Raw genomic sequence first — 66,975 nt, forward strand, 5'->3', positions numbered from 1 at the left:
AATTGTGGTGTTGGAGAAGACTCTTGAGAGTCCCTTGGACTGCAAGGAGATCCAACCAGTCCATCCTAAAGGAGATCAGTGCTGGGTGTTCACTGGAGGGACTGATGCTGAAGCTGAAACTCCAATACTTTGGCCACCTGATGAGGAGAGCTGACTCATTTGAAAAGACCCTGATGCTGGGAAAGATTGAGGGCAGGAGGAGAAGGGGACGAAAGAGGACAAGATGGTTGGATGGCGTCACTGACACAATGGACATGGGTTTGGGTGGACTCTGGGAATTGGTGATGGACAGGGAGGCCTGGCATGCTGTGGTTCATGGGGTCGCAAAGAGTCAGACACAACTGAGTGACTGAACTGAACTGATTATACTTTTCAGTTTACTTCTGTGTTCAAAATTCTCCATAATAATAAAGTTTTACATAATTATCAGTAAGCTTGACCATCTTTATTATTTGTCCATTTTAATTGCTTCTGTATCTTTTTCTTTGCCTATTACTTATACATTTGTGGAGCTCATTATTAGAAAAAAATAGCCCTTTTCTACAGTATCAGAATTTTGTTTACAGCTGTTATATGGCATGGCTTCTCATTTTAAAGTAGTCAAATTTATCAATATATTCGTTTATAAATTCATGTCATATTTGAAAAGGCACCCTTTTCTACTCGAAGTTCATAATATTCATCCAGGATCTGTTTAGTACTTTATGGTTTCACTTCTCCCCTTTCACATTCAAATTCCGACCCACTTGGAATTTATTTGGGTATAAGAGTGAGACTGGGACCAAACTGTTTTTTTTTTTCTTCCCAGTAGCTACCAGTTGTCCCTGATAGCTCAGATGGTAAAGAATCTGCCTGCAATGCAAGAGATGCAGGTTTGATCCCTGGGTCAGGAAGATCCCTTGGAGAAAGGAATGTCTACCCACGCCGGTATATTCTTTCCTGGAGAATTCCATGGAAAGAGGAGCCTGGTGGGCTACAAGTCCATGGGGCTGCAAACAGTCAGATACGACTGAAGTGGCTAAGCACACACCAGTTGTCCCAACAGGATTTACTGAATACTCCATCTTTCTATTGACCTGAAATATTACCCTTTATCATACCACTACAAATCCCCACATATATCTTGAATATATTTCTGGACTGTTCTATTGGTTTGTCTATCTCAAATCAGAAATATTCTGTTTTAATTATCTTACTTTATATTTTCATGTCATTTGTCAAAATAAAAAAATTCTTTCTCTTAGTGAGTTTTGTATATCCTTACTCATACACTTTCAATGACTTTCAAGTTTCTTTTAAAAATCCTTATGGGATTTTAATTGACTGCATCATCATTAACTGATATGTAGGCAAAACTGTTACCCTTATATTGAGCCTTTCTATCCAAGAACAAAAATCATTTTCCTAGCAATTCAAACCTTTCATCTCTTGGTATGTCTCAATTTTGAGTGTCTTACAGAGCAAACATTGGTGAATGTTTACTGAATGAATAACTCCATTATACCAGTATTCTGGGATTAAGTGTCACAAGTCGAGAAGTTTGAAAACTTTAACATCAGTGGAGTTGATACAGAGAATATATTCTGAGGTTACAGAAGAAGCCAGTGCTTTTTACTAATTAGAATTTTCAACCAGTATCTATTTTGTATACCTCATATTTAGAATAACCTTAAAGCTCTGTAAAATTCCAAGCTAACTTTAGAATTACAATAAATAAACACATATAACTTAATATTAATTTACTGTAAAATGTACTTTCTTGCCTCCAATTCCTTTGAAAACTGATGGCTGTTTACATGGGTACACAAAAGAAGGAAAACAAAGGGTTGGGAAACTAGCTAGTAGATTATTAAATTAGAAGAGAGGTAATGACATAAACTAAGCTGATCATAACAGAAATACAGTTAATAAAACAAAGTGCAAAAAAAGAAAGGGTCCAAAGGATCTCTGAGTTTGAGCTATGGTGGCAGAGAATAATGGTACCAACAACAGAAATAAGAAAATAATGAAGCTAGCTAATTTTAAGGAAGAAAATAATTTTAATTTAAAACAGGTCGAATTGGAGGTAAAGCACAAAGTCCAGTACACAATCATGATAAAGGTTTAGAGGTGGGACTACAATAATGATTTGATAGTCCTATATACAGAAGTGAGCATGAAACTCTGGAAATCAGTGATATATAGAAAAAATATATTTATTCGAACCCATCTTATCACTTAATAACAGGTAAGTGAGGTGCCACTGCTCACTGTTATTCTTAGACATCACTTCTTTAGCAAAGAAACCAAAATATAAAAATATTTTGATCAAATAAAAATATAAAATATGCAAGAAATGCTGTAAGTCTCTTGTGTAAAAATTCAGTGATATAAAGCTGAAGGAGACCACTCAGTCCTGGTAACCAAGCTTTATAACCAGTGATGCCAAGAAATGAAGCAGGGAAACTTCAAAGATGCTTACTGTAGGTTTAACCAGAGAACCTGGGGAAAGGGAACATTTTCACATAAATCATACACAAACAACCCTTCTAAAATCACCAAATTAACTGCTAAAAAAGAAAAGCAAGGGGAAGCTTGTGTCAGTTTTATACTGATATGTGTATCTGTAGAACTGTAATACACATTTTCAAAGTCTCTCAGTAGTGTCTCACTCTTTGCGACCCCATGGGCTATATAGTCCATGGAATTCTCCAGGCCAGAACACTGGAGTGGGTAGCCTTTCCCCTTCTCAGGGATTGAACCCAGGTCTCCTGCATTACAGGTGGATTCTTTACCAGCTGAGCCACAAGGAAAGCCCAAGAATACTGGAGTGTAGTCTATCCCTTCTCCAGTAGATCTTCCTGACCCAGGAATTGAACCAAGATCTCCTGCATTGCAGGCGGATTCTTTACCAACTGAGCTATCAGGGAAGCCCTTTAGCCTTTCCCTTCCCCAGGGGATCATCCCAACCCAGGGATCAAACCAGGTCTCCCGCATTGCAGGTGGATTCTTTACACATTTTTCATGGAATGAATAAAAAAATCAGTTTTTAAATTTAGAAATTCATTGTAAGGCATCAGCCAGCTTCATAATCCATCTTTTACTCAGTTTTTGAGATAAAAAGAGATGATATTAATGTTATCTCATATACTCTCCAAGTCCACGTGTAAGTTAAGTGAAGATTAATTAAAATCCTAATCATTAAGCTACATTAACCTAAGCCAAGTAACTGAACTGTGCAATAGGACGTTTCAAAATGGATGACTTTCACTGTACCTGACACGTTAATGAATTCTGGTGACACAGAATGTAACACTGACTTAATTTGTAATCTTTCATTAATTTGCTCCATTTTATTTCACAGCATCCATTACAGCAAGTTTTCAATATGTCATACTTCAAAACACACCCAGAAAAGATAATTTATAACTTATATTTTTCATTAATTTAGAGTTGGCCTATTCCAAATTAAGTATTTTACCATACTACATATTCTTCACAGTGTAACAATTACTGTTTCAAGTCCCATCTTTCCAATACTCTTTTAGAAATATCTTGGCACCATGTCCTAAAAGATTAGAAATTTTGCTGTGAATAAAAAGGTTTAAATGTATTCATCTACTGTCTTTAGTCTAGTTTTGACTCCACTGAGTACTTAAAGATGGGGGAATACACATACACAGATAACATAAGGGATCACATTTAAAATATAGTGTATTTTAAAAATAATTTGTGTTGATTTATATATCCTGTGTCATAGATATTTCAGTTTAAAGATTCCATCTAAAATAGACATTTTCTGGGAGTTGCTCCACGGGAATTCCAGAGGAACACTGTAATGTTTATACTCGCTGGAGTATGTATCCACAAGTAATTGAGCTCAGCATGGAAACTAAAATAAGCCTTTCAAGTATTTAAAATAAATTTTCCAACATCATCCCAAGGTGAAAAGTGATTTCTGGTCATGTTTTCATTCCTTCCCAAGTATATACTGCAAAGAATTTCTCATTAGTAAGGCTTTACATAAAATCATATGTCATGACCTGATGATATTTCCTGGTGATAGCTTTAAACCACTTAGTCTTAACTTTCTTGTGAAATACTCTTGCTAGGTGTATGAGAGTCAGCTTCTGGACCTGTGTGAAAAATTTAACAACCAAATTTTATCTAACTTAACGATGGGACCTAAAGTACTCAAATTTGCTAAGAAAAAAGGAGTGGCACTTGATAACTACACTTATTAATAGATTAGTCACCTAAAAAAGCAACTGATTAACATTTATTTCTCTCATACACAAAAATCTTCAATGCTTTACCACTGAAAATATACTCAACCTCCTAACTTGCCACAGGCCATCCTTCACAATCTCTCTAAACCTTGACTCTGAGCATCACAGCAAAAACTCCACCCCACCTGTCTGGACTGCCCCTTCTCCAAACATACTTCATCTCCCTGACACCTATTCACACTGTCTTCTGCTCCCAGAACGATAATCCTGATGCCCCTCCTCTGGTCGATGGAGATTATGGTCCCTTCAAAGCCTACCCTGTCCTACTTGATGAAACCTTCTCTGATCATCTCTGGTAGTAAAGATTTCTTCCCTGCTACAGTATTTTGAATATTCCACTCCTACAGTGTTTCCTGAAGGGGCTGAACTGAGAGCAAAGACAGCTACTCACCACTGAACACCAACCTCTGGAGGGTAGACCAGAGAGCTGCTACCTGGACCAGCCGCGACTGCTTGGTGGCTTGTCTGCTGGTTTTGCAGCGGGTGCTCACTGTGCAGGTGTTAACTCACACATGTAAATGTTGCATTTTCCTACTGTCGGCAGCAGCAGGCTGTAGGGAAGTGAATAGAGCTGTATTTCTAAGGCCAAGGAATTTCTAGGAAACAGAGGTGACTAAGAGTCTAATTCTGTTCTCAACCTAGAGCAAAACAAAGAGGGAAGCAGTAAACGAGAGCAGGAAGAAAGTCCTACTTCAAATGTCTTATTCTCTCTTCTCTATGACAACTGGAAGTTGTGAGGGAGACAGATCATATGTTGTTTTCCTAGAATGCTTGGTCAATTCTCTAATTTCCTAAAAATGGGTAATAACTCAGAATCAGACTAGTGGGCTATAAAATCAGGAATGATGTACACTGAAAGCAATGTGATCCAGGTAAGCTCATATCAAATTATTTTCACATAGAGAATAAAACCCATTGTTCATGAGAGCCAGTGACTAAAAGCCTCATAACAGCTAGAAAAGAAAAACTTAAAAAATTTTTCTTTACCTTTATTGCTGCAATCAGTTTAAGAAATGACAATGACAAATAACTACTGATTATCCCTAAGATTAATAAAAACTATTTTTTAAAAATTTGGAAAGTGATACAATGAATTTATTAGCATCACTGGTAGCTCAAATAACAAAGAATATGCCTGCAATGCAGGAGACCTGGGTTTGATCCCTGGGTTGGGAAGATTTCCTGGAGAACAGAATGGCAACCCACTCTAGTATTCTTGCCTGGAGAATCCCATGGACGAGGAACCTGACAGGCTACAATCCATGGGGTCACAAAGGGTTGGACACAACTAAACGACTCACACACACACACACAATGAACTTAGGAGAAAACATTATAAATTTGTTTGTAGTCCTTATGCAGTGTACTAGAATGAAAACTTCATGTAAAAGACTGATGTAAATTAAAACTCATCCCGTAAATAAACCTCATTCTGCAAAGTAAAAAAGACCTAGGGTGTCAAAGTTATTCTATAAATTATAAAAACAAAAAGAAATGCGAACACATATACACATTAATGCTTTATGTGCTTTAAATAACCATTTTAGACTTAACACCAACCTAAAAAAGAAATATGTCCGATTAAATATTTATGAGTGGAAAAAATAATTTCATTTAAAAACTCCTGAATATGCTTTTTAAACCTCTTTTTAACTCTCAGTACACATTTCTAGTCCAACAGAATTAACCTAATTAAAAAAACAAACACGGAATTCCCTGGCAGTCCAGTGGTTAGGACATAGTGCTTTCAATGCTGGGGCCCAGGTTCCATCCCTGGTTGGGGAACTAAGATCCCAGAAGCTGTGCTGCATGCAGCCCCCCTCCCCACCCCAAAAAAAGGAATGAAAAACGGTTTTTAGTTTAAGGACGCCACTTGTATAGAACACCGATGCCTGCTTGTTGGTTTCAGATGTGAAAGTGAACTGCCTAGCCACATGGGCACAGAACTTACCTGCTTCACGACAGTTCTATTAGTGAGCTTCCCATAAGACCTCAAGCAGGGCTCATACTTTCTGACCTAAAATTTAGATGGGAAACTATTTTGAAAACCAGTACAATCTCCCAATCTGAGTTCTGAGTAGCATGAATAATGACTATCTACCACCAACATTGCAAATAGGGCACTACACGCCAGGCCTGCCTGTGGCCCTGCCCTTCCCTGTGGGCCGATCTAACCCCCACAGCCTCCGCAAAGGAGGCGCTGCCATCACCCCCGTTTTACAGACGAGACCCGAGGAGACAGTGATTCACCACGAAGGCAGCTTGGCTCAAGTCTGCGTTCTCAGACACTATACTACTTGCTTCATAAACTGACAGTCACTCTACAGGGACTACAAAGGAAATTATACTTCAATACTATCTACTTCCCACAGGGAGAAAGAATTCTGAAACGAGACTGAAGGAATATTGGAATATCACATACTAGTAGAAAAAGGATTTTATTTTTGAAGAGAGAAAAACTAATTAATATTTTTAAATACACAGTACCAATATTTTTATATATTTAGCTTAGAATATCTAGAATGTACTAACTGAAGTACCTATATTCATCTCTTTTAAAAATATTAACGTTTTTGGAAATCAGTACTAATATGTTTGTATTTATATGTGAAAGAATACTTGGAAGAATAAAAAACTAAGGAGTTTTATCAAATTTCTCAACTTTATTGTATTCATTGCCTATGTATATACATACCTAGAAGTCCCTTTAAATGATTTATACCCAGAGACTGATGCGGATATCAACAATGGTTTGATTCTAGGACTGATTTTTCCCACCTGCTTCGTATATTTTATCTGAAGTACATTCTAATCTTCTTTCACCTGTTCCTATGGCTAGCGTTTTCATATGGTGCCACTGCTTTGAGACTGAACATATTGCAGAGTCTCAGACCAGTTTAAAGGGCCCGACAGGAAGATCATGAGAAGAGAGACACTGGATGGAAGTATGACCTGCCAGGGCTTCACACAGTTCTTCCAGGCAGTCAGCGACCAGCTTACAGGATAAAACCAGTTCTGAAAGCAAATGAGCAGCCATCATGCCTGAGTGCTAATTGCTCTTCTCCCATTAGTGGCTGTGGAATTTTCTGCACCGCTACTTTTTATGGAATCCAACAAGTTTTTAATTCTTTCACTTGCAGGCTTCTTTTTCTTCTTGGAAAGAGACATATTATTTGCTACAGAAGGTAGCAGCAGGGCTGCCAACCCCCAAGGCTGATTACTTGATGGCGAAGGGCGGTCTTTACCTTCCTGATGTAAAATCCAGGCACTTTCTCTGGCCAGATCCACAAATTTTTGCAGTTGGCTTTGACTTACATTTTTGCTAATGTTGAGAGAAGTTTCAAAAGGATTCTGAATGTGCAGCGGAGAAGATTCTGGTTTGTTCTGTTCCCTTCCCTGTAGATCATTACCGGGAAGAAAAAGATGTATGAATATATTAAGGGCTCAGATACAGAAACTGTTTGGTTTAATAAAATGTCAAAAACACATAAAACACCAGCACTAACTTTACAGAGTAAAGAATCTCTTCCCCAAGGGAGCTCGGTATGTATGCATGTTATGTGTCAGTGTATATATGTGTGTGTACTTCTGACTGGCTTTTTCCACTGGTTTTATGAGTGCTCTTTAGAGAAAAATAAATTAGGTTTATGAGCTATGGATGATGATGTCACTGCTCCAATGAGAGGTATCTGGACTAAGTCAACCAATAAAAGTATTTTTAAAATAAAATAACGTTTATCTAACAGAACTGGGAAGGAAAAAAAAATATGGAAAAGAAAAATGGCATAAGATAGTTATTTTGGGGACTTCCTAAAAACATATCTATTACACACAAAATAGAAACACACAAAATTAGAAGCCTTAAATATAATAATTAATGTTTCACAAGTATGAAATGAGAAAGGTAGAGAAGGAACAAAGGATTATCCATTACGTATTTTAAAACATTAAAAGCTTCCTATATACATTCCTAAAGATTCAACTTAAATAAGGCTCTGCCAGGTGAGATATCTCATAGAATTAAAAGGAAAAGCTAGAGGTGACTCATGAACATCAGTGATCCACTAATCTATATAGTCTTTTCCCCTTTCAAATGATATCACTTACATAAATACTATAAAACCAAGTTAGGCGTCTCCATTGCGGGCAGACCCTGTTAATTCCCTAATGCCTCTCAAGCCACTGTCCAGCGGGGGTGCTGTCCTACCATTCTCTCTGAGCCCTGAGTAGTGAGGGCATATAGAGGGGAAAGCATTTCCTGTGTTCTATGACCTTTTTCTTCTAGACTACATTCCAGAGCTCTGTGTCTCTTACCCTCTCTATCCCACACTTTTTCTCTCTTTTTTTCCTTTTTTAAACAAAGTCTCCATGAACAGGATAAGAGTCAGGGAAGGATGAAAAAAGGAGAGTTGAAAAAACAGCAAAAAAGAATATCTGAGTATGTGTTTTATGAAGCCAATCTTACACGGGCTGTAACCAAATATCCCCACACTAAACAGAATAAACCCGGAGGCCATCTCACGTATCCCCCACTTGTAAACAGATTCTGCTTGGAGTTTGCTCTGATGGCTCTTCTTTTACGGAAAATGTCTGTCATTCCGCCTACTCAGATGAACCAAAATCATAAATTCACTTGCCCAGGTAAATTAAACCCTAAGGGCTCAAATTGAAGGAATTACTAAAATCTATCTTTGAGACTAGGTATTCCATTTCTTCCACAGAAACTCAAGCTGGTTTATAGAAGTGTATATAAAATTATGCTTTCTAAAAAACTTTTTAGAATATATTTCATACAGTCTTAGTAGTAGGTGATGACAAAGATATCATGGCAAACTGACAAAGAGAGATGCTGAAAAGAACTGGTCTACTAGATGAATCTGGGCCCAAGTCATGGAGCTCCAATACGTGTCAATTTTTTATCACTCTCTATCATCAAGAGTTGACATACAATGACATTTGTTAGAATGCTTTGAAAACTACACTCATTAAATATTAGCACAGTAGAAGACGATATACCTAATAATCAAATATGAAATAGTACTTACCTGTCGAATATTTATGGAATTTTTATTGAATGCAAAATTTCCAAAATACTCAAAAAATTCTTTCAGTAGTAATTCTGTAAGAAAATAAAACAAGAAAGATAATAAGAAAGTCTATTTCAGTCCAAAAACGAACAAAGAAAAGGAAAACACCTACCTAGTGTTTCTGTGTTTCTTGAAGGTTTAATTCTATTCAAGTCACCAACAAATGTACAGTTGTGGCCTTCTATTATACACTTATCTTCTGCATCTTAAATACACAGAAATGGAAAATATTTCACATTCTATTTCAAAGATATTCCCTACTTCAGAAATTTATAATCACACAAAGCAAAGCTATAATTAACATGCCCTATTATTGGTCAGGGTTTTTTATATATAGTATAAATAGTAGGATTAAAACTCCATTAAAAAGGATTTGAGAACAATTATACTACAGTACAATTAACCTTACATGAACTTTGGTGAACAGACTGCCCATCAACGCTCAATGATTCGTAATCTATCCTCTGAGATCATCAGTTTTCTAGTAATAAATGAAAATGTAGACCGTTCCCATCTTTCACTAACTTAAATCCTGGTACTATCTTTGATCAATTATATTTAACTTAGATCTCCATTTTCAGTCTTATTACCCTTTTGTGCATTTACTTTCAACAACTCACCCAAGACACATACAAACTGAATGTTCTAAGAGTTCTGAAAAACTTCTGGTAATTTCTAAGAGGCAGGCCTCTGCAGTGACAGGGATTCAGTAAGACTCATTTAACAGCACAGTGGACTCACACAATTCACCTTTCCTAACAGTATTTACATCTTTAGAGGTAATCGTTTCCCTAGTTATGGATAAATATACAGCCACCATGAAATCCTTCATCCATTCTAATTCACCTTCCACTGTACAAATGCAGGCAAACAAACTCCCACTCTTAGAAGACTAATCAACTGCCACTAAAAGGGCTTTCTCTTTTCCTAGCTGTAAGGGGGCGCCCAGCCTTTTGTCCTGTGCTCCATCAGCAAGCACCTGACCACACCATGGCTGCATTTATGCAATCTCCTCCCTGACCCCAGTCTGGGACTAGAGAGAACACTGTCCAGTCCAAGGCAGTGATGACCTTCCCTCTTCCCACTGGCCAGTCCACAGCAACAGTGTCCAGCATACAGCAGGCACATAACCAAGAATCTGAATGTTAGCTGATATTTGACTTTGAATGATTATCTGTAATAGCCAGAGAGAAATTCATAAAACAAGGTTTCTTCAAACTACCGCCTCCCTTTTTTTGGTGTGGTTTTGGTTTTTTTTTTGGTTAAAACCCTGGTTACTGACTTAAGTACTCAAAAATCATTCCAGATTCTAACACTGATTCTAAATTCTAAAACTGTTACTCATTTTTTAACAGGAATTTTATGTGCACTGTTATACAACTGAAGAATTTATATACAGGTCCATTTAGATTTATTTTTCCTGGGACCTGGGCACATGCCTTATTATTTCAAATTATCAGCAGGCCAGTCATATATACTGATGCTCTTTTAGCTGCTGTGTCTTATTTTTCTTTTTTCCAGGTATATATTTACAATAGAAAAGTAAATCCACATTAAAGTATATCTATATTAAAGTACTGAATATTTCTAGGAATGTACAGTGATGAAAAACAGACTGTGTCTATAACTGTTCGTCTTCACCAGAAAAAGTTTTTAACAGAAAGCAGTAAAACTTGAAGGAAAAAAACGACCCCCTGATTTAAGACAGGGCCAGTTTTGTTTTCTCAAAACCCCTAAAGCATTCAAACCCAGGAAACAACTCAGCTGTTAAGTCTTCTCCCTTTTTACTCTCGCTCCTGTTTTTCTGCTATTGAACTAATATACAAATGATAGCCATTAAAATTAAAAATTCAGTTCCTTAGTCACACTAACCATATTTCAAGTGCCTGACAGCCACAGGTAACAAGTGGACAATGTGATGACAGGAAGCTCTACTGAACCATGTTGCCGTAGAGAAATCATTCTCAGCCTATTCAAACATGACAGTCTGTTGTATGTGTGCATGTCCAGTCGCTCAGTCATGTCCAACCCTTTGCGATCCCATGGACTGTAGCCCACCACGCTCCTCTGTCCATGGGATTTCTCAGGCAAGAATACTGGAGAGGGTTGCCCTTTCCTACTCTAGGGGATCTCCCCAAATCAGGGATGTCTCCTGTACTGGCAGGTGGATTCCTTATTGCTGAGCCACCTGGGAAGCTCCTATGACACCCTATGTCTCTCTGTTCATTTCTATGGAAATTACTTACTTCTTAGAAGTATTGTATGAAACACTGGCAATCTACAGACAAGGTCAAGTCCTATTACCCCTCCTACCAGGCGATGCATGCCAGTGACACTCAGCCCCTCTGGGTGGCACCTACATGCTGTTTCAGAGCACATGCTCTGGGGTAAAGATGGTGATATAAACTCAGCATCTACCTTTACCCCAAAGCACTACTGAAATGAGAGTAAAATGACATAAAATCTTAAAGATGGAGAATAGGAAAGACAAGAGCAACCAAAAATTTTACGTTGAAGAACTGATGGACAAGCAGCAATGACTGAAAGAGATCTGAGAACACTGGGTCCTAAACCAGCAGTAAAGAAAGCCAAGAAGAAACCAGACATTCAGGCAGAGCCCCCAAAAGCTTAGCAGCTGAAGTGCCAGATCTGACCAGAAGGGCCCAGCCTGGATGCCTGATGCTTAGAGCAGTGAGACCCCCAGGTCTCTTCCTGACAGAAAATGTCGGGTTTACCCTGGAGACAGTACAAGAAAGAATCTCTATACTGGGAGATGCAAGACACGTTTGAGGGTGGGAAAACTGTTGTAAACACAACAAATGGTGTAATAAACGCCAAAGTTTCAGCATGTTAGAAGCCAGGCCTTCTCTTCCAGAAAAAAAGACTGAAAGAGCATGTTCTAACATAGGAAACTTAGATGATGCAAAAAAAATTTCACCCAAGTGCCTGGAACTCAAAGAATTGTCACTGGGTCACGGAGAATGAGCAACTAAAGCTCTCTTCTATGTTGGGGTCTCTGTATCAAACTTGCTGAAAGTGCCACCCAGTCATTTCTTCTTGAAACCTTTAATTCATCATAGGAAAGAAAAACAGGCGTCCTAAACAAAAGAACTCCAATCAAATGACTGATTGTAAGAGGAAGATGCTGGATTAAAAGCATTAAGCACAGAAGTAAATATTACAAAGGGACCAAAGCCAAAACAAGACAGAAAACGCAAGAAAATAAAAGAGACACATGGGGAAAGCAGTAGAGACTGTAAGAGAACATGAAGAAACAAAACTTCAAGAATAACCAAAATATGAAAGCTGCCATCGTGCTCAGTACAAACAGCCTTCAACTTTAAAATGTTCATCCAATCATCTGAATCTATTTACTGAACTCCTCTAAGCCAGGAGTGGAAAATGCAGAGACAGCCTGACCTAGAAACGCTTGGTCAAGGCAGCCAGATCAAAGAACAACAATCTAATAGTTGTCACAATACAGGTGTGTTCCAGGTGCTTGCAAGGCAACAGGGCACCACCTCCGAGAAGGAAGGGAGGAGAGAGGAAGCCAGGAGAGACCTAACAAGTCAGATTCTGGACTGGGTTTGTCTTTTCTCTTCCCTGGCTTGATCAGGATGAGCTTCTCCAGGTAAAAAGAGAAGGCAGGAGAAGAAGCCACTGCAGGTGAAGACACAAGATGTGCAGAAGTGCAGAGGCTCTAGGATCAGTGAGGAGCGTGGAGAACTGCAGCTCCTGAGCTGCAGAAAGGAGAGAAGGTACAAGAAGAGGAGGAAGACAAAGATCATGAGGGACCCTAAACGCAAAGCTAGAAGATCTGGACTTCAACTTCCAGATTTCAAACAGTGGTTGACAGAGTCGTAGAAGTGCTGACAGGTGTTCCACAAACTGACACTGCCTTCTACTAATAAACTAGCAGGCAATCAAGCAAGCTTACTCTTACTTTCTTCTTTTTGAAACAATACAAACTGATAGGCTCTATCTGAATATCAAACGAGAGGCACAGTTCAGAAGAAAATGACTGTAACAGGACTCAAGCCCCTCAGCTGATGAACCACGGGGTTCCCACGATGGTGATGATTTCACAGTTTAATATTGTTTTTATTCTTAGCCATATACTGTTGAAGATACATTGGTCTAGGACCCCTGGTTAAAATCAGAAAGTATAAAAAGCATGGATTCTAAAGAATACATAAATGAATAGGAAAAAAAAATTCAGATACATTCTTCTCAAAATTATCTTTACCACATCCTTCATACACACATTTACCTATGAAAAAGTATTTCATAGCAAGTTCAAGATTTCACTAGAAGTTTAAAAATCAATGATCAAAAAGTAGCAACAATTATATCAAGTTCATTTTTACATTTATTAGCAATTCATACCTATAATTTGCTATGTGGAAAAAAGCAACTGAAATGGCCTGATTTCTCTGACCATGTTTAAGAATGAGCATGAAAAATGTTAAACAACCAACTTAGTATTTTTAAGTAGAAAATAAAAGAATTCCCATCAAAGGAATGTTTTGATGCTGTAGAATGTGATTAAATTTGTATTTGGCTTAAAATAGATTTGGAATAAAAACTCAACATGTCATTTTAAATTTGTTCACAAATTATATTCTTTTTCTAAAACAATTAGTGGAAATTTAAAAAGATAATAGGAAAATCACTGAAAGGATTTCAAGAGAGTGAATACTACAATTAGATGTGAATTTCTGAAAATCACTGTTAGTTAAGACCAGAGCAGTGGGAAGGGAGAAGCGGTGCAAATGTCCCCAGGCAGGGATGCAGAGGGCCGGACAGCAGCAGGGGTGGGAGAGAACCATCAAGGTGTGATGATGTGCCGCTAACACAAATCTGCTTCAAAGCAGCCTCCTTTTTTCAGTTTCTATTCTTTCTTCGCTTCTGAACTCCAAAATCCATGATACCTCCCCAAACAGTTTCTAGGAAAGTAGTCTTAAGCATCAGTGCACACAGCAGGACTGAACAGGAAGTGCTCTTTCCAGGCAGCTAATAGGTGAGATCTACCCAGGTTTTCTGTTTGTGTGCCTCTTCTCTCTTTACTAGATTTAAGCGTTGCCTGAGAAGGTCGTCTATCGTCTCTATGTAGACCACTGCACCCAAACCCACACCTGACACAGGGTTTGTAGCCAACAGATCCAGAGTGAATGAATGACACTGAATGAGGAGATGAACACAGGCATGGACCTCAAAGGTGAGATACAGGCCCACCGCTCTACCTCCCTCTAAACTTCCTACTTTCCATAACCCACCACACGAAGATTTTTAAAGCTTATTTTCAAGCGGTACCAACAGAAAGAAGAGATTACTTCTAATTTGAATAATAAGAAAGGTGGCATGGAAGTGAACTTAAAAGAATTTATAGAGAAGAAAAGGCATGTTCCAGGATGAAAAACAAATATCATATAAAAAGGAGCTAACAGGAAATGTTATGAACATGTTATTGGCTGAAATGTGGGAACACATGAAGAGAAAGAGTGGGAAAAGAGGCTAGAAAAATGGCTACAGGTGAAGATCCTATATAATACAAAGCTAAGCCAACTGCCTGAGGTTTATTTTCTAGGGAATAAAATCGTTTTACAATCCCTTTAAAGAGGGCCACTTTAGGAATGTTCTTTAAAAGAATTATCTGGCAGGAATATATAGGAGGGGCAGACGATGGAGTGCATATACATTTTCTGAGTAAATCCCTGAATTATTTTCCTTTCATAATTTAAGACTGTAATACTTTAGTATCGCCCCCAGCAGACTATCAAAATTTCAATTTATTTAAAACACAAATTAAATAGTATACTAATTCTAAAACCATTTACCTAAGATTGCCTATAAACTTTCAACCAAAAAAAAAAAAATCTAGGACCTTGAAACACCATGAAATGGTTTTTGGCATTTCTAAGAGAAATCTGGAAATAGCTTCAAACTTGGAAAGCCATTTGTAAGCTGGGTTCCAATCAGAAGCTGCATCTGGGATATATTTTTCTCCAAGGTCATTCCAAACTTGGTCAAGCCAGGAGAGGCTCCAACTGGCTCAGGAGATGGTAAACAATGTTGCCAACTGACACAGTAAGACAGAGCTCTTGAAAAATTTTAAAGGCCTCCGCTTCACAAATCATCAGCTCTCATGACCCCTGGTGGACATTAAGAAAATTAAGTTTTTAGATTTTATTAATAAGAGTCACAACACTTTGAAAATACATGACCCTTAAACAAACTGAGTGCCCAAGAACTGATGCTTTCAAACCGTGATGCTTGAGAGTCCCTTGGACAGCAAGGAGATTAATCCTAATGGAAGTCAACCCTGACTATTCATTGGAAGGACTGATGCTGAAGCTCCAATACTTTGGCCACCTGATGCAAAGAGCCGACTCATTGGAAAAGACCCCGATGCTGGGAAAGACTGAAGGCAGGAGGAGAAGAGGGAGACAGGATGAGATGGTTGGATGGCATCATCAAAGCAATGGACATGAGTCTGAGCAAACTCCAATACATAGTGAAGGATGGGGAGGCCTGGCATGCTGCAGTCCATGGGGTTGCAAAGTTACCTGACTGAGCAACTGAACAATAAACAAACAAACACACACGGCTTTGATAACACATGGTATTGCTATCCATTCAAACAGTTAGAGAGAAAACAGATGCTTTGAGTCTCACCTGCAAGGGTTTTTAGGTAGTCTAGTGTTGGAAGAATAGGAGGTGACCTCCTCTGGAGAAAAAAGATGACCATCATGGTGAGAGAGAAATTTGTAATCCAAGCACCAGGAATACTACTCGTTAACGAATGTGCTCGAGCCCAGCATCGGACACTGAACACCAAGGCTCTAACCCGCGAGTCCAGGGCACCATACATGTAAAGCAGTTCAGAACTTTTCAAGGCAATCCTTTGAAAGAGAAAAATAACAGAAATTTTCAACCCCCCAAATTATGATCCCAGAGTAGAACAAAACACAAACCTGGGCACATATCTTAACTATCTTACTCTATCTAAACATATTCAGAACAACAAGAGCAGATCATCAAATGCATTATGTATTTGCAATATAACATTTAATATGAATGGTAACCTTTCATTACCATTAAAACATTCTTCTAAATGCTGACAACCACAATGCAGTTATCATACTTAAAAAATTTAAATCAAAGTCCATAAACATGATGTAGTAAGTGAAATAATACCTAAGTGCTCTTTATTAATTATCAGTAAAGACACAAGCAGGTCTGTAAGTAGGAGCTTCATACTTTAGTTGCAATGTAGATTAACTAGTCCTTTTCTGTTTTAAGTCATCATTAATTCCTGTGTTTATTTGTTGCACCCACAGCTTTTCTAGTGTTTTAAGGGGCACTGAAGATACATGCAGAGAAGATATAGACAGAATGAACAAAGTCAGAATCAGAATCTATTTGGGTTATAGGCATTCCAATCCAATGGTTCTGCAGATTAATTAAAACTGTGCTGCATGATTATTTCTGATCTTCCTATCAGACGAAGCTGTAAGGGAAATGAAGTCATATGTAGGATTTGCACTCGCCACAGGAAGAAAAACATGACAAAGATTTCCTGATAACTGAATTTCAAAAACAATTTGATCTTGTTATGGATTGATTATAGGTGACCTAACCTTATACTTTATCATCCAAATCAGGACACTTCAGAATGGGAAAGGGAGATTATCTAGTCCTTCAACAGACAAGGGAAATATTATTTTATCAAGAGAGTATAAGTCTTTTAAAATTTAGCCAAAATTACTTAAGTGTACTATTTATAAAAACCACAACTCAGGAAGATTAAATATGTATTAAGAAATCAGTCTTCAGAGCCTATTTTCTAAGTCTTCTAGTCATATGTTATAATGCAAAGAATTATAAGGAATATTTTAAAATTAAGTTCCTAATGATCAAGACATGTCTTGTAATTTCTCAAAGACCCAAGAGAGGGCACATGTTATTTCACAGTATCAACTCCAAACTGTCTACTAAGTACCATCATGGGTGGCACATCATGGGTGGAAATTCATGGTGATTAAATGCGTTAGCTATGTAAATGAAGCTAAATTAAGCTGAAAAAGAAGTAGCACACAGTACAAGGTATCTGATATAAAGAAACATGCAAGTATAAAAAGTCTGATGCATATTAAAGTTTTAAAAACTATAGCAACAAGACAATTAAAATAACATTATTACAAAGATAAAAGTCATTTTATTCGACTTACATACTATAAAGAAAATATAGTAATGAGAGAAAGTATAGTATGTATTTTTATTTATTTTTAGTCCATGAGCCACTTGAGAGAAATTCAGAAGTATTTAGCACTGACTCGTTAGTGAACACTTGAGTTTATTCAAAACTGCTTTAGATTGGATTTTATGAATCTATTTTTAGTTATGATTATTTAACTAACAGATAGTATAGGGAGACAAAATGCATGCAATGAGTACGCTAGAGTGTAAAGAAACAAACGACTCAATTGAGAAGTTTTCCCTACTGAGAACCAAAGAAAAGTTATCAGAGCATAAAAGAACTTGTCATTCTCATTATCCCCCTTTTTTTTAAGCAAACAGGTTGATAATAAAATGAAAACATGCTGAAGAAAACTATGCAGTCTTCTTAGGCTGCTCAGTCCACCATTTGTTTGACACAAAGTTGACTATATCTGGAGGCAATTCCCAGGGCAAACTCAAGATGCCACTTTACTTTCTAAGTAAACTAGAAGGCTAGATACTCAGAACTTTTGAGTTGTTATCAGGCTACATAAGAAGGAACAATGAAACACAGTTCTCAGAAGATGTTTGTTAGGTATGTTAACATTTTAACACCGTATCTTAACATTTTATTAAGAACACCAAAAAAAAAAAACCCCAATAGATATATATAGTATAAGAGAAAGTACTTCCTACTTTTCAAGTTTTCACGTTTTAAAAAAATTACTAGTAAAGCATATCCAAGAGTCAAAAATCACTGTTTCTGCACAAGAAAAACTATGCTAATCCTTTGTAATGTTCATTTAAGATGGTAAGTAAGAGACCATACCTGTTGTTAGTAGTCAGATCACACTGAAACCCGGAGGCCTGGTGTGAGAACCTGATAAGCGGGCAGCGGGCGTTCAGGATCCTCTGGACTCCCACGCAGCCTGGGCCAAACTGGTCTAGGCACTCTCCTATCACAGACAGGATCTTCTGAGTTGCAACTCTTTCCGAAGGAACGTTTTTCACTTGAAATTCCATCAGAAAATTTCCTGAGGTCTGAATAATAAAAACATTAGCAAAGAGGAGCTTTTTATAAAAAGGAACTTCTGAAACTTTTCTAAAAGGATGCTCTAAGTCATTTCTGGTCAAAACACACACACACAAAACAAAAAATTAATAACCATACAGACACAAAAAATTCTCCATGCAATCACAGCCAGAACCAGACCAAAAATCCTCAATTGTCAAAATGAAAAGACAATCGACAGACTAGGAGAAAACATTTGCAAACAGTTCAACTGGACAAGGGCCAATATATACAAATGGCTCATACAACTCAATGACAAAAACAAAAACCAAAGGAAAAAAAAAAAGACCCAATAGAAAAATGTGTGTAAGACCTAAATAGACATTTCTCCAAAGAAGACACACAGATGGCCAACAGTCATATGAAAAGATGCTCAACATCGCTAATTACTAGAGAAACATAAATCAAAGCTAAAATTAGGTTGGAGGGAGGTTCAAAAGGGAGGGGACATATGTATATCTATGGCTGATTCATGCTGATGTACAGCAGAAACAAACACAATATTGTAAAGCAATTATCTTTCAATTAAAAATAAATTTAAAAACAATTAAATATCACACCAGTCAGAACAGCCATCATTAAAAAGTCTACAAATAATAAATGCTGGAGAGGGTGAAGAGAAAAGGGAACCCTTCTACACTCTTCGTGGAAATGCAAATTGGTGAAGCCACTATGGAAAACAGATTGGAGGTTCCTTTAAAAAACAAAAATAGAGCTACCATATGGTCCAAAACTCCATCTCTTGAGCATTTATCTGGAGAAAAATCTGAAAAGATACATGCACCCCAATGCTCACGGCAGCACTATTTACAACAGACGAGACATAGCAGCAGCCTAAATGTCCACTGACAGATGAATAGATAAAGATGATGTGATATACACTCACACATACACACACACACACTGGAATACTACTCAGCCAAAAAAAGAATGAAATAATGTTATTTACACAACATAAATGGACCAAAGATTACCATGAAGTCAGAAGGAGAAAGACAAATATATGATACCACTTATATGTGGAATTTAAAATATGATACAAATAAACTTATTTATAAAACAGAAACAGACTCATAGACATAGAAAACAAACTTATGGTTACCAAAGGGTATGGGGATAGGGAAGGGATAAATTAGGAGTTTAGAATTAGCAGATACAAACTGCTATATATAAAATGAACAACAAGGTCCTACTGTGTAGCACAGATAACTATATTAAATATCCTGTGATAAACCATAATGGAAAAGAATATGCAAAAGATAGACACAATATATGATAATGGAATCATTTTGCTGTACACCAGAAATGAACACAACACTGTAAATCAACTTATACTTCAATAAAAACATTTAAAAAATCTTCAGTTGTCTTTTGATTCTCTAAAGTATAAAATACTAACTTGAAAGATCATTGGTTTTTTATAATTGACTTAGTAATACTACACATAGAACCACAGACTCTGTGAATATATATATACATGCCCTTTTCAAGTCAGCCTTTCCATTTTCGTAAGATCTGCAAACCCACACTAGTTATAACAGGAAATACATGCATGAGAAGAGCAGATCAACAGAAGGAAACAGACAATATAACTAGATGTAACTATAGGCATTTAATAGTTAATAAAATGAACTCTGCAAATTAATGCAGAAATGCTATTGAAAGAATGAGTCAAGTGGCCATCAAAAAAAGAAACTAGACTAGTCCAAAACCAAAGTAAATTCAACACAGAGCAAAGACTTCAATAAAAAAGGTTTTAAACAATAAAATACCAGAATACAATAGGAGAATGTTTATACAATCATAAAGGATTCTCTAAGCATGACACAAAATTCCAGAACACACAAAAGAATATGAATGAATAAAAATGAAAATCATCTTAAGGCCAAGCATATTTATTACTAGACAGAAGACAAATGAAGATAATAATACATGTCATATAAAGGGATAATGTCCCTAATTTATGAAGGGTTTGCACAGAGCCGAATTCTACAAATGGCCAAAAACATCTGAATAAGAAATTAACAGAAGAAATAAAACTGAGCAAGAAACATAGTAAAAGATGTTCTTGTTTTCCAGAAACTAAGAGGAAATTGTAACAGCAATGAGGTTTTTTTGATTATCAGTCTGGCAAAAACAAAAAGGCTGACAGGACCAGCTTTGGTGGGTGAGGAGAAACACATCCATCCTGACAAGAGGAGTGTAAACTGACACATACTTTTGGGACAACTTCAATATTGAAATAGCAAAACTCTGAATATGTACGATTTTGATTAGTTACTAAAATCCTAGGAAATCACCCCAAAGGAATGCTAATACAAATGAGCAGATTTACAAAGCTGTTCACTCACTGCAGCACTATTTGTGCGGTAGAATACCTTCTAAAAGCTCTATCTAACTTAAAGCCCTCTGCCCTCAACCCACCCCTCTTCAAGAACTCATTCCTCCTGAAAGGATGAAGGCCCTGACAATGCATGTGGACCAGACAGGGTTGCTGACGTGAGCACCATGGAGGCTCCCCTCACCACCCAGTGTTTCCACCAGGAACTGCAACTGAGGGTCAGAGGCTACCAGGTGGCTGAAATGGAACTCAGAAACTTTGGGGCAGGCAAATGCTACACCACCAGGATGAAAAAGTAAAGAAAATCAAAGTGGGGGTGGGGAAAGCAGAGTGAAGGGGAGGAAGATATTAAACAAAGCAAAACATGGAGAGAAACAGACCCTTTGTGGATTGTTGATAGTTTATACTTTAGTTCTAGTCGTTTCCCAGGACTCACCCACACTCCTGACTCCTGACTCCTGAGTTCTAGGATGCTTCCTCTACTTCTATTTGTTTAAGCTGCTCTGGGTTGGTTTCTGTTACGCACAACAGAAGAATATTACCTACTATAGTTGGCAATAAAGCAGGAAAAAAGATACTGCTCCCTAACTAACGAAAAAGGACTGGTTATGAAATAAATTATGGTGCATTCATTCAATAGAATATTCTGCAGCCATTTTTTAAAAGGATACAGTAGATTGAAGCTAAGACATATTTATAGATTTAGTTATAATCTCTTCCTAACTGTCCTCAACTCAGGCTGAAGAATAAAACAAGTCCCGAGAATTACAAACCAAGGTGGGGTACCGAGACACACAGAGCACCAAGAGGAAGCAGAGGTTCATGACGGCATACAGCAATCAAAGAAGCTGCTTTATGGAGGACAAATTTAAAAGTAGTCCTGCTTTTTGTTGTTGTTAATTTATTTTTATTTAAAAATTAAAATTAAAAAATGCTCTTGTTTTTCATTATATTTCTAAAAAGTTTCTATTAGCAAAGCCATTATAATCTTAAATAAGCACATATTTCAGAATATAAGTATATAACAACATTGCTTAAGTTAAACCTACATACAAAATTACGTCAAATTGTTTAGTGAGACTGGAGCACTGTCTTTTAAAATACGTTTTTTCTAAATAGCTCTCTAGTTCAGAAATCTAACATCCAACTAAGTTTCTAACTCCTTCCTCTACTTCCAACAGAAAAAAACCTGTTTCTTACTGTCTACCAATCCTCTCAAACATTCTATAAGTTGGTTCTATAGCACCAATCCAGTTTTACAGCTAGGAAAATCAAGGCACAGAGAAGGTAAATAACTTACCCATTGTCACACAGCTGTAAGTAGAAGAATGATTAATCTGCAGTGTGGCTCCTGAGCCCAAGCTTTCACCATCACAACATATTGTTAGCCATGTTAATTATTTAATATAAAAATAACCTAATATAACTTAAGTGTCCCCGCCAGGAATTTAATACAACTTCAAGTATTAAAAGCATGTTAGTCTTAGTAAGACTGATCCATTTCACTGTGATGTGTTTTATATTCCTTGGCCAGTTCTGACTCTGTAATTACACACTGAGCAGATAGGCACTGTGTGGGATGAGAAAATGAACAGACGCCATCCCTGTTCTGCCCACGTTTATGATACAGTGAGAGACACAGATCAACCACTAACTAAATGTAACCCAGGAGGAATCTGGAGACAGAAAGATGAGCAAGACACTGCAAAAAAGGAGTGATTAATTTTGACTGGAGCAAAAAAAAAATCAAGTATGGTTTTAAGAAGGTGGAATCAGAACCAGGACTTGCAAGCTGCTTAGGAATGGCAGTCAGGAATGGAAGGAAACAGCACTCCTCACTGAAGAGACATAACAATTGTTTCGTTATCCACATCATAAAAGTGCCTTACAATTATGTAATTAAGTAATATGACTGAAAAACTGGTGTGTGAAGATACAGAATGAGAAATTATCACTAAAATGAATTATGAAACAGATCATTTCAATTCTCTGTTAAAAAGAACAGTTCTAAGTTTGTGGATGATCCAATCTGTGTTTTAAGGTAACTTCAGTGGAACCTGAGGGCTAGAATACCAAGGCATGAGGCGAGGAATACGTGGAAAGCAAGATGTTGTTATAATCACTTAACTGAGAAGTTTTAAGGGACCCTGTGACCGCAGCTTCAAGGATGTAAATGAAGAGGCAGGCCTAAAAGATTACCTTAGATTTCTTTGCTTAGGTGACAGCAAATATCAGGAAAGCTAAAATGCCGCTAATTAACATGTGACACATAAATAAGAACTTTCATAAAAACTTAAGAATATTAACAAGGAGATGAAGACAAACTTTTGTTTTCAAAATGTTAAGTTTGAAGTTTCAACTAGACAGTCACACAGAGATTATTAGTTTGAAATACATAAGAAAGAAAAGTCATAGAAACCTAAGATTGTACAAAAATGCAGAAGTTTTTCCAAATCAAAGTTGTAATTAAATTAAAGCCCCTCTTATATTGTTTGGGATGATACCAGACACACTATTTAACTTTACTCTGTCAGACATGCATGTTAATAAACTATAAATGGGATATAAAATCCCTAAACTGTAAATGGAAAGAAAGTAAGGGATCAAAGGGCAGAATAAAGAAAGAATTCAACAGGAGGAAGAAAGGAAGGAAAAGCAAAGGAAAAGCACAGAAAATAGGAAATAAAAAATTAAACAGTAGAAATAAAATCAAATTTTACCAGTAATAATAAATAAAAAGACTCAAAGATTGGACTAAAAGCATAAAATTCAGTGATTTGCTATTTATACCCAAAATATAACAACATATGTTATGCTGCTGAGAGAAATATCAACAGTCTCAGAGTCTCTTGATGAGGATGAAAGACTGAAAAAGCTAACTTAAAACTCAACATACAGAAAACTAAGATCACGGCATCCTGTCCCATCACTTGATGGCAAATAGATGGGAAAAAAGTAGAAACAGTGATGGATTTTCTTTTCTCAGGCTCCAAAATCACTGCAGACTATGACTGCAGCCATGAAATTAAAACATGCTTGCTCCTTGGAAGGAAAGCTATGACAAACCTAGACAGCATATTAAAAGCAGAGACACCACTTTGCCGACAAAGGTCCATCCAGTCAAAGCTATGGTTTTTCCAGTAGTCATGTATGGATGTGAAAGTTGGACCATAAAGAAGACAGCACCAAAGAACTGATGCTTCTGAACTGTGGTGTTGGAGAAGACTCTTGCGAGTCCCCCAGACACCAAGATCATCAAATCAGTCAATCCTAAAGGAAATCAACTCTGAAAATTCATGAGAAGGACTGATGCTGAAGTTGAAGCTCCAATACTGTGGCCATCTGATGCGAAGAGCTTCAGTTCAGTTCAGTTGCTCAGTTGTGTCTGAATCTTTGTGACCCCATGGACTGCAGCACGCCAGGCCTCCCTGTCCATCACCAACTCCCAGAGTTTACTCAAACTCATGTTCATTGAGTCAGTGATGCCATCCAACCATCTCATCCTCTGTAGTCCCCTTCTCCTCCCTCATTCAATCTTTCCCAGCATCAGGGTCTTTTCAGATGAGTCAGTTCTTCGCATAAGGTGGCTTAAGTACTGGAGCTTCAGCTTCAGCATCAGTCCTTCCAATGAATATTCAGGACTGATTTCCTTTAGGATGGACTGGTTGGATCTCCTTGCAGTCCAAGGGACTCTCAAGAGTCTTCTCCAATACCACAGTTCAAAAGCATCAGTTCTTTGATGCTCAGCTTTCTTTATAGTCCAACTCTCACATCCATACATGACTACTGGAAAAACCATAGCTTCTCATTGGAAAAGACCCTAATGCTGGGAAAGATTGAGAGCAGGAGAAGGGGCAACAGAGGATGAGATGGTTGGATGGCATCACTGACTCAGTGGACATGCGTGTCAGCAAGCTCCAGGAGAGAGTGAAGGACAGGGAAGCCTGGCATACTGCAGTCCATTGGGTCTCAAAGAGTCAGACATGACTTAGCAACTGAACAAAAATGTGAAAGCTGAAAATAGTGATACAGAAGAAGGTTTCTGAGACAGATGACAAGCGGCCATCTTAATAAACAAAAAGAATTCAAAGAAAAGGCATTTACAGAGATGATGGACATAACAATGATAAATGAACAACCCAATAAAAAGGTATGATAATCATACACTTAAATGTAGCTAACATAGTCTTTGAATACAATAAAAATCAAAAGATTCTGAGAAATGAATAGAAGCAAATAACATGATATGTAAAAAGTATTTCAGTAACTAGGTTATGCAGATAAAACAATTAGTTAATATCCACATAATCTGAAAAACACAGTAAGTAACCTTGGTCTATCCAAAAAATTTCTCAACCCCCAAAAGGAACATTTTATTACATGTTTAAGATATTCACAAAAAATGACCACATATTAGACCAATGCAAAGATTTTACAATTCCAAAGAAGCAGTATCAAATAGACTTTACTCTGTAACCACACTGCCTCTTAAGCTTAGCAATCAAGTTATAATTTTATTAAGTCCAAAGATTTCCTTTATTTCTTCTAATAATTTTAACTTTGTGATTTAAAGAAATGCAGTTACCTTTTGAGCAGTAAAATTTCCAATTTCATCTAGATCCAAAAACATGTCCAAATCACATCCTAGTTTCCCAAAACTATTCACCGAGGAGCCAAAGGGTCTGACTGCACAGTCCGGAAAGTACGCAGCCGCTACATCTTCAATGAGAGAGCAGGTGAGATATCGGAGCCTGGCGTTCTCCTCTGTGAGCTGGAATTCCCTCAAGAGAGTGTTCAGCTGATCATCTACCTAGCTGGCCAAAACAAAACAACAAAACACAGAAAATGTTCAGGTCATGTTGCATAATGGTCATTTTATTTCAGATATTTGATGGCTTAGGAGACTGACTTTAAAAATACACAATCTTTTTACATTGAGCCTTATTACAAATGCCCTTTAAAAAGTACTGAGGAATGAGGAAGGATACCAGCAAAATAAAAATTGGCTAGAATTAAAACTACGACTTTTCTTAGGCACTGAGTATAAAGTATTGTTTAAGGAAAATGAAAACAGTAAAATGCTCTAGTAGAGGAGGTAGAAACCACCACAAAGCTGGACATTTAAAGGGAGTTGCAGGGGAGAGGAGAGCCAATGTTAAAGGCAAGAAACACTAGAAAGCAGTAAAGTTTCAGGAATGAAGGCCCACGATCCCCCAGTTCCTTAGAACAACAGTCCTGTATGTTCCCTAGGAGACTGGTGTTAAAATGATCATACCATGAAGGTGCCTGCTGCTGCTGCTAAGTCGCTTCAGTCGTGTCCAACTCTGTGCGACCCCACAGACGGCAGCCCACCAGGCTCTGCCATCCCTGGGATTCTCCAGGCAAGAACACTGGAGTGGGTTGCCATTTCCTTCTCCAATCCATGAAAGAGAAAAGTGAAAGTGAAGTCGCTCAGTCGTGTCCGACTCTTAGAGACCCCATGGACTGCAGCCCACCAGGCTCCTCGGTCCATGGATTTTCCAGGCAAGAGTACTGGAGTGGGATGCCATTGCCTTCTCCGATGAAGGTGTATACTGGAGCTTAAATATTCATATTTAAAATAAAAACCACAGCCTTAAAGGCCCACAAAGTAGAGGAAATATAAAAGGTTAGAAGTTTTAAAAACTAGAAAAATCAATACCCCAAATAATATATTTTGATAAATAAAACCATAAAGAGATTTTTGAAAAGAACTAGCTAAATCTTTGACAAGTCTGTAAGAAAAACCAAAACTAATATAAACATCATGGCATCCGGTCCTATAGCTTCATGGCAAATAAAAGGGGAAACAATGGAAACAGTGACAGACTTTATTTTCTTGGGCTCCAAAATCACTGCAGATGGTGACTGCAGCCATGAAATTAAAAGACACTTTCTTCTTGGAAAAAAGGCTATGACCAACCTAGACAGCATATTAAAAAGCAGAGACATTTTTTGGCCAACAAAGGTCCGTATAGTTACAGCTCCAGTTTTTCCAGTAGTCATGTACAGATATAAGAGTTGGACCATAAAGAAGGCTAAGGGCCAAAGAATTGATGCTTTCGAACTGTGGTGTTGGAGAAGACTCTTGAGAGTCCCTTGGACAGTAAGGAGATCAAACCAGTCAATCCTAAAGGAAATCAGTCCTGAACGTTCATCAGAAGGACTGAGGCTGAAGCTGAAGCACCAAAACTTTAGCCACCTGATGCAAAGAGGCAACTCATTGGAAAAGACCCTGATGCTGGGAAAGACTGAAGGCAAGAGGAGAAGGGGGTGACAGAGGATGAGATGGTGGTATCACCAACTCGATGAACATGACTTTGAGCAAACTCCGGGAGATGGTAAAGGACAGGGAAACCTGGCGTGCTGCAGTCCCTGGGGTCGCAAAGAGTCAGACACAACTGAGAGACTGACCAACAACTACAAACATTATTAGAGCAGAAAAAAAAGAGATAAAACCAGAAATAAGATCTTTTAGTTTACAAAAAGAATGTCATATACAATTATATGTCATGTTGACAAGAGAGAGAAAACTAGAATAATCCAAAGGCCCAAAACTTTGGAAGAATATGATTACTTCTTATGATCACAAATGGTGCATCAGTAAGGAATGGGGAAGGACTGATTTTACTTTTCACTCGGTCAGTATCTCTGTAATTTGAATATTTAATAATATTTGATAATAAAAACTTAAAATGTACAAAACAAGTCAAACACACATATATCAAGTTGGGGAAGTATACCTAAAAACTTACACTTTCTGCACAACAAAGTAACTGATAAAGCTTCTTGCTTGAAGGAGGAGACTGGTTACTACATTGAAGGCTTGACAGTTCAGAAGTCTGGTTTAATGAATTTCTCAATTTTAAATTTAAATAACGTGACTTGAATGGAATTGCAGCCTCTGGGCCCAGGCTTGGAGTCCGGGTTATATTCTGCAACGAAGTTACACTTTCCTTCTGACAAAATTCTACAACAGCGTAAAGACCCTAGATCAAAAACATAAGAATAGAACATATTCCTAAATACTATTAATATTTTTAAACTAATAGTGTTTTAGTTCATATTTCCAAGCAATTATCACAACATGAAAAACGTTCATTATTAAAATCTACAATGGTATGCACACAAGCAATGGTTTTAAACCATTATAAGCAGATTAATAAAAGGAACACTATAAAATGGTATGAGTTAAGTGAAGCTGAAAATAATGCTGCCACAGAAAATTAAAAGGTAAAAAAGGACCTCCCACTGGCTCCAATGCCTAAGATAAGGGAATGATTTAAAGTAGTCAAATTATGATTCGGTTATAATTAATACTCCTATAAGGACTTCTCATATTAAAAAAACCTCATTAAAGAAATTTAGATAAAGAAAGCTGTAGGATATTAACAGAAAATATAACTTTACCATGTTGCAGAGGCAAGAGAGCAAAAAATAACTAAAAAAAAAATATATGACTGTTAAGTCAGACTGTTTCTCAAATACTTACAAAACTTTCATAGAAGAAGTGGCGGTTAATAGGTCCGTGCTGGGATAAGAACTTGAGAAACTTTTTCTCATTGATTTTGTTTGGGCAGTGGATCAACACAGTCCGCTGGGCCTGCTCTCGTCTCTCGTTTTGCACCTCAGAGAATCTCTTTTTTGGAGTCCTGTCTTCAGAGCCTATGAATGAGACAAAGACATTACCAACATACACGTAAAATTTAAAGCATCTCTTGATAAGGATATAAAGACTGTACACTTGGCTACAGTCAACTTTATCCTAACCTCATCTTATTTCTTCTCCTCCTTTATCAAAGTGAAGTTGTGCTCCTCTCAATCTTTCTATTACCATTCCCTTGTGTTTACCATTAAACTGTCCACTGTTTTGATTGACTATAGTCAATGAATAGCGCTAAAAAGGGAGGTTTCCACAAAATTTTCAAAGTAAAACCACTTTTATAAATACACACATAAGAAGTCTATATAAGCTGTAACATTTCAAAGTCTAAAAGAAATACTTTCAAGCCTGAGTGCAATGAAACAAAGGTGCCAAAGTGCCCTTTATAAAATAATCTTTTTAAGAACGCCTTCTTCTTTGACTCCTTGCTGTGCTCCCAGTCTGGTCTCAGCCCCATGGCCTGAGTTTGAAGCTCCCAGCACCTTGGCCCCTTCTCGCCCACGTCGACTTCTGCCACCGCCTCCTCCTCCACACTGCACACCTACAGTGCTCTTCACACGACACCATCACACGAGGAACTTTCACAGCCTCGCTTTCTGGCTGCAATGCCCACCTTCTCATTTTCTGTCTCACAAACTCCCATTCATCCTGCAAATTTGGCTCAGGTCTGTGGAGACTTCTGACTCTTCTTGGCAGAATCGCCTTCACTCTGCAATACCTCACTTCAACATCTCTGGAAGAATGTCAGTCACAGTGTTGTATTTACTTTAACAACACAGAAGAGGACCTATCTTCCATCCTTAGGACAGGGATGACCTCAGTCTACTGACAGCCTTTCCACCTGGTCCCCATTTCCTTCTTTTTTTAATGGTCCAAGTTTTTCTCATCCACTTTTCCAGTTGTAATTACCACCTCAATCTTCTTGTTGCTGATATTTACTGAGTCTACACTGATGTTCAACTGCTAATTGTAAAAGTAAAATCAAACTGCAAAATTTCATAGAATAAATGTATAAATCCTCCTCCAGTTCTAACACCCAACTATTAAGTGTGATACTTTTCCAGACATTTTCAAGGCATATATAAACATATACATCTGTACCTCTCCAGAGATAAACATTTTTCACACAACTGAAATTACTGAAAATGTACTGTACATTCTGTTCTGTAATACATTTTTAAATATTTAATACACTGTCATATCTTTTCACATCAGTAGATATATATATTTACCTCATTTTAAAAATAATTGCATAAGTATTCTTGGGTATTATGGTAATTTAATTAATCCTCTATGATAAATATTTAGATGGTTTACCTTTATCACTATCACGAGCAACACTGCAATGTCATCAGTATACAATGTCTTTGCACTTCTAAGCAAGTATTTGCCTGCAGTTGGACTACTGAGGAGGAACAGAAACTGAATTTGAGAAGGAGATCAAAAAGTTTGATGAATGATGGAGAAACATGCTTGAAAAGACAGGAGGTAAGGGGGGAAGGCAGGGTCTACAGGACTAACAGCTCTGGCCTTGAACAACAGAAGGTACGGATGATGCAGACAGAACAAAGGCATGAAAGAGGGGTCAGGAATTTCAGGTAATGTATGTTCATTACCTTGTAAAAAAGCTTGTCAAATGTACAAAGAACACAAAGTTGGAAGGAAAAAGTAGTAAGTGCTAAATTTTAAGACAGATTCAAATTTGCAGTGGTCGTGATAACAATCTGGTAAGCAAAAACACACAGAATATTGTCCTTCATTTAGAATCAAAAACAACATAAACACAGAAGCACATAACGTGGGTGGGGTGGGAGGAGGGGAGGGATCGGCTAGCAGTAGATGTATAAAAGAAGAACAAAAGTGTGATTTGGTGAAAGTTCAATATAAGCCAAGGGAATGTATTAACTTCTGGGGTGAGAATGGGGAGAAGACAGATATAGATATAAAATCCAAGTTCAAGGGGTACCGTCACTTTTTCACTATTCACTGGTCAGGCCACACGTAGAGTACACGCTCTGCTCCAGACATTAGGGATCTGAAGGATGCTGATTAACCAGAGAGCATCTGGAAAGAAGTAATCAAAGGTCTAAAACTCTGGTAGGGAAGTACTGCAAAGAAAGTAGGGATTTACAACCTGGAACAAACCAACGAGAACGCGACAGCTGCCCTTCCACTGGGGCAGCACTTTCCAGTTTTCACAAAAACACTCGCTTCTGAATCTCATAATAACCTTTTGAGATAAGGTAAGGATCTCAAGGTATCTTGAGGTAGGTAAGTATGAAAAAACAAATCAAATATCTAACAAGCTGGGTTGCCTCCTAAAGAGCTTAGCTGCTCCTTGGTTGCCTGACACATGTCCCCTGTTCTGGTAACACACAACCCTGTCTGTGAGATTGTAGGGGGCGGCTGTCAATAGCTATCTTCCCATACATGTGCCCACGCCCCACTAGGCGGGCCAGGACTCTCAAATGATTTGAAACAGCGCCTCTTGGTCCAGTAGGTGAGGGTGGCGGGGTGGGATCAGGTGATGATCAAAAACTCTTTCTTAGGATCTTTGAAATTCAGGCAAAAGATTATTCTCCCACTGGACAAAGTTGCAAGCTACTAGTGGCCATTCCTCCCCGCTTCACCATTAACAACCTGTAGAAGAAGAACCTGAGAGAAGGAGGCCGCCACAAGAACAGCAGAGGAAATAACTCACTCTCATCACATCCATCCAGGTGACCTTAAAGCAGTCATGTCTCCTGGAGTTTGGTTACATGGTTGGTGGATCCTCCCTTTAATTTGAGTTAGTTTCTGTCATCTGCAGCCAGAGTCCTGAACAATACAAATTCTTGTTCTTAAATCAGGGTTCTTTCCATTTCTCACATGAAAGCTATGTCAAAACTAAGACCAACAGGGAAATGGGAAATTAGTAGCTTTAGCTCATTATAAATATTTTCCAGCCATCCGAGCCTCATCAAAAATGAACTGACTTTTTTATGAAACAGTGTGTTCCTTGTTATTAGAAAATGTAACTAGCAAAGCTTTGGCAATGAGTTCTCGCACTGAGTGAATAACTCAACTGGGTATTTCTCAATTTTCTTCTAATTATAAAATTAAATAGAATAATCACCTTCTTCTCTTTAAAAACAGAAAAGCAATTCAAATGAGGATTTTGTTACTTGTTATGCCTCACAAGAATCTCTAAATATTTAGCCAGTTATATTACCCTAATGATACAAAATGAAACACATTTCTTAAGGAAAACAAAAAAGTTCTACTAAATGAAGCTTTGGAATCAGAAGGATTTATTCTTACCTTTGCTACTGAATAGCTGAATAAGCTTGAACCACTTACTCGCCACCTGGACTAACTTGTTTCTGTATCTATAAAATGGACTAATAATAATTCCTTCCAAACTGAGTTCACATAGTTCTGTATCTCAAAGAGCATATGAAAATACTCTAAAATTAAGCCGCTATGCTGCTGCTGCTAAGTCGCTTCAGTCGTGTCCAACTCTGTGCGACCCCATAAACGGCAGCCCACAAGGCTCCCCCGTCCCTGGGATTCTCCAGGCAAGAACACTGGAGTGGGTTGCCATTTCCTTCTCCAATGCATGAAAGTGAAAAGTGAAAGTGAAGTCGCTCAGTCGTGTCCGACTCCCGGCGACCCCATGGACTGCAGCCCACCAGGCTCCTCAGTCCATGGGATTTTCCAGGCAAGAGTACTGGAGTGGGCTGCCATTGCCTTCTCCATAGTCATGTTAAATTATAATAGCTTCTTTGGCAGAAGTCTTACTCAAATTTTCAGTCACTTAAAGAGATTCTAACAGAAGCAGTTTCTACTACACACAATCCAATCAGCATTTCAATGAACTGTCATATTAAGCAATATTTCCCACTCACTGTCAATGAGTCTCTCAAACAGTCTGATGAGGACAGCAACCCTATCATTTATTTTAGGGAAAAACACTTTCCTGGTTTAGCATGTTTTAGAGTTGTTCCCAGAAATAATTTCATATCTTAAAATTCCAGCTCCAAGAAATGGTAAAATCAACATATTTTGTTGAACAGCGGGACTAGAGGTATAAATTAACTCAGCTGCAAACCACTCAGCACCTTGGGCCTCTGTCTACGTCTCTAAAATGGAAACAATTATACATTTCCTGCTAGATTGCTTTAAGAATTGTAAACAGCGTATACGCATCTCTTAGGTTTCAAGAGGGGTGGCTGGACTTCTGAACACACCAACACATAAACTTAAAACTCCTGCCTGTTCCAGCCCCTGCAGATCTGTTAACCAGGCTGATTTTGTTCAAATTGGCCAGAAGAATAAAGCAAAAGGCAGTAACTTCAGAGGCAGAGCCTCCAGTGGAGGACCAAGGATCCCAGTTACTCATTCATCAAGGCTTCGCTCGGCCTCCATGAGCAACTTGTGAGCATCAAAATCAGTTACATTTGTGAGCTAGGAAGCTACCGAAAAAGGAACTGTGGAATCACTACCATTACTGGCAACAATGTTTCGCCAAACTGTCAAACACTGGCAAATTGCGTTCCTGGCCTGCAAACGAGCCTTGAACGACTTCATTGCTGGACACGGAGTCCCCGAAGGCAGAAATGTCACAAACCCCGCTACGACCACGAGCCACGACGGCGGCTCTAGATTCCCCGAGCGCGGTCAGACGAGGTCGGGACACCTCTCCGATGGCCAAAGGCGCTTCCACAGGTCAAGCGCCCGCCCGCGACTCCAGACTCTTCCTCCTGCCCTGGCCCGAGGCAGATCGCGGCTACAGCCCCAGCACCACACCTGTCTCCGCGCTCCCCGAGGACTGCTCTTCCCTGCTGAGGTCTGCGGCCACCGTTCCTGGGCAACTGAGAAGCCTGCGAAGAGGGCGCTGGACTTGGCTTCTCTGAACGCGCAGGGACAAACGGGTCAACAGCCCCACGCTGCAAGCCGCCATTGTCAAAGCGGCAGAAGCACGAAGGGGCGCCGGGCTTCCGCGCATGCGCGCTGAGGCGAAAAGGATAGGAACCCTAGAGGGTCAAACTAAGCAAAGGACGTTTCCCTTAGATGATAAGATGCGGCTTGAATAAAGATGCCTGAGCTTTCTGACATGTTTTAAATATTTCTACTCTCCCGCGGTTCTCTGAAAAAAGACGCTCAAGGGAACGAGCAGGCGACATACTCTTTTACATTGAAAATAGAACCAGAGACGGGGGCATGAGGAAGAGGCGCTGACTTGGGAATCTAAGAATATAATAAAGTCGACACTTTTTCTTTCCCTGGTGGCTCAGAGGTTAAACCATTTGCCTGGAATGAGGGAGACCCGGGTTCGATCCCTGGGTCGGGAAGATTCCCCTGGAGAAGGGAATGGCAACCCACTCTAGTACTCTTGCCTGGAGAATCCCATGGAGGGAGGAGCCTGGTAGGCTACAGTCCATGGTGTCGCAAAGAGTCGGACACGACTGAGCGACTTCACTTCAAGCCCTTGACGTGTGTTGACTTTTTAAATTCTTACAACAGCCCTGTGACGTAAGAACTCTTACTATGCCCATTTATTTATGGGGAAGTTAAGGCTTAGAGAAGGTAAGTAACATTCCTAAAGTTCTACAGCCAGACTGGAATAGAAATAGAAGTAAACCTAGGTCTCACAGTAGGGTTTCCCTTCCTCCCTCCCTCTCTCGCTCCCTCCCTGTCATTTTTTGGTAAAATTTTCATTGCGATTTAATTCATATACTACAAAATACACCCCTTTGCTGCTGCTGCTAAGTCACTTCAGTCGTATCCGACTCTGTGCGACCCATAGACGGCAGCCCACCAGGCTCCCCCGTCCCTGGGATTCTCCAGGCAAGAACACTGGAGTGGGTTGCCATTTCCTTCTCCAATGCAGGAAAGTGAAAAGTGAAAGTGAAGTCGTTCAGTCGTGTCTGACCCTCAGCGATCCCATGGACTGCAGCCTACCAGGCTCCTCCGCCCATGGGATTTTCCAGGCAAGAGTACTGGAGTGGGGTGCCATTGCTACACCCCTTTAGGTGCATCATTCAGTGATTTTTAGTATATTCACGAAAATGGACACCAATCACCGTTATTTTTAGAAACACTTTCATTACCTCCAAAAGAAACCTTGTGCCCCTGTCAGCTACCACCCCTAACCACCACACTCCCCCCAGCACTAAATAACCACTTATCTACTCCGTGTGTCTATGGAACTGCCTTTCTGGACATTTCATATACATGGAATCATATGAGGGTTGGTTTTTTTTTTTTTTTTTTTTTTGGTCACTAGCTTCTTTCACCGGATATGATCATTTCAAGGTTGACCCATGTTGTAGCATCTATCTGCACCTTATTTCTTTCTGTGGTAGAATAATATTCCATTGTGTGACTATGCCACAAGTGGGTATCCAGTCATCACTTCATGGGCCTTTGGGTTGTCTCCACCTTTTTGTTACTATAAATAATGCTGCTATGAATTTTCATGTACAAGTTTTTGTATGAGCATATGTTTTCACTTCTCTTGGATACATACCTAGGAGTGGAATTGGTGGGTCATATGTTTAACTTTTTGAGGAACTGCAGGCTATTTTCCATAGCTGCTGAATCATATTCATTCTCACGACTAGTTTATGAGTGTTCCAGTTTCTCTACATTCTTGTCAATACTCCTTATTATCTGTTTTATTTATTTATTCCATTCTATTTTTGTTCAATAGAATTCTAATTATAAAAAGTTTTTAGACTAAGTATGTCCACACATTAATTTAGCCATTAAAAAATTAAATGTAGAATTCTTGAAGGATAGTGTTTTATTTTTTAAACTGTGTGGTGGGGCTACAATTGTTCATTGGATTAGAATTCTTCTTACCATACACATGTTTATAAATGTTACTTTGTATCTACTCAATATTTAATACAAAGTTACATTCATGTCATTGAGTATTTTCTTGTTAATGACTGCTCTTTTGGAAAGTCCAGTGCATATATATACATTTTGGTCAATAAGTTGGTGATTCTGGTTAGCTGAGGTCAGTTCATTCAGGCTTCTCTATGTCTATCAATAATTTACCCACACATTGCTAAAGAATAGGTAGATGGGGGAGGGAAGGAATGGGAGGTTGGGACTGACAGATGCAAACTATTATATATAGAATGGATAAGCAAAAAGGTCCCATTGTATGGTACAGGGAACCATATTCAACTCCTGTGGTTATTATAGTGGAAAAGAGTATGAAAAAAGAATATATATATATATATATATATATATATAACTGAATCATTTTTGCTGAAATTGAAAACCAGCAGAAATTAACACAACATTATAACTCAATTATATGTCAGTTAAAAAATGTTGCTCCCATAGATTCTCTCAAACATGGGTAAAAAGAGCCAAACTTTGAGGTATTATGAATATTTGTTATAGATGGCAGCCTTAATTTATTAAATTACAGAGTTTACCTTCTATTGTGGATTGAATCGCGCCCATCCCATCTAAAGTTATCCTAACCCCCAGGAACTCAGAATGTGACCTTATTTAGAGATAGGGTTATTATAGATGTAATCAGTTAAGATAAGGTCATAGTGAAGCAGGGGCAGGGGCTATAACTGGTGTCCTTATAAGAAGGCAGCCAGGTGAAGCCAGACACACAGAAGAATGACAAGTGATGACAAGGTGGAGACTGGAGAGATGTAGCCAAAAGATGGTTGGCAAGCCACAAAATTCTCCTACAGGCTTCAGAGGGAACACAAACTTGCTAACACCTTGACTTTGGATTTCTGTCCTTCAGAATGGTGAGACAATACATTTCTTTTATTTTAAGCCACCTAAATGGTGCTATCTGATGAGGAGGGAAATTAGGCGCTGAGGGGCATAGAAATGAGAGACTTTTAGCATTTAGCATTTTTAAAATTAATTCATGAGTTTGGTTGCCTCGGGTCTTAGTTGCGCCGTGTGGGATCTCCGTTGCATCATGAGACTCTTCTGTTAATAGAGTACCTACTCTTAGTTGCTTTGAGATGTGTGGGATCCTAGTTCCCTGACCAGGGATTGAACCTGCATCCCCTGCATTGCAAAGTGGATTCTTAACCACTGGACTACCAAGGAAGTCCCAGCATTTAGTATTTTTTTTTAAACAAACAGGTATTATTTTTATCACTAAAAAGAAAAAGGAATCCTTTACAGATGGAAAGCCAATAGAAAACGAATATGGAAATTCTTAAATCGTGTCTACATTTCATATGCCACACAATGCTTTTTACATGTTAAGCTTGTCTTTGATAAAATGTGAAAGTGTGTGATTTAAGCCTCTAGAGGGCATATATTCAGTGGTGCTCATGTAATTATTAACTCCACACTCTTACTCTAACAAGTATTCCAATTCAGAGGATAAATTATCTGGCTACCTTACTAATGGCCTTTCAGTTCGTGGTTTCCTGTTCAAGTCATCAAGAAGGATTTTCATGTTCAAAGCTGAGTATGTCAACTAAGAACAGCTCAGCAAGCAGAAGTGCAAAAGGAAGCTTTACTAGCAGAGAAAAGCAAACTTACAACCACTGGGATTTTGAAAGGCATGAGCTATCACAGTCTTACAATTGCTGAGAAATTATGTTTTTTATCTATAAAATCATGAAAATGTCCATTCTCTACAATATTTATATTTTTGCTGCTGTAGAAAAATAACTATTTTCCTCACTGCTGCTGCTGCTGCTAAGTTGTGTGCTAAATTACAGTCAGCCTTCTATGTCCATGGGTTCCACATCTGCAGATTCAGCCAACCTCAGAAGGAAAACATTTGAAAAATAAAATTCCTGAAAATTCTAAAAAACCAAACTTGAATTTTCCCCACGAAGACAACTATATAACATTTGCTTTGTATTAGGTATTATAAGAAATCTACAGATGATTTAAAGCACAGTTGACTTGAACAACATGGGTTTAAACTGCATGAATCTACCTACATGTAAATTTTTTTCAATAACTATATTGGAACATATTCTGGAGATTTGTGACAATTTCAAAAAACTTACAGATGAAATCTATAGCCTGGCCTGGAAATATATATAACAAAAAAGGTTATGCTATGAATGCATAAAATATATTCAGATATTAGTGTATTGGTTTCCCAGGTGGCTCAGCGATAAAGTATCTGCCTGTCAATGAAGCAGAAGCTAAAGATGCATGTTTGATCTCTGGGTCAGGAAGACTCCCTGAAGAAGGAATGGCAACCCACTCTAGTATTCTTGCCTGTAAAATTTCATGGATAGGAGAGCCTGGCGGGGTACAGTCCATGGGGTTGCAAAGAGTAGGACACGACTGAGTAACTGAGCACTCATTCACAGTGTATCCTTACGTAGGCATAAGGTGAGTGATATTTACTATAAAATTAATAATGGGTTACTTTCCTTGTTGTTTTACAGCTTTGCTTTCAAAGAATTTCATTACTGTATAGTATCCCTCTCATAATCAGAGAAGCTGTGTATCAGCTATCATCATAGGTAAGTGGTTTTTTAAAAAATGTAGCAATGCTTCCAATACAGTATTATGAATATGACTAACACTCAATGCCATAAAATTTTATAATGATTCATTCATTTGTGTACATGAATTGTGGAACAATCTTATCCATGACATGAGGCAACCATAAAGTTATCAATGCATTATTTGTTATAACTATAAATAAACAAATTTCCTTTTCACATTATCTTTTCATTTGTGATGGCTAGTGTTAGTAATATGTATGACATCTACCGTGTTTTGTACCATCTATGACAATATTGACATAGGTACTGACACAATGACTCATAAACAGATGATGTATGGATAAATATAACACAGTACCTGTATTTTCCTTATGATTTCCTTAATAACATTTTCTTTTCTCTAGCTTGTTTTATTGTAAGAATACACTCTATAAGGGTGGAAGAGGATGAGATGGTTAAATAGCATCGCCAACTCAATGGACATGAACTTGAGCAACCTCTAGGAGACAATGGAGACCAGGGAAGCCTGGCATGCTACAATCTACAAGGTTGCAAAAAGTCAGACACGATTTAGTGACTGAACAACAACATACAGTATAATATATAAAACATACAAAATATGTGTTAATTGACTGTCTATGCTATTGGTAAAGCTTCTGGTCAACAGTATGCTTTAGTAGTAAAGTTTTGGAGGAGTTCAAAGTTATCTGTGGATTTCCTACTGCATGGGAGTCAGCACCCCAATCCCCTACATATGGGAGGATTTGTGTATGTTATATGCAAATACTATGCCATTTTATATAACAGACTTGAGCATCTGTGGATTTTTGAATCTGCAGGGATCCTGGAACCAATGCCCCAAGGATACTGAGAGAGGTTGTAGTTTACTTTCCCTCTCAAATCATGTTTGAGTAAAATCAGCAATCCATGATTCTCATCCCCAATTGCCAAAGATTCCTGCCCTCCCATCTATGAGGCCCAGGGATGACACTGGAGACTGAAGCTGTCCTTTAACAAATGCTTCAGTGTTCCATCAAAGGTGCAACTGCAAGCTTTCACTGCCTTCTTGGCATCACAGCATCGGATCAGGAGAGACCCTGGTGGAGAAATGCTGAGTCTACAAAATGGTCCACTTCACCCAGCTTTTCACCTCTCAGCAGCAAGGAAAGCTCATAATCCCCTTTCACTTGCTTCAGACTAGCCCAGGTAGGAAGATTTACTTCTCTATCAGCAAACAGAAATTTATACTCAGTTCAGTTCAGTTCAGTTCAGTCGCTCAGTCATGTCCAACTCTTTGTGACCCCATGAATCACAGCACGCCAGGCCTCCCTGTCCATCACCTACTCCCGGTGTTCACTCAGACTCACGTCCATCGAGTCAGTGATGCCATCCAGCCATCTCATCCTCTGTCGTCCCCTTCTCCTCCTGCCCCCAATCCCTCCCAGCATCAGAGTCTTTTCCAATGAGTCAGCTCCTTGCATGAGGTGGCCAAAGTACGGCAGTTTCAGCTTTAGCATTATTCCTTCCAAAGAAATCCCAGGGCTGATCTCCTTCAGAATGGACTGGTTGGATCTCCTTGCAGTCTAAGGGACTCTCAAGAGTCTTCTCCAACACCACAGTTCAAAAGCATCAATTCTTCGGCGCTCAGCTTTCTTCACAGTCCAACTTTCACATCCATACATGACCATTGGAAAAACCATAGCCTTGACTAGACAGACCTTAATTGGCAAAGTAATGCTCTGATTTTCAATATGCTATCTAGGTTGGTCATAACTTTTCTTCCAAGGAACAAGCATCTTTTAATTTCATGGCTGCAGTCACCATCTGCAGTGATTTTGGAGCCCAGAAAAATAAAGTCTGACACTGTTTCCACTGTTTCCCCATCTATTTCCCATGAAGTGATGGGACCAGATGCCATGATCTTTGTTTTCTGAATGTTGAGCTTTAAGCCAACTTTTTCACTCTCCACTTTCACTTTCATCAAGAGGCTTTTTAGTTCCTCTTCACTTTCTGCCATAAGGGTGGTGTCATTTGCATATCTGAGGTTATATTTCTCCCGGTAATCTTGATTCCAGCTTGTGCTTCTTCCAGCCTAGCGTTTCTCATGAGGTACTCTGCATTTAAGTTAAATAAGCAGGGTGACAATATACAGCCTTGACGTACTCCTTTTCCTATTTGGAACCAGTCTGTTGTTCCACGTCCAGTTCTAACTGTTGCTTCCTGACCTGCATATAGGTTTCTCAAGAGGCAGGTCAGGTGATTTGGTATTCCCATCTCTTTCAGAATTTTCCACAGTTTATTGTGATCCACACAGTCAAAGGCTTTGGCATAGTCAATAAAGCAGAAATAGATGTTTTTCTGGAACTCTCTTGCTTTTTCCATGATCCAGCAGATGTTGGCAATTTGATCTCTGGTTCCTCTGCCTTTTCTAAAACCAGCTTGAACATCAGGAAGTTCATGGTTCACGTATTGCTGAAGCCTGGCTTGGAGAATTTTGAGCATTACTTCCCTAGCGTGTGAGATGAGTGCAATTGTGCAATAGTTTGAGCATTCTTTGGCATTGCCTTTCTTTGGGATTGGAATGAAAACTGACCTTTTCCAGTCCTGTGGCCACTGCTGAGTTTTCCAAACTTGCTGGCATATTGAGTGCAGCACTTTCACAGCATCATCTTTCAGGATTTGAAATAGCTCAACTGGAATTCCATCACCTCCACTAGCTTTGTTCGTAGTGATGCTTTCTAAGGCCCACTTGACTTCACATTCCAGGATGTCTGGCTCTAGGTGAGTGATCATACCATCGTGGTTATCTGGGTCGTGAAGATCTTTTTTGTACAGTTCTTCTGTGTATTCTTGCCACCTCTTCTTAATATCCTCTGCTTCTGTTAGGTCCATACCATTTCTGTCCTTTATCGAGCCCATCTTTGCATGAAATGTTCCCTTGGTATCTCTAATTTTCTTGAAGAGATCTCTAGTCTTTCCCATTCTGTTGTTTCCTCTATTTCTTTGCATTGATCGCTGAGGAAGGCTTTCTTATCTCTCCTTGCTATTCTTTGGAACTCTGCATTCAGATGCTTATATCTTTCCTTTTCTCATTTGCTTTTTGCTTCTCTTCTTTTCACAGCTATTTGTAAGGCCTCCTCAGACAGCCATTTTGCTTTTTTGCATTTCTTTTCCATGGGGATGGTCTTGCTCCCTGTCTCCTGTACAATGTCACGAACCTCATTCCATAGTTCATCAGGCACTCTGTCTATCAGATCTAGTCCCTTAAATCTATTTCTCACTTCCACTGTATAATCATAAGGGATTTTATTTAGGTCATACCTGAGTGGTCTAGTGGTTTTCCCTACTTTCTTCAATTTTAGTCTGAATTTGGCAATAAGGAGTTCATGATCTGAGCCACAATCAGCTCCTGGTCTTGTTTTTGTTGACTGTATAGAGCTTCTCCATCTTTGGCTGCAAAGAATATAATCAATCTGATTTCAGTGTTGACCATCTGGTGATGTCCATGTGTAGAGTCTTCTCTTGTGTTGTTGGAAGAGGATGTTTGCTATGACCAGTGCATTTTCTTGGCAAAACTCTATTAGCCTTTGCCTTGCTTCATTCCATATTCCAAGGCCAAATTTGCCTGTTACTCCAGGTGTTTCTTGACTTCCTACTTTTGCATTCCAGTCCCCTATAATGGACATCTTTTTGGGGTGTTACTTCTAAAAGGTCTTGTAGGTCTTCATAGAACCTTTCAACTTCAGCTTCTTCAGCATTACTGGTTGGGGCATAGACTTGGATTACTGTGATATTGAATGGTTTGCCTTGGAAATGAACAGAGATCATTCTGTCGTTTTTGAAATTGCATCCAAGTACTCCATTTCGGACTCTTTTGTTGACCATGATGGCTACTCCATTTCTTCTGAGGGATTCCTGCCTGCAGTAGTAGATATAATGGTCATCTGAGTTAAATTCACCCATTCCAGTCCATTTTAGTTCGCTGATTCCTAGAGTGTCGACGTTCACTCTTGCCATCTCCTGTTTGACCACTTCCAATTTGCCTTGATTCATGGACCTAACATTCCAGGTTACTATGCAATATTGCTCTTTCCAGAATTGGCCCTTGCTTCTATCACCAGTCACATCCATAACTGGATATTGTTTTTGCTTTGGCTCCATCCCTTCATTCTTTCTGGAGTTATTTCTCCACTCTTCTCCAGTAGCACATTGGGTACCTAGCGAGCTGGGGAGTTCCTCTTTCAGTATCCTATCATTTTGCTTTTCATACTGTTCATGGGGTTCTCAAGGCAAGAATACTGAAGTGGTTTGCCATTCCCTTCTCCAGTGAATTTATACTAAATTTATACTAACTTATACTAATTCCACTCATCTTTTCATTCTTTGTTTAAGACCAAAGAGCCAACCTCATAGCTGTTTCTCTAAGCTCTGCCTAGCACTTTGTATGAGGGCAGACCCTGGCTAGTAACCTGAGATCAGGCAAAAGCATCAGGAGGTGTGAGAAAAGTACTAGCCTGATGAGTCAGGAAGCTGGATTCTGGTCCTGCCTCTTCCAGAAACCTGCTATGTGTATCCTCAGAAGAGAAACTCAAATTCTTTTGTCATTTCCATCTTGACAGACTTTATTTTCTTGGGCTCCCAAATCACTGCAGACAGTGACTGCAGCCATCACATTAAAAGATGCTTGCTTGAAAGAAAAGCAACTTAGCATATTAAAAAGCAGAGACATCACCTTGCATACAAAGGTCCATCCAGTCAAAGTTATGGTCTTTCTAGTAATCATGTGTGGATGTGAGAGTTGGACCATAAAGAAGGCTGAGTGCCAAAGAATTGATGCTTTCGAACTGTGGTGCTGGAGAAGACCCTTGAGAGTCCCTTGAACTGCAATCCTAAAGGAAATCAACCCTGAATTGGAAGGACTGATGCTGAAGCTGAAACTCCAGTACTTTGGCCACCTTATGTGAAGAGACGAGTCACTGGAAAAGACCCTGATGATGAGAAAGACTGAAGGCAGGAGGAGGGGGCGATAGAGGATGAGATGGTTGGGTGGCATCAAGGGATCTTCTCTCGCGTCACAACTCCAAGACTTAGAATTCAGTTAAGACATATTCCCTTAAAATTCTGAGCCAGTACTGCATGGTGCTATGATGTTTATATCAAGAGTAAACTGTGTTTCTGCTCTCAGGGAGTCTAGCTTCTGCTGAGGCGATCAGACTAGTTGATAGGTTAAGTAGCATCCAGCAGTAAATGCTGGAAGGGAAAGCAAGCATGAAGCAGATGTTCCCCAAAAGACATGGTGTGTTGTGAGGAAGGGGTGGGCCACAGGAATAGACAAGCACGGTACACGAACACTCTCTCTCTCTCAAGACTGTGAGCAGCTTGCTGTTATAAGAATTGTGACTCAATCACCATTGTTCCTCTAGCACTAAGAACATAATAGGTTCACAATTCATCGAATTATGAACCAAAATTTTAAAACACTTGTGCTAACACAGGGCATCTACTTGTAAACTGGCATATTACTTTTCATTTCCATTTGGTTTAATTGTCACTCTTTTCCATTTGCTCCATTACAGAAATTTCACTATAATTTTATATGTCTGAAGACAAAGAATTTGTTAATCTTCTACCAATTTGGAATTAAGATAATTTGGACAGAGATGAGACTAAAGTTACCTTTCCGTTGTTTATGAAACTGGACTTTGCAATGAAAATTAAATGTCAACTATGTGTGAATTTCTTTGAACCAGTTGAATTTTAGAAATGTTCTTCAGATAGTTTGTCTATACTTCTCAGAAATATAAATCCATATAACCTCTGATCCAGCAATTCTAGAAATGTATAGTAGAGACATACTTGCTCTTAGTGGAAGAAGTAATAAATGACCTAAATGAAAGAGGAGGCTCTTTATCTACTGATCTGGAATAATCTTCAAGATACATTGCTAATTCAATATCCTGTAATAAACCTTAATGGAAAAGAATATGAAAAAGAAGATATCTCTGGAACTGAGTCATTTTGCTATATATCAGAAACTAACACAGCATTGTAAATCAGCTATACTTCAATTTAAAAAAGTTTTAAAGAGAGATACATTATTAAAATTGCAAGTAGAGCAACCAGTGGGTAGGACACTAAACACACCCATTTGCTGGTGTGTGTGCAGACTACCTCTGGAAGGATACACAGAAAATCTGGTAGCCTTGATTGATTTTGGAGATGAGACTGAAAGGCTGGAAGACAAGTATGGAAGGCGGATTTTTTTTTTTTTCTTTTTTTTTTGCCTTGTGTAGCTTTTGATCTTTTAAACATTTTTAAACATTGTAACTCTAAATTTGATTTTAAAGATTCAAAACACTTGTTCATTAAAAATATAAATTATCTCATATCTATAGCTTGCCTCTGAGGAGATTAATTGAGGATCTAATGGAGCTGTGGGGGGGTTGGGGGGGAGACAACTTACTTTCATTGTCTGCCTTTCACATCTTTACTTTTTTTTTTTTTAACCATGTGTATCTAGGGGGAGAAAGGAAGTATGTACCTTTAAGCATTTTAGATCTTCCATATAACTTGGTATTTGAAGTTATTATATACATTCTTAAATACTACATTGAAAAAAATCTTATAAAGTTTTAAAATTACATATTCTAAATTTATTCCAATTCAAACTGACCTTTCACATCCATATGATTTTGATGGTTTTGATGGTTTATGGCCATTTTTCAACTGTTACTTGAGGTTCTGTAGTTCTAGATGCTGTCTACTTAAAAAAGTAAAAGCTTCTTTTAAAAACATATTCTCTTACTGACGATCCTACTTGCAAGGCAGCAAAGGAGACATAGGCATTCTGGACACAGCAGCGGGGAAGGAGAAGGTGGGATGATATGAGAGAATAGCATTGGAACATACACATATACATTACCCTATCTAAAATAGATAGCTGGCAGGAATTTGCTGTATGATACAGGGAACCCAAAAGCCAGCGAGGGATAAGAAGGGCAGGGAGGTGGGAGAGGGGTTCAAGAGGGAGGGGACATGTGTGTACCTAATGCTGATTGATGTTGGTGCTTGGCAAAAAGCCATCACAATATTGTAATTTTAATCCTCCAATTAAAAAAATTTTTTTAATTCATATTCTCTTTTAGTTAATCCTTTTGAGTAGATTGTAGACACCAGACAATTAAGGTCGACATGGTATTATGTGAAACACAATCGATGAAATGTGAAAATCAATCACCTGACAAGCCAGTTGTTATGTATATTCAATGTGCTCATTATATAAACTCCAGGCTGCATCAGAGGGTCTTTGGGGGTAGTTACAGCCCCACTAAACCACTCACTAAAATTCAGTATCAGAATTTGTCGGGGTTTATAAGGGACAATTGCACTCATCTCACATGCTAGTAAAGTAATGCTCAAAATTCTCCAAGCCAGGCTTCAGCAATACGTGAACCATGAACTTCCTGATGTTCAAGCTGGTTTTAGAAAAGGCAGAGGAACCAGAGATCAAATTGCCAACATCTGCTGGATCATGGAAAAAGCAAGAGAGTTCCAGAAAAACATCTACTTCTGCTTTATTGACTATGCCAAAGCCTTTGACTGTGTGGATCACAATAAATGGTGGAAAATTCTGAAAGAGATGGGAATACCAGACCACCTGATCTGCCTCTTGAGAAACCTATATGCAGGTCAGGAAGCAACAGTTAGAACTGGACATGGAACAACAGACTGGTTCCAAATAGGAAAAAGAGTAAGTCAAGGCTGTATATTGTCACCCTGCTTATTTAACTTATATGCAGAGTACATCATGAGAAACGCTGGACTGGATGAAGCACAAGCTGGAGTCAAGGTTGCCAGGAGAAATATCAATAACCTCAGATATGCAGATGACACCACCCTTATGGCAGAAAGTGAAGAGGAACTAAAAAGCCTCTTGATGAAAGTGAAAGTGGAAAGTGAAAAAGTTGGCTTAAAGCTCAACATTCAGAAAACGAAGATCATGGCATCTGGTCCCATCACTTCATGGGAAATAGATGGGGAAACAGTGGAAACAGTGTCAGACTTTATTTTTCTGGGCTCCAAAATCACTGCAGATGGTGACTGCAGCCATGAAATTAAAAGACGCTTACTCCTTGGAAGAAAAGTTATGACCAACCTAGATAGCATATTCAAAAGCAGAGATTTTACTTTGCCAACAAAGGTCTATCTAGTCAAGGCTATGGTCTTTCCAGTGGTCATATATGGATGTGAAAGTTGGACTGTGAAGAAGGCTGAGCACCGAAGAATTGATGCTTTTGAACTGTGGTGTTGGAGAAGACTCTTGAGAGTCCCTTGGACTGCAAGGAGATCTAACCAGTCCATTCTGAAGGAGATCAGCCCTGGGATTTCTTTGGAAGGAATGATGCTAAAGCTAAAACTCCAGTACTTTGACCACCTCATGCAAAGAGTTGACTCATTGGAAAAAACTGTGATGCTGGGAGGGATTGGGGCAGGAGGAGAAGGGGACGACAGAGGATGAGATGGCTGGATGGCATCACTGACTTGATGGACGTGAGTCTGAGTGAACTCCGGGAGTAGGTGATGGACAGGGAGGCCTGGTGTGCTGCGATTCATGGGGTCGCAAAGAGTCAGACACGACTGAGCGACTGAACTGAACTGACTGATAAGGGACACACGTAATTGCCAAAGTGCTGTCTCATGGTTATATTGTGCAAGGAGATCCACTGTTCTTTGTGGTTTCTGTAGAAATGATGACTAACTTTCCACAGTTCACGTGTACCTATGAGGTCATCATCTATCAACATTTAAAATAATCGCTCAGATCTTTCTCTTCAGGTCGGCAGTGCCCATTACCCCTTAACTTGAGTCTGTCTGTCTCAGGTCGTTCAAGAATCCCAGGAACATGCTTCTGCCAGGGGACAGTCTGGTCAGGGAACACCACGAGAAAGGAACACAGGAATCTCATCGTTTCTGGCAACGCAGGCCTTCTTTCTGCAGCTGCTGTTTCTAATATGGCCACACGGGGTCACTGTTGGACCCTGGTGATTTCACAGTGCTTCGAGGACAGGTCCACGACGGGCCCCCTTAGTAGGGTGTCAGCTTAGTGATGGTGAGTAGTTTAGTCGCTAAGTCGTGTTTGTGTCCGACTCTTGCGGCTCCATGGACAGTAGCCCGTCAGGCTCCTCTGTCCATGGGATTTTCCAGGCAAGAATACTGGCTCCTGCTGCTGCTGCTAAGTCGCTTCAGTTGTGTCCGACTCTGTGCGACCCCACAGATGGCAGCCCACCAGGCTCCCCCGTCCCTGGGATTCTCCAGGCAAGAACACTAGAGTGGGTTGCCATTTCCTCCTCCAATGCATGAAAGTGAAAAGTCAAAGTGAAGTTGCTCAGTCGTGTCCGACTCCCGGCGACCCCATGGACTGCAGCCTACCAGGCTCCTCAGTCCATGGGATTTTCCAGGCAAGAGTACTGGAGTGGGGTGCCATTGCCTTCTCCGTGGGTTTCCATTTCCGTCTCCGGGGGATCTTCCGGATCCAGGACTCGAACCTCAGTCTCCTGCAAGCAAGCGGATTCCTGCTTTGCATTGGATTTGTTACCGACTGAGCTACGAGGAAAGCCCAGTTTGAATGTCCCAGTAAAATAGCTTACCTTCACTGTGAACTCACTATGGCCCAGTACTGTATGCTGTCTACTTGTATCATTTTATTTAAACCTCACAACATGCCTGTGTTAAAAAACAAAATGCCACCGAGTAAAACTGAAGATCTCATTGGTTTTATTCAGTGATTCGGAAACAGAGCAGCACCTCACCTTGCATCTAAAAGGCACTCCAAGGGGTGGTACCAAATGGACGGTTTCTATGAAAGAAGGATGGGGCAAGGGAACTGTTAGTAAAAAGAAAGGAAAAGATTATTTGAGGCCCAGACACTTATGGAGTGGGAGGGGAAAGGGAGTTTATCACACAGCTGGCCTCCTCCCCCTTTCGAGGTGGGGAGGGGAGTGGAAAGGGCCCATGTGACCGATGATGTCATTAGTACTGACCAGAAAATTCCAGACTGGTTGATTAAGATTACATTTCTAGTGGAGGTTGAAACTGCAAATAGGAGAGCCATTAAGTCTAGGCCTGATATCCTTCTGGGATGTGCTGCCTTTGTGGGCCTGTGGTTTTTCTCTGTAACACCTGTGAATTTTATCATTATTCTCATTTGATCTATGCAAAAACCGAGACGCAGAAAGGTTAAGTAGAATGACTAAGAATCCTTTGGCGAGCCTAATCCAGATTTGACTTTCTCAAGTCCAACCTTTAAATACCATTCTTGCTTTTTGACCTTAGCAATTTCACTTTTAGCAGTCTATCCTAATTAGAGGTGAACACAAAGGGTTACATACAAAAATATTTGATGCCGTATATAATGGTAAGCCTCTTATCCTTCTCCATCAGAGGGCAGACAGACTGAAAACCACCATCACAGAAAACTAACCAATCTAATCATATGAACCGCAGCCTTGTCTAACTCAATGAAACTATGAGCCATGCCGCGTAGGGCCACCCAAGATGGATGGGTCATGATGGAGAGTTCTGACAGAATGTGGTGCACTGGAGCAGGGAAAGACAAACCACTTCAGTATTCCTGCCTTGAGAACCCCATGAACAGTATGAAAAGGCAAAAAGATAGGACACTGAAAGATGACCTCCCCAGGTCGGTAGGTGCCCAATATGCTACTGGAGAAGAGTGGAGAAATAACTCCAGAAAGAATAAGAGATGGAGCCAAAGCAAAAAAAACTCCCAGTTGTGGATGTGACTGGTGATTGAAGTAAAGTCTGATGCTGTAAAGAGCAATATTGCATAGGAACATGGAATGTTAGGTCCAAAAGTCAAGGCAAACTGGAAGTGATCAAACAGGAGATGGCAAGAATGAGCATCAACATTTTAGGAATCAGCGAACTAAAATGGACTGGAATGGGTGAATTTAACTCAGATAACCATTATATCTACTACTGTGGGCAAGAATCACTTAGAAGAAATGGAGTAGCCATCATAGTCAACAAACGAGTCCGAAATGCAGTACTTGGATGCAATCTCAAAAACGACAGAATGATCTCTGTTAGTTTCCAAGGCACACCATTCAATATCATGGTAATCCAAGTCTATGCCCCAACCAGTAATGCTGAAGAAGCTGAAGTTGAAAGGTTCTATGAAGACCTACAAGACCTTCTAGAATTAATACCCCAAAAAGATGTCCATTATAGAGGACTGGAATGCAAAAGTAGGAAGTCAAGAAACACCTGGAGTAACAGGCAAATTTGGCCTTAGAGTACAAAATGAAGCAAGGCAAAGGCTAATAGAGTTTTGCCAAGAAAATGCACTAGTCATAGCAAATATCCTCTTCCAAAAACACAAGAGAAGACTCTACACATGGACATCACCAGATGGTCAACACCCAAAACAGATTGATTATATTCTTTGCAGCCAAAGATGGAGAAGCTCTATAACAATACCGGGAGTTGACTGTGGCTCAGATCATGAACTCCTTATTGCCAAATTCAGACTGAAATTGAAGAAAGTAGGGAAAACCACTAGACCATTCAGGTATGACTTAAATTGAAGTGAGATTTAGATTTAAATCAGTGGAAATGAGAAATAGATTTAAGGGGTTAGATCTGATGGACAGAGTGCCTGATGAACTATGGACAGAGGTTCATGACATTGTACAGGAGACAGGGATCAAGACCATACCCAAGAAAAAGAAATGCAAAAATGCAAAATGGCTGTCTGAGGAAGCCTTACAAATAGCTGTGAAAAGAAGAGAAGCAAAAAGCAAAGGAGAAAAGGAAAAATATAAGCATCTGAATGCAGAGTTCCAAAGAATAGCAAGGAGAGATAAGAAAGCCTTTCTCAGTGGTCAGTGCAAAGAAATAGAGGAAAACAATAGAATGGGAAAGACTAGAGATCTCTTCAAGAAAATTAGAGATACCAAAGGAACATTTCATGCAAAGATGGGCTCAATAAAGGACAGAAATGGTATGGACCTAACAGAAGCAGAAGATATTAAGAAGAGGTGGCAAGAATACACAGAAGAACTGTACAAAAAAGATCTTCACGACCCAGATAATCACGATGGTGTGATCACTCACCTAGAGCCAGACATCCTGGAATGTGAAGTCAAGTGGGCCTTAGAAAGCATCACTACGAACAAAGCTAGTGGAGGTGATAGAATTCCAGTTGAGCTATTCCAAATCCTGAAAGATGATGCTGTGAAAGTGCTGCACTCAATATGCCAGCAAATTTGGAAAACTCAGCAGTGGCCACAGGACTGGAAAATGTCAATTTTCATTCCAATCCCAAAGAAAGGCAATGCCAAAGCATGCTCAAACTCTGCACAATTGCACTCATCTCACTCGCTAGCAAAGTAATGCTCAAAATTCTCCAAGCCAGGCTTCAGCAATACGTGAACCATGAACTTCCAGATGTTCAAGCTGGTTTTAGAAAAGGCAGAGGAACCAGAGATCAAATTGCCAACATCTGCTGGATCATGGAAAAAGCAAGAGAGTTCCAGAAAAACATCTATTTCTGCTTTATTGACTATGCCAAAGCCTTTGACTGTGCGGATCACAATAAACTGTGGAAAAATCTGAAAGAGATGGGAATGTCACAACCTGACCTGCCTCCTGAGAAATCTGTATGCAGGTCAGGAAGCAACAGTTAGAACTGGACATGGAACAATAGACTGGTTCCAAATAGGGAAAGGAGTACGTCAAGGCTGTATATTGTCACCCTGCTTATTTAACTTCTATGCAGAGTGCCTCATGAGAAATGCTGGGCTGGAAGAAGCACAAGCTGGAATCAATATTGCTGGGAGAAATATCAATAACCTCAGATATGCAGATGACACCACCCTTATGGCAGAAAGTGAAGAAGAACTAAAGAGCCTGTTGATGAAAGTGAAAGTGGAGAGTGAAAAAGTTGGCTTAAAGCTCAACATTCAGAAAACAAAGATCATGGCATCTGGTCCCATCACTTCATGGCAAATAGATGGAGAAACATTGGAAAGAGTGGCAGATTTATTTTGGGGGGCTCCAAAATCACTACAGATGGTGATTGCAGCCATGAAATAAAAAGACGCTTAATCCTTGGAAGAAAAGTTATGACCAACCTAGATAGCATATTGAAAAGCAGAGACATTACTTTGCCAACAAAGGTCCGTCTAGTCAAGGCTATGGTTTTTCCAGTAGTCATGTATGGATGTGAGAGTTGGACTATAAAGAAAGCTGAGCTCCAAAGAATTGATGCTTTTGAACTGTGGTGTTGGAGAAGAATCTAGAGAGTGCCTTGGACTGCAAGGATATCTAACCAGTCCATCCTAAAGGAGACTGGTCATGGGTGTTTATTGGAAGGACTGATATTGAAGCTGAAACTCCAATACTGTGGCCACCTGATGCAAAGAGCTGACTCACTTGAAAAGACCCTGATGCTGGGAAAGATTGAAGGCAGGAGGAGAAGGGGACGACAGATGAGATGGTTGGATGGCATCACTGACTCAATGGACATGAGTTTGAATAAGCTCCGGGAGTTGGTGATGCACATGAAGGCCTTGCGTGTTGCAGTCCATGGGGTCACAAAGAGTCGGACACGACTAAGCGACTGAACTGAACTGAACTGATAACAGTAGAAGGGCTTCCCTCATACCTCAGTTGGTAAAAAGAATCTGCCTGCAATGCAGGAGACCCCAGTTCGATTCCTGGGTTGGGAAGATTCGCTGGAGAAGGGATAGGCTTCCCATTCCAGTATTCTTGGGCTTCCTTTGTGGCTCAGAAGATAAAGAATCCGCCTGCAATGTGGGAGACCTGGGTTTGATACCTGGGTTGGGAAGATCCCCTGGAGAAGGGGAAGGCTACCCACTCCAGTATTCTGGCATGGAGAATTCCATGGATGGGTAGTCCATGGAGTCACAAAGAGTCGGACACGACTGAGCGACTTTCACTTCCCTTCTCTTCACTTCATAATGATAGAAATATTGGAGATGAGCTAAAGGGCCACCAAGGAGGGACTAGTTAATTTATAATCTACCCACGGGTAAGAATACTAATAGATTATATCTATTAAGTGATTAATTATCAGCAAGTTCTAAGCATTTTGTTTCTTAACTCAGTTAACCCTCAAAAATGCTTAGGATATCCATATTATTATCATATTTCATCCAACAACAACAACAGACAACATCATTATAGAACATTCCATTATTTTATACACCCTTAAGAAAAATACGCTAGTTAATTTAGGACACAATGCTTTAAAAAAGAAAATTATCAATGATGAAATGCACTCTGATTTCAGACATACTAAATTATGGGGAAAATGTCCATCTTAGACTCAATAAAATAAGCTGTTATCATCCTTATTTAATGTGTGAGGAAACTGAAGCATAGAGAGATTGAATAATCCATTGTTATTGAGTCCCTAAGTCATGTCCAACTCTTTGCAACCCCATTGACTGCAGCACACCAGGCTTTCCTGTCCTTCACTATCTCCCAGAGTTTGCTCTAATTCATGCCCACTGAGTTGGTGATGCTACCTAACCATCTCATCCTCAAAAAACAACAACAACAAAAAAAAAACAGGCTATGAGTAAAGGTGGAATAGTAATTAGGATAGCCAACATTCCCAGCTCAGTTGATATCTTTTTTTCTCAAGAAAAAAAAATGTGGTATTTAAACAATATTTTTTAAAAACAACAAAAGACCCTTAAAGAACGTAATTTGGGTGCCTCTGAACCCAGAGGGCTTTTGTACAGACCTCCAACCACAGGAAACATTTCTATTAGGACCACAAAAATCTCAGAGCTCTGAGATACAAAGTTACCTTATTTGAAAGCTTTTCCTATAGTCTTCATTTTCCCAGAGAGGCACCAGCAGCAATGACAGATTTTCTCTTTCTCCTGTAATTTGGTTTTTTTTTTCCTAAGAGGTTGCCCCTATTTGGGGAACATGAAGTTTGAACATGAGATTGAAAGTCCTGTACAAACACTTATAATTGTGAGCATTGGCTTTGGGAACGTGTCAGCAATGTTCTTGCAGTTTTTACTTTGTGTATTTCATACTAAGTATGCTTTCTCATTTAGGGACGCTAGGATTTCTAAAGTTGGTTTTGGGGCTTCCCAGGTGGAGCAGTGGTCAAGAATCTGCCTGCCAGTGCAGGAGACACAGGAGTCGCAAGTCTGATACCTGGGTTGGCAAGATTCCTTGGAGTAAGGAAGTGGCAACCAGCTCCAGTATTCTTGCCTAAAAAATTCCATGGATGGAGGAGCCTGGTGAGCTACAGTCCATGGGGTTACAAACAGTTGGAAACGACTTGGCGATTGCATTTGGTGAGCTTACTAAAGTAGAGAGTTCCAGGTTATATCCCCAGACTTATTTAATCAATCTATCTAGGGGTGGGATTCAGGAGTCTGCATTTTTTTTTTTACAAGCTGTTAGTGTTTTGTTGTGATTATTCAATCACTCAGTTGTGTCCAACTCTTTGCAACCCCATGGATTGCAGCACACTAGAGTTCCCTGTCCTTCACCATCTCCTGGAGCTTGTTCAAACTCATGTCTATCAAGTTGGTGATGCCATCCAACCTCTGTCGTCCCCTTCTTCTCCTGCCCTCAATCTTTCCCAGCATCAGGTTCAAGCAAGTCGGTTCTTCACATCAGGTGGTCTAAGTAATGGAGCTTCAGCTTCAACATCAGTCCTTCCAATGAATCTTTAGAGTTGATTTCCCTTAGGATCGACTGGTTGCTGTTAGTGTTAGGTATGCTCAAGCCTGAGAATCACTGCTGTTCTAATCATTAAGTTGACCTGAGACAGACCGAACAGAGAAAAACAAACTGAATTTTTGTATGGAAGGGAGTTCATAAAAATAGGAGATTCAAAGCAGTGAACAAGCAGTCACCTTTTATACCTCTTAGACAAAGAAACAGTAAATTTGTGAAGAATCGATAGCACGAAGAAGTGTAGGCGTGGGGCAGTAAATTACTGAGGAAGCAACAAAGTTTGTTTATACAACCTTCTTAGCCTTGAATTCCCTATCTCTGATGATAAGGATGTCTTTCTACCCTCCTGGTACACAGAGGGTCACTTCACTTGGGAGACTTATTTCCTGCTTACAGGGGATGAAGGAGGGTGGGTCAGTGTGTCTTGCACCAGCTGCTGCTCAAGGGGGTTTAATTCAGAATAATCTATATAGTAACATGGTATATTTTGAGGGGGCATATTTTGTTCCCTTTTTTAAAAAATTCATTTATTTATTTTATTTTTGGCAATGCTGAGTCTTCATTGCTGCTGGGGGGCTTTCTCTAGTTGCAGCAAGTGAGGGCTACTCTTTGTCACCATACATGGGCTTCTCATTGAGGTGGCATCTCTTGTTGTGGAGCACAGGCTCTAGGCATGTGGGCTCAGTAGTTTTAGGCCACAGGACTTAGTTGTCCTGCTTCATGTGGAATCTTCCCAGACCAGGGATCGAATCTGTGTCCCCTGCATTGGCAGGAGGGTTCTTAACCACTGACTCACCAGGGAAGTCCTTGCCCCTCTTAATAATAATAATAATGGCTATATTTGCTTACATTATTTTTTTTTCACTTATATTACAAAGAGTTCTACTGATTCACTTATAAGTGAGTTTGAATTGTCATTCTGTCTTTAATGATGAGGTCCATGACCTTGTGTTAGTCGATCAGACATGTCCAGTTCTTTGGGCCTCCATGGACTGTAGCCTGCCAGGCTCCTCTGTCCATGGGATTCTCCAGGCAAGAATATTGGAGTGTATTGCCATTTCCTTCTCCAGGGGATCTTCCTGAGCCAGGGATTGAACTCAGGTCTCCTGCATTGCAGGTAGATTTTTTTTTTTTTTTTTTTTACCATCTACACCACCAGGGAAGCCCCTTAGATGCCAAAAAGTCCATGAACCCAGACACATAGTCACCAGTGCAGAAATATTCATTTTTATTCTTACCACATTTAAAGCTAGCTCATATTTTTTATATATATATATATATATATATATATATATATATATATATATATATGAAAGGATTTGTCTTCAAAGAGAGAAGCGAGATTGCGGTACATGTTTCTTTCCTCTGCAGGCTGGTGTGCCCTCTGGGAGCCATGTGTCACTGGCTGCCTTGTGCACCTCTCTGGAAATGTTGCAGCCAGCAGTGAGGATGCCTTTTTCTGGGCAGAATTGCCTGCCAGGGACTTCAAAGCAGAGGAAAGGAGCCCCGAGTTGGAGGGGATCAGTATCTGGGATAAGTGAGAGCCCATCCTTGGGCTGGAGCCCACATCTTCTCTCTGGGTCAGACCATTTCTGCTTGGTCTGTGGGAACCCAGCTGAGTTAGGAAAAGAGCAGCCTGCTTGAGAAGCCTCAGAGCTAAAGGCTCAAACACGTTAATATTAGGCTTCTTCCTATCTTGATGATCCCCCCAACCCCCCAAAAAAGAGCATTCCAAGGAGATCTCTGAGACCTAAAAATACACCTTTAACTGGACCTTTCTAAGGAGACAGTTAAGATCTCCCTAACACCTCTGCAAACTGTGTAGAGCAGTCAGTGATTTCTTAGCTGGGTATTTCCTTCAAATACCCTGGGTATGTCCTGGCTCTTATCAATTTCAGATATTTTTCCAAGAACCCCAGGGAGATTTGCAGAGGGATAATCCAGTTCACTGGTAAAAATGAAACCACTACCACACAGCCGGTGATGCAGTCAATAAAGCAAATTTTGAAAAGAGGCACCAAAGAAAACCGGAAGGTTTGGTATCTTAAAGAGAAAAACCACAGTGATACAGCTTCAACCTGCTGGATTGGTTACGAGGTTTCTCCACGCACTTACCCAGGGTTTCTGTTACTAATCAGAGCCCTAGTGAGTTGCAAGAAAAACCCAACCACCAGCAAGCTTGACTCTGTTTCCCCTGTGTTGAAGACATTAACTTGTATCACTCCATGTATGCTATTTTTCCCCTTATAATCTTGTCCAATTTTCTCCACTTAAACATTGGAATAAAAACCACCACTTAAGATGCATGCTGGTTTCATAAATAAGGGCACTAAAGTTCAGAGAATTAAGTACATTTTTCCCAATCACACAGCTGCTGCTGCTAAGTCACTTCAGTCGTGTCCGACTCTGTGCGACCCCATAGATGGCAGACCACCAGCTAGGGAAAGGCAAAAGAAAGCATAAATGAACAAATGAAAAAAGAAAAAAACATCTGGATGTAATGTAACTAACACCAAAATCCTCGTTCTTTCTTTCCCCCCAGACTTTGTATCAGAGGGGGGGAAAAAAAAATACAAGTTACTGTGTGATTGGTTATATTTGATTACAGTGTATTTGTGAGAACAATATAGAGCAACATTTCTTTCTATTAAGCTTCTCTAAAAGTAATTAAAAAGAGATATTACTTTGCCAACAAAGGTCTGTCTAGTCAAAGCTATGGTTTATCCAGTAGTTATGTATGGATGTGACAGTTGGACTATAAAGAAAGCTGAGCACCAAAGAATTGATGCTTTTGAACTGCAGTGTTGGAGAAGACTCTTGAGAGTCCCTTGGACTGCAAAGAGATCCAACCAGTCCATCCTAAAGGAAATCAGGCCTGAATATTCATTGGAAGGACTGATGCTAAAGCTGAAACTCCAATACTTTGGCCACCTGATGCGAAGAACTGACTCATTGAAAAGACCCTGATACTGGGAAAGATTGAAGGCAGGAGGAGAAGGGGGCAACAGAGGATGAGATGGTTGGATGGCATCACCAACTCAATAGGTGTGAGTTTGAGTAAACTCTGGGAGTTGGTGATGGATAGGGAGGCCTGACGTGCTGCAGCCCATGGGGTCGCAAAGAGTCGGACATAACTGAGCAACTGAACTGAACTGAAAAGGAACTGTATGTTACGGTAATAATAGATGGGATTTATGGGTCACCAAAGTTATAGATGGGGAAACAGTGTCAGACTTTATTTTTCTGGGCTCCAAAATCACTGCAGATGGTGACTGCAGCCATGAAATTAAAAATTTCCTTCCTTGGAAGGAAAGTTATGACCAACCTAGATAGCATATTCAAAAGCAGAGACATTACTTTGCCAACAAAGGTCAGTCTAGTCAAGGCTATGGTTTTTCCAGTGGTCATGTATGGATGTGAGAGTTGGACTGTGAAGAAGACTGAGCACCGAAGAATTGATGATTTTGAACTGTGGTGTTGGAGAAGACTCTTGAGAGTCCCTTGGACTGCTAGGAGATCCAACCAGTCCATTCTGAAGGAGATCAGCCCTGGGATTTCTTTGGAAGGAATGATGCTCAAGCTGAAACTCCAGTACTTTGGCCACCTCATGCGAAGAGTTGACTCACTGGGAAAGACTGTGATGCTGGGAGGGATTGGGGGCAGGAGGAGAAGAGGACGACAGAGGATGAGATGGCTGGATGGCATCACTGACTTGATGGACATGAGTCTGAGTGAACTCCGGGAGTTGGTGATGCAGGGAGGCCTGGCGTGGTGCGATTCATGGGGTCACAAAGAGTTGGACACGACTGAGCGACTGAACTGAACTGAACTGAAAGTTAGCCTGTAGACGAGGCTCTGCTCTTTGCTAGTAACATGGTTCTGAATAAGCCACCCCTTGACATCATCCTCCTCATTTATAAAGCTAAGGTGTTGAGTTAAACCACCTCTAAGACCATTGCTTACTTTGAGAATTGACCCACATCAGCTCAGAACAAAATTGAAAGGTAGAGTTAAGTGATAAACAGCTACACCTACACAGCGACGTTTGACCTATATCATGCTGCTATCATCTCCATCACTATCTTTATGTGAGGGGCACATTCTCAGAAAGGTCTTCTCTGAGCTTTGCAAGATCTAGTTCATAAGTATCTTTCACTTCCCTTTACTTCCTCCACCTTGTTCATTTCCGTCAGAGCGCTCGTCAGAAGTTGAACTATGGTATGTATGTGTGTATTTGTCCAGTGTCTCGCTGTCCCCAGGTGATAGGCTCCCAGAAGGCCAGTGGGTTTGTCCACCACTGTTTCCTAGCACCTCGAACTGTCCCTGCCATAGACCAGCCACTCAGGTGTTTGGTGAATAAACAAATGAGTGAGCAAATTGCCTTTTAAATCATGTGGTGGTTATTCTCTGCTTCTCACTTGCAAAGCTGACTTTAGAAGCAGTCCCCAGGGGCAAAAGGCAAGGAAATATTAATTTCTGTGCATTACAAAGAAAATCAGAATGCTGTTGATTACAATGTTGACGGTAGTTATTGGAGATCTGAGTGTTAGAACTGGAGGTAAATTTCATTATCTCTATTTTCCAGAATGTTTTTAGTGAACATAATTTGCTTTGCCATCAGATTTAAGTTTTCACAAAGTGCAGAGTCTTGGTGTGATCTTTAATTTGGAATTTTTCTAGTAGTTAAAGCTACAACCTGGGCACCAGGACAGGGGTGCTTATGGGATCCGTGTGGTGTGTTGGAGCTTCTCCATCTTTAATTAGCTAAGAGGCATCTTGGGCTTCCCTGGTGGTCCAGGGGTTAAGGACACCAATTTGATCCTTGATCTGGGAAGATCCCACATGCCTCAGTGCTACTGAGTCCATGTGCCACAGTTACTGAAGCCCATGCACCTAGAGTCTGTGCCCTGCAGTCAGAGAAGCCGCGGCACTGAGAAGCCCGTGAACCATAACTGGAGAAAGCCCGCACATAGCAACGAAGACCCAGCACTGCCATAAATGAATAATATTTAGAAAAAATAGAATAATAATAAGTATCTTACTCTTTCAGCCCTGCTTGGAGGTCTGTGCCCAGAATATGCTCGTGAATCTTTAATCTGGTGGGTGAAGCCAGAGGACCTGATTTTGGTTCAGTTAGCCAGAACCACCCAGAGTGGCAGGTTTCAAGCAACCAAGGAGGTAGGAGCTGGGGGCACTCAAGCTGGTGTGGCCTCTGAGAGCACGGCTGTAGGCAGAAGTAGGGAGGACTGACCAGTGTCTTCCTGGACAATAAACAGCAGCAGATGGTCAATGCGGGTTGTCCCTGGAGGCTACTGCTCCCCATAAATCTCTTTAATGAGTGACTTAGCACCAGCTAAGTCCAAGAATATTGAAATCTAATGGCTGCATGGTTGTTTTTTTTTTTCAGTTTGTTTAGATATTTAATTTTAGATTATTAAAAAAAATTTTTTTAAATTAGAGTACATATAATGCATAGCTTTGAATGTAGCAAATGTGAGTTAGAATTTTGGTTCTGGGTATTATTTGACTAGTCTCAAATAAGTTACTTATCTCTAAATTTCCTCGAATGTCGAACAAGCCTAATAACAGTCACTTTCAAGGTTGTCGTATGAATGATAATAATGGACAAATAGATGAAAGTATTGTGTTTTGTAAAGGTATTTTAGTATAATGTAAAGACATGTAATAATTGATTTCACTTTTCTCCTAGTGTCAAAGCTGTGGGTTATTGATAACACTTGATGTTATTTTTTTAAAAAAAGGAAAGTGTAAAAAGTAAAATGAAAACCAAGTAGTTTTTCCCCCCTTCTATAAATAAAGAAACTGAAGCTCCACAAATGTATTAATTTGCCTACGGTCACATGGACAGAAAGTAAAGCAGAGGTTTGAGTGCAAACAACTTTTTACTTGCCCCATATTTCCATTCTCCTGAGCTTTCTGAATTCAGATCTCAGAGGACCAAGCCCCCTTAAGTGTGCGTGTGCTCGATCGTGTCTGACTCTTTGCAACCCCGTAGTCTGTAGCCCGCCAGGCTTCTCTGTCCATGGAATTTTCCAGGCAAGATGACTAGAGCAGGTTGCTATTTCCTACTTCATGGGGGTCTTCCCGACCCAGGGGTCAAACCCATATCACCTGCGTTTCCTGCATTGGCAGGTGGATTCTTTAGCGCTGAGCCACCTGGGGAGCCAAAGCCCCCTTATACCGAATGAGAATTCCTCAGGGGTTTCCTAAGAGGCAGTGGGCAATACTGATTGTAAACCCAGCCAGCATCAGCTTGGGAGTCAGATTATGAAGCAAAGTGTCTGCTGCCTGTGCCCCCAAGGGGCCACTCTAGGCTGTAGCCTGGCTCTCAGGACACACCCCTGATGCCCTTCCCCACTATCCATGGCTTTGCTGTTAGAACAAGGATGAAGCTCCAGGGTGACAGAGAGATGGTGGCCCGTGAACACCCTTCACTGTCAGAGATTTTCTACTTCAATAGAAATAAGAGATATTCTGATGGATTACTAATATTAGAAAAGGTGGGTAGAGCACAAAAACAAATAACCTAAAACATGTCAAAAGTGTTAAAAGTTCATGGACACAGCTTTTGCTGGGCTGATAAATATTTAACAACCAGCCTTGTGAAAGCCCTGCCCTGGTTTGTAGTGTTTGCTGGTTTCTGTGGTGTAAAAACTCCCACGATGGCCTATTTTAGGCTGCTAACTCGAGGCCACTGAATGCAGAGTTGGAAAAAGACATATGGGTACCCATCACGGTGTTGTATTTCCACCACGGGTATGTAGTAGACATGAATGACCTCAAGAGCTGAGAAACAATTCCATGCAATAGAATAATCAGGATGTGGTAAGTTTTTATTCTTTATCACTTTGTCTTTTATATAGATTTAATTTACTTATAATTTTATGTTTAGTTTTGACTGTACTTAACAACCAGGTCTCATGAATCATGAGGAGTTTATCGCCGGCTCCATGAGCTGAGAGAAATAGGCTCCATTCCAGCATGTCTATAGGCATCTGGGCAAGGACTCCTGTTTTGGGGAGAGTCTTGGCCTAGGGGTGTTGCGCTGTGTGCGAGAGCTGGGTGGACAAGAGGGAGACACTGCCCATCCATCTGCCCTCAGCAACCAGGAGAAGGTCTCAGGATACCCTTAAGCCCAGCAGTGCCTCCAGGCACCTATCACCCGACCCAGGACCAGGGTGAGAGGGGCAGGAAGTCTCTCTGGGATCCCACAGACCCCAGGAAGAATTAAAGCTGGCTTCCCTTTGTGCTTGTGAGGCTGTGCTCAGTGGTGTCTGACTTTTTTGTGACCCCGTGAACTGTAGCCCGCCAGGCTCCTCTGTCCACGAAATTTTCCAGGTGAGAATACTGGAGTGGGTTGCATGCCCTCCTCCAAGGGATCTTCCCGACCCAGGGACTGAACTCGAGTCTCCTGCATCTCCTGCATTGGCAGGTAGATTCTTTACTGTGTCAACCTGGGAAGCCCAGTTTCCCTTTAAGCATAAGCAAAACTAGTGTTCCATATCTGAGGTTTCCCGGGCGCAGCCCTCTTCCATATCTCTACCCACTAGGAGACAGATGAAATACCTTCACAACCTCTCTTCCCATGATTAGAGACAAAAGATTATCCATCTGAAGACCTGGAGGAGGTGTGCGGAGGCTAGTTGCTCCACGGCAAGTGGAATCTTCCTGGACCAAGGATAGAACCTGTGTCTCCTGCACTGACAGGCAGATTCTTGACCCCTGGACCACCAGGGAAGTCCTTGCAATTGTCTTTAGTGCTGTAACTGCAAAGGAAAACCCCAAATGTATTTAACTCACTTGGTTTAAAGCAATCATATGAGAATAAGCACCCAACACCCTTTTTAAAGGACTGTTTGAAATAGTAATCCAGCCAATTTCCTAATGTGTATTGTGCAAAGAACACCATTCCAAAAGAAGTTAGTAACGATTGTTTTTGGAGAGGATGTTATTATAGTGACTTTTTTTCTACCTCTGCATTTACACTTGCAGATCAGGCTGTACTTAATTTTTTAAAACAATTCCTTGCGTCGCTGGGGCAGTAAGTTGCCAATAGTCCCTCATATCGTGTTTGCAGGTGACATCTGGTCCTGGGACAAGGAGACTCTGGTTAACAAGGAGTCATGGGAGATGCCTAGCAGAGAATGCCCACAAACACACCAGGGACTGCTCCAGTGCGTGGGCCCACACAGTTAGGGGGAGTCTCGTTGCTGAGTCCTCTTCCCCCCTCTACAAATGTGAAAAATGAAAGTAATTGCATCTGCCGGAGGAGAGAGCCCCAAATGGTTCCTTGATGGGGGGGCGCATCCTGAGCCGTGTGGTAATCTCGGAAGCCGGAGATTAGGAAATGCTGCACTGGGAGTTTCCATTCAGGAGGTGGAAGAGATAGGCACAGAGCAGAAGTTTCTGTTTTCAGAGTGTGGCACATTTGAGGAAGTCACAGCACAAAGCAATGAATGAAAAAAGAATACATTTCATATAAAACGGGTGCAATTTAGGTACTTTGAGAGTCTGGAGTTTGAGCTTTCTGCACATTAAGAGCAGAAGGTGTCTGGTTCACACCCAGGCCCGGTATACACAGGTTTATTCAGAGGTAAACACCAACCACAGCGAGAGAGACCAGGAAGCAGCGGGTTTCTCACCCCAACCCCCACCGGAGGACTCCATCTCTGCCCCAGGCCCATGGCCTTCCTATCATTGCTGGTCCCACTTTGCACCATGAGAGCAAAAGTTGGTGAGTACAGTGAGGTCCCCAAAGGGGTGTGTACCTGTGCGTGTGTGTGTGTGTATGCACTCAGCTGTGTCCGACTTTTTGTGACCCCGTGGACTGTAGCCCTCCAGGCTCCTCTGTCCATGGGATTTCCCAGGCAAGAATACTGGAGTGGGTTGCCATTTCCTTCTCTAGTCCCCAAGGTTGAGGATAAGACAAAGGAAAGAGGTGGACAGAGAAAACTGTCCCCTTCATCCTGGTCTGTCCCCTGCCCTGAGTCCTAGGAGGGATCTGTAGGGAAAAGCCCTGCACAGTGATGTGGAGGAACATAGATACCCTTGTATTCCTTAAAGGCGCAATGGTCAAGAATCCGCCTGCCCATGCCGGAGACTCACAAGATGTGTGTTCAATCCCTGAGACAGGAAGATCCCCTGGAATAGGAAACGGTGACCTTCTCCAGTATTCTTGCCTGGAAAGTTCCATGGACAGAGGAACTTGATGGGCTACAGTCCATGGGGTTGCAAAGTGTTGAATGTGACTGAAAGACTGGGCATGAACATATTCCTTAAGGCAAGGGTCCCCAACCTCCAGGATCTAATGCCTGATGATCTGAGGTGGAGCTGAGGTGATAATAATAGAAAGAAAGTGAACAATAAATGGAATAGATTTGAATTATCCTGAAGCCATCCCCATTCCACCTCCACTGCCCGCCACCCCCACCCGCCAGTCCATGGAAAAGTTGTCTTCCACAAAACCAGCTCCTGGTGCCAAAAAAGTTGGGGACTGCAGCCTTAAGGCATTTGGAGGCCTCTGCGGTCCTCTCTGGGATGCTACAGGGTGACTAAGGGGTCAGAGTGAAAGGTACTGTTGCTCATGTGGTCCCCGCAAGTCTGATGGAATCCCTAATCCACCCCAAAATGCTGAGTGAGGCCAACAGGTCCATCTGCCAACAGCTGCAGGGGGCCCAGCCTGGGCTGGAGGAAACCTTTTATGTGCTAGAGGAGCAAGGCCAAAGCCCATGGAGCATCGGCAGTGGAGGTGGGGCAAGGAGTGGGGCAGGCGGTCCAGAATCTTCCCTCCCGCCCCACCATGCTTCATCCTTCTGTCTGCTGTGTCTTTTTAGTGGCATCCAAGCTAAATACTCTGACAGTGCAAGTTTTCACATTACAGCCTCGATACTTAGAAAGAAAATATGAAAACATTCAATTATCATTAAAATTCACTTACCATAAGAAACCTACCTGTTGAAATGAAAAAAATCAAGACCTACTGGATTTTTAAAATGGAATTTCAACTGTTCAGAAAATTTAAAGATTATTATAATGGTTTTACATTTATTACTTATGTGTCTGCACACTTTCTCATCTGAAGGTTATTATCAGAAGTTTAAAGAGGACATTGGAGAAGGCAATGGCACCCCACTCCAGTACTCTTGCCTAGAAAATCCCATGGACGGAGGAGCCTGGTAGGCTGCAGTCCATGGGGTCGTGAAGAGTTGGACACGACTGAGCGACTTCACTTTCACTTTTCACTTTCATGCACTGGAGAAGGAAATGGCAACCCACTCCAGTGTTCTTGCCTGGAGAATCCCAGGGACGGGGGAGCCTGGTGGGCTTCTGTCTATGGGGTCACACAGAGTGGGACACGACTGAAGTGACTTAGCAGCAGCAGCAAAGAGGTCATTATTCAAACCTCTTAATGGCTAAGAGGTTTTACACATTACTTCTGATTTACTGACTATGCCAAAGCCTTTGGCTGTGTGGATCACAATAAACTATGGAAAATTCTTCAAGAGATGGGAATACCAGACCACCTGACCTGCCTCTTGAGAAATCTGTATACAGGTCAAAAAGCAACAGTTAGAACCAGACATGGAACAACAGACTGGTTTCAAATTGGGAAAGGAGTGCCTCAAGGCTGTATATTGTCACCCTGCTTATTTAACTTATACGCAGAGTACATCATGTGAAATGCTGGGCTGGATGAAGCACAAGCTAGAATCAAGATTGCCGGGAGAAATATCAATAACCTTGGATATGCAGATGACAACACCCTTATGGCAGAAAGCAAAGAGGAACTGAGGAGCTTCTTGATGAAAGTGAAAGAGGAGTGTGGAAAAGCTGGCTTAAAACTCAACATTCAAAAAACTAAGATCATGGCATCTGGTCCCACCACTTCATGGCAAATAGATGGGGTAAACAATGGAAACAGTGATAGATTTTATTTTGGGGGGCTCCAAAATCACTGCAGATGGTGACTGTAGCCATGAAATTAAAAGATGCTTGCTCCTTGGAAGAAAAGCTATGACCAACCTGGACAGCACATTAAAAAGCAGAGACATTACTTTGCCGACAAAGGTCTGTCTAGTCAAGGCTATGGTTTTTCAAGTAGTCATGTATGGATGTGAGAGTTGGACTATAAAGAAAGCTGAGCTCCAAAGAATTGATGCTTTTGAACTGTGGTGTTGGAGAAGACTTTTGAGAGTCCCTTGGACTGCAAGGAGATCCAACCAGTCCATCCTAAAGGAAATCAGACCTGAATATTCATTGGAAGGACTGATGCTGAAGCTGAAGCTCCAATACTTTTGCCACTTGATTCTTCAAATAACTGACTCATTGGAAAAGCCCTGATGCTGGGAAAGATTGAAGGTGGGAGGAGAATGGGATGACAGAGGATGAGATGGCATCACCAACTCAATGGAGATGAGTTTGAGCAGGTTCTGGGAGTTGGTGATGGGCAGGAAAGCCTGGCATCCTGCAGTCCATGGGTCGCAAAGAGTCAGACACAACTGAGCAGCTGAACTGAATAGGTAAATATGCATGTGAAAGTGTTAGTCGCTCAGACATGTCCGACTCTTTACAATCCCATAGACTGTAGCCCACTAGGGCCTCTGTCCATTGAATTCTCCAGGCAAGGGTACTGGAGTGTGTTGCCATTCCTTTCTCCAGGAAATCTTCTCAACCCAGGAATCCAACCCAGGTCTCCCGCATCGTGGCCAGATTTTTTACCACTTGAGCTATCCAGGATAGTGGGTAAATATGTATAGCTGCAACAAAAGCCAGATAGCAAAAAGTTATGCTGATTAAATCAGGCTCAAGTTCCACTTAACTTTAAAAACATCTTATTTAAAACTTTACTAAAATTCAAGATTGAATGATCTTTCTCAAACACTTGTATTTTATTGCTATTATAATTTAAGAAAATGAAATATTGATACATTTTTCTTCAAGTCACATATTGCTGTTGTTTAGTCGCTCAATTGTGTCTGACTCAGTGACTCCATAGACTGTAGCCCACCAGGCTCCTCTTTCCACAGGATTTCCCAGGCAAGAATACTGGAGTGGGTTGTCATTTCCTTCTCCAGGGGATCTTCCCAACTCAGGGATCAAACCTGTGTCTCCTGCATGACAGGCAGATTCTTTACCACTGAACCACCAGGGAAGCCCAAGTCACATATAGGTATCCTCCAATTTATTTCAGCTTACCCCAGTGTTCTAGAAAAATACTAAAATTTTTATGAATATGAAAAAGACTGGAAAGCAGTGTTCTGTATTCTATTTATCAGTATAGATCTGGTTAGGGTTACACAGACTGATGCACTGACTGAAGCATCTACCGTAGTTAATCACCTTGGTCCTGGGGGTGTAAATGAGCTCTGATTTCCGCACTACAAATAACAAGTCTGTTATGTCTCAATGCATCTGTGGAGAAGCCTCTTCAAGTAAACTGCAACCTTGCAGCTCAGTTTTCAAGTGCATTTTGCTGGCTGCAAACAGCCATCTCTGCTTTAATCAGCCCTCTCTGGCTGTGCATGCTCCCCACTTGGTGGCTTCTCCTCAGCAAGCTGAAGCCTCACTTTTCCAGCACATTGAGCAGGATTGCTTTTGCAGCCTGTGTAACAAAGTCTTGACTGAGAAAAATGCAAGTAGTCTGCAAACTTTTTCTTTCCCTTCAATTGTTTTCTCTCTCCAGTAATCCAGGTCACCAGGGCCAATCTCTGTTAGACATTAAAGAGTGAGTAAAGCCTCTTAATTCACCCCACCAGATGAAATCTGCTATTGCATAAGCAGTGAAGAACCAGAGAGAACCCCCCTGGAGCAGCTATTTCAGCAGCTCCCTAAAATCCAGCTATATTTGGAAGATCTCTGTGTAGGAACCAAGGCTAATACTTAGTTCCCAGAAGATTAGGTGTGGTTTTCATGAGCTCATCAAGGGGGTGGTTCCATGTTTCTATTTTTAAAATGTTTATAAAACTCACCCTTCCTTGGTGGAAGACAACAGATAAGAGGAGAGACGTTTCTCATGTTACAGTTAGAGGCAACAACCCGGCCAATCTTGTTCCCAGAGAAAAGACTAAGTAGTAA

The 66,975-nt window shown here is 40.2% G+C and overlaps 1 protein-coding gene and 1 long non-coding RNA gene across 5 annotated transcripts; one reads left to right on the top strand and one right to left on the bottom strand.

Moving 5' to 3' along the window:
* Positions 1-6,911: 6,911 nt before the first annotated feature.
* MTPAP (mitochondrial poly(A) polymerase) lies at positions 6,912-33,703 on the bottom strand. Of its 2 annotated transcripts, XM_055544007.1 has the most exons (9): positions 33,458-33,703; positions 28,499-28,671; positions 27,762-27,995; positions 25,574-25,798; positions 18,405-18,616; positions 16,031-16,257; positions 9,468-9,560; positions 9,314-9,387; positions 6,912-7,664 (listed from the first exon to the last, which is right to left on the bottom strand). In XM_055544007.1, exons 1-9 carry the CDS (start codon positions 33,654-33,656, stop codon positions 7,305-7,307), a joined length of 1,797 nt encoding a protein of 598 aa, XP_055399982.1. In that variant the 5' UTR covers positions 33,657-33,703; the 3' UTR covers positions 6,912-7,304. The 2 variants fall into 2 exon arrangements, with proteins under 2 accessions (XP_055399982.1, XP_055399983.1); XM_055544008.1 differs by lacking the exon at positions 27,762-27,995.
* Positions 33,704-36,283: 2,580 nt separating this feature from the next.
* LOC129626238 (uncharacterized) lies at positions 36,284-44,485 on the top strand. 3 transcript variants are annotated; one of them, XR_008701853.1, is made up of 4 exons: positions 36,284-36,438; positions 38,065-38,142; positions 38,532-38,675; positions 43,704-44,485. It is a non-coding gene; the product is annotated as an uncharacterized LOC129626238 (long non-coding RNA). The 3 variants fall into 3 exon arrangements; XR_008701854.1 differs by lacking the exon at positions 38,532-38,675; XR_008701852.1 differs by lacking the exon at positions 43,704-44,485 and having other exon boundaries at positions 38,532-38,922.
* The last annotated feature ends 22,490 nt before the right edge of the window (positions 44,486-66,975 follow it).

The sequence above is a fragment of the Bubalus kerabau genome, chromosome 13 (assembly GCF_029407905.1).
Source record: "Bubalus kerabau isolate K-KA32 ecotype Philippines breed swamp buffalo chromosome 13, PCC_UOA_SB_1v2, whole genome shotgun sequence".
Classification (NCBI taxonomy): Eukaryota; Metazoa; Chordata; class Mammalia; order Artiodactyla; family Bovidae; genus Bubalus; species Bubalus kerabau.

Coding starts and splice junctions, on each gene's coding strand:
- MTPAP (XM_055544007.1), bottom strand. CDS start 33,656: ATGCGCGGAAGCCCGGCGCCCCTTCGTGCTTCTGCCGCTTTGACAATG. Junction 28,672..33,457: donor CTCGGGGAGCGCGGAGACAG/GTGTGGTGCTGG, acceptor TCTCATTCATAG/GCTCTGAAGACAGGACTCCA. Junction 16,258..18,404: donor GATCTGACTACTAACAACAG/GTATGGTCTCTT, acceptor TCTCTTTCAAAG/GATTGCCTTGAAAAGTTCTG.